General features: G+C 47.2%; 1 protein-coding gene, 3 long non-coding RNA genes and 1 pseudogene across 5 annotated transcripts; 4 read left to right on the top strand and 1 right to left on the bottom strand.

Annotated features, from left to right (window-relative positions):
* Positions 1–3,742: 3,742 nt before the first annotated feature.
* LOC100067182 (probable G-protein coupled receptor 160) lies at positions 3,743–4,749 on the bottom strand (annotated as a pseudogene).
* A 7,588-nt stretch (positions 4,750–12,337) lies between these two features.
* On the top strand, positions 12,338–16,663 carry GNLY (granulysin). The gene is given in 5 exon segments (NM_001081929.3): positions 12,338–12,428; positions 13,410–13,513; positions 13,988–14,089; positions 15,220–15,388; positions 16,493–16,663. Coding segments are annotated over 5 exon segments (438 nt in total). The 5' UTR covers positions 12,338–12,376; the 3' UTR covers positions 16,504–16,663.
* Positions 16,664–32,943: 16,280 nt separating this feature from the next.
* On the top strand, positions 32,944–39,309 carry LOC138917831 (uncharacterized). The gene is made up of 2 exons (XR_011426344.1): positions 32,944–33,077; positions 39,035–39,309. It is a non-coding gene; the product is annotated as an uncharacterized lncRNA (long non-coding RNA).
* Positions 39,310–49,506: 10,197 nt separating this feature from the next.
* On the top strand, positions 49,507–53,099 carry LOC138917830 (uncharacterized). Of its 2 annotated transcripts, none has more exons than XR_011426342.1 (4): positions 49,507–49,791; positions 50,396–50,472; positions 51,466–51,638; positions 52,813–53,099. It is a non-coding gene; the product is annotated as an uncharacterized lncRNA (long non-coding RNA). The 2 variants fall into 2 exon arrangements; XR_011426343.1 differs by having other exon boundaries at positions 49,522–49,632; positions 52,813–52,975.
* Positions 53,100–54,615: 1,516 nt separating this feature from the next.
* Positions 54,616–61,984, top strand: LOC102149650 (uncharacterized). The gene is made up of 5 exons (XR_002800037.2): positions 54,616–54,745; positions 59,180–59,281; positions 60,607–60,704; positions 60,890–60,996; positions 61,242–61,984. It is a non-coding gene; the product is annotated as an uncharacterized lncRNA (long non-coding RNA).
* The last annotated feature ends 8,924 nt before the right edge of the window (positions 61,985–70,908 follow it).

The following is a 70,908-nucleotide window of genomic DNA, read 5'->3' as shown; positions in this document are numbered from 1 at the left end:
CATCCATCCAACCATTCATCCATCCATCCATCCATCCATCCAACCATCCATCCATCCATCCATCCATCCATCCCTCCATCCAACCATCCATCCATCCATCCCTCCATCCATCCATCCATCCCTCCATCCATCCATCCATCCCTCCATCCAACCAAAAGAACGCAAGGAGGTGATGGACGTGTTCACTTTCATGCTGTGATAGTTTTGCCAGCTGTTAGTGTGTGTCAAAACTGACAAAGTTGGGCCAGCCCTGTGGCCGAGTGGTTCAGTTCGTGTGCTCCGCTTCTGCGGCCAGGGTTTTGCAGGTTCAGATCCTGGACACGGACCTAGCACCACTCATCAAGTCATGCTGAGGCGGCGTCCCACATAGTAGAACTAGAAGGATCTACAATTAGAATATAAAACTATGTACTGGGAGGCTTTGGGGCGAGGAAGAAAAAAAATTGACAAAGTCGTACAAGATGCAGGTGAGTGTACTTTAATTATGTCTCAATAAAGCTGGAAAAAAAGAATATAGTTAGTGTGCATCAGTAGGTCAAAACTGATATTCATCAACAAGAGAGCAGATAAATTACTGAATATTCACACAATGGGGTAGTACTCAGTAATAGAAAAGAACAAACTCATCATACACACAGCAATATGGATGAATCTCATTCATGTTAATGCTGATCAAAAGACATCAGACACAAGAGAGTCCATGCTATATGATTCTGTCTATATACATTTCAAAAGCAGAGAAAATGGAACTATAGTGCTTAAGAGTATGTGCTCAGATGGTAGAACTGGAGAGAAAAACAAGGACATGATTATCATTATGGTCAGGGTAGTATTACCTTAGGGGAGGAGAGTGGGGACATGGAGTGTGTGCTTCTGGAGTGCTGGCAGGGTTCTTAGCCTGGGTGGTGGTTATGTGGATGTTTGCTTCATAATAAACAATTGAGCTGTCCATTTCGTTTTGTGCACATATCTGAATATGTTTTGCATTTCGTAATTAAGAATGGAGCAATGTGTATATACAATGCTTGTATGGAAAGATAAAAAAGAAAGTTTTAACAGTAGTTTCCTCTAAGGAGAGAGACTATAGAATTGTGGGGAAGTGGGGGCTTATATTTGTTTTCCTTATGCTTTTCACAACTAAAAAACTTTTAAAGAATTTCCTCACGCTGCTCATAAATCAAATTCAAAAATTTAAATCATAAACTCATGGATGATAAATCAAAGAAAGGGCTCTCCAGCTGGAGGTGCTGAAGTGGGGGTCCAAGGAGAGAAGAAGAAAGAACAGGCAGGACGGCTTGTGGCCCTGTGTGAGTATATGTGTGTGGAGAGGGAGACGATAGGGAGACGAGGCAGAGGAGACTTTAGAGAGAGTCAAAGTGTGAGAAAGACTTGATCTGCTCTTGCTGGCTTTGAAGGTGGAGAAGGCCATGAGCCAGGGAGCGACAGCAGCCTCCAGAAGCTGAAAATGATCCTCAACTGACAGCCAACGAGGAAGAGGGAACTTCAGTCCTACAACCACATGGAACTGAGTTCTGCCAACATTCTGAATGAGCTTGGAAGCAGATTCCTCCCAGATAAGATCCTGACCGGCTGACACCTTGATTTTGGCCTTGTGAGACCCAGAGCAGAGGAATCAGTTGAGCCTACCCAGATTTCGGACGTGCAGAACTGTTGTTAGATAATAAATGGGCGTTGCTTTAAACCACTATGTGATCATTGTCAGGGCAGTAAGAGAAAATTAACATAGCCATGGGCTGACATGGGCAATAGAAGTGATTTCTCAACCTATTGCATAAGGGGGTCCCTTAAGACAGTGCTCTATGGGTCAGGGACCTCTGGGAGCAAAATGGAGAGAAATTTATAAGGGACACCGAGAGGCTACATTATTGCCCCAACTCCAGCTGGATATGGGGAGTGATGGGAAAGACTGGCATGTGGCTTCGTACGATAATTTGAGTCATCACTAACACTGATCTGGTCTTCAAAGGTACAGCCACCTCCTTGTTGACTACAGACCTGGCAGTTTAAACCCCTGGGTTAACAGAAAGAACTAAACGTGTGTGCCTGCCACACTCCCAGGGTCCCCTAAAGACATAGAGGACACAGTGCAGGGACAGACATGCCGTCTTTGGTAGAGTAAATTAGACCCCCACCCACTTCTTTCTTTTATGGAAGGACTACTGGGATGATGAAAGCTGTCTCAGTCAGAGCTGAGTGCAGGAAACAGGAAAACTCCAGATATTTCGAGAGGAAGGGACTTAAAACAGGGAATTAGGTCCTTAAAAATCATAAGTAGGACTGAAGGCGCTGGTTCTGGATTGTGCCTCCAGGAATGCTCCTAGAGCGATTACCAACTTGTTTACAATAGTTGTCTCGAGGCTGACCCTGAAGCTGAGAGTTCAAGAACACACACCTGAAGCTGCCATCCAGGGATTGGAAAGCCAAACTTCAGAAGCCTTTTTTTTAAATGGTTAATTGGATTCCTTTATTTTTCTTTTGGAAGGTTGGCCCTGAGCTAACATCTGTTGCCAATCTTCCTCTTTTTTTTTTCTCCCCAAAGCCCCAGTACATAGTTGTAGGTCATTCTAGTTCTTTTATGTGGGATGCTGCCACAGCATGGCTTGATGAGCTGGTGATAGGTCTGCACCCAGGATCCGAGCCCCAGGCTGCTGAAGTGGGGCATGCGAACTTAACCACTTGGCCACCTTGCCAGCCCCTGAAGAAGCCTTTTGATACAAGAAATGCTCTGCCCCCAAACCTTACGTTTTCATTACCTTGCTTGCTAGCAAAAACAGTGAGAAGAGGACAGAAAGATGGCTTCGGGGTCAGCCTCCCAAGTCCCACATGAGTGCATCTAATTGTAGAACCTGATTTCACATCCAGACCCAAGTTGCAATGAATTCTGGGAAGTGTGAGTAACTTTCCATCCTCTTCAGCTGGAAGGGAGGAAAAGTGGAGAGCGAGAGAGTCTAACAGGAGCAGCCACCCGGGGGGTTTTTCTTTCTCTTGCTGTCCTCTCCCACAGTTGTATCTTGGGTGGTAGGCTGCTGCTGAGAGTTTTTTTTTTAATTAGATAAAAATGTTTAAGTTCGTATCTTAAGTTGGCAATGAATCTCATGTTTACATAACAGTTTGCATCCAGTAGTATTTTGGGTGACACAAACATCCGTATGGCCAAATGTTAACTCATTTCACTTTTGTGTTAATAACAAATTAACATTTGTAATATGCAATGTTCCTGAACAGATATAAATGCTTTTCTTGGAATTATTTTGTTTTTAAAAGGAAATACTGTTTAATAAATAGCATAATAGCCCCAAAAGATACATTTTGAAAAGGTATGAAAATTAGGACAGGAAAAGTTTTAGTTCATTTTTATATGTCCTGAGTCATTATTCTTTCTCATTTTAAAAATTAGGATTCTTATTGTAGTTGTAAGGTTTTTTTTTTTTTTGGTGAGGAAGATTAGCCCTGAGCTAACATCTGCTGCCAATCCTCCTCTCTTTGCTGAGGAAGATTGGCCCTGAGCTAACATCTGTCCCATATTCCTCTATTTTATATGTGAGACACCTGCCACAACATGGCTTGACAAGCTGTGCTCGGGTCCGTGCCTGGGACCGGAACATGTGAACCCCGGGCCACGGAAGCAGAGTGCACAAACCCAAAGACCATGCTACCAGGTGGGCCCCCTGTAGTTGTAAGTTTTGATTAGTTGTAATGTTAGAGATAATTTGTTGAGACATTAACAAATTGTTATTGATGTAGGCTTTTCAATTTGCTCAAGATCATGAACCGTAAGTGGGATGAAGCAGCATTTCCAGTTGACAAATGGAACCATAAGTAATGCAATGTTTCTTAAATCAAGCTTGTGACAATTAAAGCAATCACTGTAGCAATGTGAAAACTATTGACAAAGTACAACCAGAGAATGTTCCTCTCAGAAAACGCTGGCATCTGTACTTTAAGAAAAGGGGGGATTACTTGAAGTGGCACAGATGGTAACCAGGTACCAAGAAAAGAGATAATGAGCTTGGGCAAGAGTATTTTTTAGAGCTCGCAGTATAATTGGAGTAGGATGAAAAGAGAAAATATTGGATAGTCTCATTCATACAGGAAGTTATCTCAGTGGCCTGTACCAAGGTCATAGCTTCTGGCCAGAGGTTGTAAAAGCCATAAATAAAATCACCATGGAAAATGACAGGCAGTAACTCTGAATGCCGATGCAAAAAGGACACTGATAAGAATAAATATTCTGTGCTTTCAGACTTCGGTAGACAGACAGATCTCCCAAAACATAAGGAAGAATGGAAATCCAAATTAAAATTACTGTAAAGAAATAAAAATAATTTTTGACATCTAAACGGAAACTTGGTGATTTTAGAGAAATTCAGGTAATAATCTATACAAGCTATCAGGAAAACTGGCTAATGCAAAAAGCCACAAGTAAAGAAAATAATTTGAGTAAAAAGGCAGATGTGGTATTTAGTAAACCTAATCCCTAAAAGTACAAAATCCCCGAAATAGAATACAACGGAAATGTTTACTAAAAGTGAAAGATTGATGAATGCTAGTGAAATGAAAAATATTCCATAAAATTTTATAGGTGTTTTTCCTTCTCATGCCAAGCATGAGAATATTTAATTATATTTTCCTAAGTATAAGCAAGAATAGCAGACAGTTCACATCGAGAGGCTGGTTTGTTTCATGTAACTGAAAAGAGCAGTTCTCTAAAGAAAAAGCGATGATTTTTCAGTTAAATTTCAGGCAGCCTGCTGAAATACATCATTATAAAACCCTGCTTCACTCTCTTTCCCATCCTCTGCTTTCTCCACTGGGTCTTTCTTGGCTGATGATCTTCCTATTTTATTTCAGTTTTACTGCCTTTAATTATCTTACTTTTGGTTCCCTGCATTTTATTTTGTTATACCAAAACGTCATATGAATAAGCTCCGAGTCATGTGTGCTAGTGTGGGACCGAGCGAGTTTCTCTGTGCCTGGTCCTTCTTCCGCAGGCGGGTCTGAATGGTCGCCTAGGGGATGCGGGGGGCGCCCCTGCCACCACCTCCCCAGGCCACCCGGCTCGAGCATGCTCGGCATCCCCACGCTGGAGAGTTCTTCCTAAAACTTCTTTGAGAGCTATAAAAGATGACTCGGAAAACCAGAAAGTCATACTATGCTCATGGTTGGAAAAGTGGCTATAAGGAGATCAATTTTTTCCATATTATTGTTGAGTTACAACAAAATTTTAAATGAGAATTACAGTGTGATATTTCATTTGTCAAAACAATTTCTAAAGCATTATCTTTAGTATTTAGTATATATTTAGTGGTTAGTATATATAGTATACTTTACATATATACTTTTGGTATATAAAGTGTTACAGTATATAAAATGTCTGGAGTATAATTTTAAAGTAATATAATAGATATTCAGGTCAATGAGACAGAATAGATAGCTCAAAATTTTATCTTATTGCATATAACTTAATATTTGATAACAGAGTCATTTCAAATCGTGGAGAGGAAGATATTATACAATCAATAGTTTTAGATTAACCCAATAGCATTTTGAAAAGAATAAATTTTGATCCTTCCCCCTACCTTACAAAAATAAATTCCAGAGAATTAAACTGTCATATTAAAAATATCTATTACTACAAAAATTAGAAAGCAAAGATTTTCTACAGAAAGGAGGTAATGACAACTTTACAAACTGAGAAAAGATGTCATAAAGAAAGAGACATATTGACTATAGAAAATGAAAAATTTCTGTACATAAGAAAAATCTTACCAAGTTTAAAGGTCAGTTAAGAAGTGACAGAATATTTGGAGTAAATATATCATACCATTAGTGTATTTATTACATGAAGAATTCTTACAAACTGAAAAAAATAGTAGAGTCTGATCGATAATGGGCCAGGGACACAAAAAGATGATTCCCCCCAAAGAAATGTAGCAGTAAACAAACATATGGGAAAATATTAAACTCAATTTGTAGTCATGAGTGGAAACGAAAAATAGTTGCTATTTTCACTTACATTTGCAAATTAAAGAATGTGATAGGGGGCCGGCCCCGTGGCCAAGTAGTTAAGTCCGTGTGCTCCGCTGCAGCTGCCCAGGGTTTCGCGGGTTCAGATCCTGGGCGCAGACATGGCACCGCTTGTCAGGCAACGTTGAGGTGGCGTCCCACATGCCACAACTAGAAGGACCTGCAACTAAGATATACAACTATGTATTGGGGGGATTTGGGGAGACAAAGCAGAAAAAAAAAAGTTTGGCCACAGTTGTTAGCTCAGGTGCCAATCTTTAAAAAGAAAAGAAAAGACTGTGATAGTATTTAATGCTGGTGAAAGCGCAGGGAACTGGTACAGGTGATGTAAATGGACACAATCCTTTTGGAAAGTATTTGATCACGTTCATTAGGAGTCATAAAATTGTAACTTCAGAATTTTTTAGAAAACCTTTTATTGAGATATGATTTACGTATAGTGAAATGCAAAAATCCTAAGTGTACAGTTGGGTTTTCTAAGTGTACAGTTGAGATTTGATAGTTGTCTATGCCCATGCAATTCACGCCCTGAGCAGGATATCGAGCATTTTCATCACCTCAGAAAGCCCCTTTGTGCAACTAGCCAATAATCCCCACATCTCCCTCCCACTTCCTAGCATTTCTCAGCTTTCTTTCACCATAGATGAATTTTGCCTCTTCTAGAACTTCATAGAAATGGAATCATACAGAATGTAGTCTTTTGCATCTTGCTTCTTTTTGCTCAGAGTTTGAGATTCATCTATTTCGTTGCATGTATTCTAAATTCCTTTCTTTTTATTAGAACAGTAGTGTTATATTGTATGGCTATACCTTAATTTGTTTATCCATTTAGCTGTTGATGGCTATTTTGGTTATTTCTAATTTTAGGCTCTTATGAAAAAGTTTCTGTGAACATTCTCTTTAAAAAAAAAATTTTTTTTTCTACTTTTTCTCCCCAAATCCCCCCAGTACATAGTTGTATATTCTAGTTGGGGGTCCTTCTAGTTGTGGCATGTGGGATGCCACCCCAGCACACAAACTTCACCACTTGGCCATGGGGCCGGCCCCCTAAGAAATTTTTTTATTGTGGTAAAATATATATAATATAAAATTTGCCATTTTAACCTTTTCTAAGTGTATGATTCAGTGGCATTAATTACATTCACAGTGTTGTGCAACCATAAGCACTATCTATGTCTAAAAGATTTTTCATCACCCCGAATAGAAACTCTATAACCATTAAGCACTAACTCCTTCCTCTCTCCTCCCCTCAGTCCTTGGGAACCTCTAATCTACTTTTTGTTCCTATGAATTTGCCTATTCTAGATATTTCATGTGAGTGATATCATACAATATTTATCCTTTTGTGTCTAGCTTCTTTCAGTTCGCATAATGCTTTCAAGGTTCATCCATGTTGTAGTGTGTGTCAGAACTTAATTCTTTTCTATGGTTGAATAATATTCCAGTGTATGTGTATACCACATTATGTTAATCCATTCATCTGTTGATGGACACTTAGATTGATTCCACTTTTGGGTATTGTGAATAATGCTGCTATGAACATTAACATACAAATATTTGTTTGAGTGCCTGTTTTTGATTCTTTTGGGTATGTATCTAGGAGTGTAATTACTGGGTCCAAAGTCTGAATATTCCTGTATAGTCTTTGTATGTGCACGTGCTTTCATTTAGTGTGGGGTGAAGCTGTAGGGGTGGAGCTGCTTGCTCATAGGGCAGGTGTATACTTAACGCCAGGCAAAGCTGTCCATCCAAGTTTCAAAGTGATTGTACCATTTATACTCCCACCAACAGTGTTTGAAGTACGGTTGCTCCACATCCTCATCAGTGTTTGGGATTGTCTTTTTTTCCCTCTAAGTGCCAACTCTTTAATATGATTTTTAACATCTCCCAACAACCTTGCACAATAAGCATTATTATTCACTTTTTAAAAATGGAGATATAAGTCACATATAACATTGTATTAGTTTCAGGTGCACAACACAATGATTTGATATATGTATATTTGTGAAATGATCACCACAATAAGTCTAGTTAACATCTATCACCACACATGGTTGCAATTTTTTTTCTAATGATGAGAACTTTTAAGATCTACTCTCTTAGCAACTTTCAAATATATAATACAGCATCATTAACTATAGTCACCATGCTGTACATTGCACTCCCATGATTTATTTATTTTCTAACTAGAAGTTTGTACCTTTTGACTACCTTCACCCATTTTGCCTGCCGCCATCTCTGGCACCCACCTATCTGTTCTCTGTATCTATGAGTTTGGTTTTTTTTTCTAGGTTCCACATATAAGTGAGATCTTGTCTTTTTAATTTTAGTCATTTTGACGCCATCATCTCATTGTAGTTTTAATATAGAATTCCCTCATAATTTATGATCTTGGGCACTTTTTAAAATATTTATAGGCTGTTCTTCCTTTGTGAATTAACTGTTTAAATATTGTGCTCATTTAAAAAAGCGAATTGCTTTCTTCTTATTATTATTGAAGTAGTAGTCGCTATGATTAAGGGTCCACAAGTAGACCCACATTCATACAGTCAGTTGATTTCTGACTAAGGTACCAAAGCAATTCGATGGGAAAAGGAAATTCTTTCCAAGAAGTTGATGTGAAACGACAGAATCTCAACCCAGCTCACTTGAGATGAATCATAAGCCTAAATGTAAAAGTTAAAGCTATAAAGCACCTAGAAGAAAATCAGAGGATATCACCATGACCTTGCAGAAAGTAAAGATTTCTTGAAGAAGATACAGAAAGCAATAGCCTTCACACAGAAACTCCCAGGGGGCCTGGGCTTGACTTGCAACGGGCTGGTCCCCCGGGACCCCACAAGTAGGACGAAGGTGGAACTTGCCCCAGTTTCTCTTCACAAGGGACCCCAGAGGCCTGGGTGGAGGTTTGTGGTGACCTGCATAAACTTCGTCTGGTACCCCTCAACCCCCAAGGTCTTACTGGAATATCTGGTCTTACCAAATACCCCACAACAAAGAAAGACGTGAGTCACCTTCTGGGGACTTTTCCCCTTAATTCATGTGGTCTTCACACATAAGCCTCTACAAGTGGTTAGAGCAGAGGTGGTGGGCAGAGTGGAGGGATCAGTGCTCGACCTGGCTGTGAGAGGGCAGCACCTATGCCCTGGAAGCCTAGGGACAGAGACGGACTGGAGTTGAGGAAAGGCTTGGGCTTTGGACTCAGACAGGCCCGGGTTCAAATCTCCAGATGCATCCTTTTCTAGCTGTGAGTCCTGGGGCAATTCCCTGGACCTCTCCGAGTCCTAGTTTCTTTATATGAGGTGAGTCGAGTTTGACATCACTGGACCATTTGGTCTGAGGGCTGTTCTAGTCGTGGTGGGGAGATCCTGACCCCGAGGTGCCTCTGCCCTCAAGTAGTCACCATATAGCTGGATAAAAATGCAACCCCTCAAACTCCATTTTCACAAACAAGCTCCTTTTCCTGACTTTTCTACTTTACAACCAGTCTCCTAGGCCCCAACTATTGGAAACTTTTGCCTCCTCTCTCCTCTATTTCCTATATCTAATTGGCTACAAAATTCTATCATCTTCCTTCAAAATGCCTCTTTTAGCAAGAAGTCCTCCTGTAGCCAATGCTGCTATTGCGTGCCCGATTCCCATTCCTTCTCATCTTCCTGCAAAATCTCAATTTTGTTCAAAGTGGCAACAGAAGCCCAGCAAAGGCTTCCTTCCCTATAGCCCTTTGCAGCCGGGGTAGCACCGAGAAGTACCAATGAATCGGAGATGGAGGTTTCTGGGAAAGATTTGCTTTTCTTGTATAGGTACCACCTCTTTCTGCTTCACTTTTTCTATTTTTCCACCTGGGATGAGGCCCTGAGGTCTGGAGGAGCTACAGCAGCCATCTTGAGATCATGAAGCACGCGGTCTGAAAAAGGTGTTGGTATCATTCACCTGGAGTACCGCACGAGCCATCAGAGGGATTTCTCAGCCTCTGCTCCGCAAGTGGAAGCACCACGGAGGACACGTGAGTCCCAGAACCAAAGGACTCAGTCATGGTTCATCCCTAATGTAGGATATTAGGCAACCAGTGGAACTGGTGAAGGAAATCTAAATTTATTGACATGAAAGATGTTCATGATATTTTGTTAAGTGAAAAGAGCTGTTTAAAAATTGTTCTTTTGGGGCCAACCCCATGGCTGAGTGGTTAAGTTTGTGTGCTCTGCTTCGGCATCCTGGGGTTCGCTGGTTCGGATCCTGGGTGTGGACCTACACATCGCTTGTCAAGCCATGCTGTGATGGCGTCCCACATGGGGGAACTAGAATGACTTGCAACGAGGATATGCAACTATGTACTGGGGCTTTGGGGAGAGAAAAAAAAAGAGGAAGATTGGCGACAGATGTTAGCTCAGGGCCAATCTTCCTCATCAAAAAAAATCTTAAAAATGGTTTTTATGATATATAATTATAATTATACCTAAACTACACTTATTTATAAATATATGTATTTAAAAGTATAAATGGATATCCTTGTAAATCTTTAACTGGCTTATATCTGTTCGGTGAATTATGAGTGGTTTCATTTGTTTTTTCTTACTTATCTGATTAACATTTTTTTCCATAAAAATAAGAGACAAAAAAGTGCCTAAATTAAATTCCACGCTCTTTAGTCTGGCATTCAGTGGCTTCCACAATGGGCAGGGATAAAGGTGGGGTGTGTGTGTGTGAGTGTCTGAGAGTGTGACTGTGAGTTGGTGTGTGATTGTATGTAGGTGTGTGAGTGTTTGGGAGTGTGTGTGTCTGAGTGTCTGTGAGTGTGTGTGAATGAGTGTGTGACTGTGAGTTGGTATGACTGTGTGTAGGTGTGTGATGTGAGTGAGTGTGTGTGGTGAGTGTGTAAATGCATCTGCCTCCCTGGGGTTGGGGTGAGCAGCCAGAAAGTCTTTGAGGGGCCCCCTGCCCGTCTCGGTTCAGTCTGATCCACCATGGGGTGTAGCAAACCTGCTTTCCCTATTCTCAACTCAGCCTCCATTTGAGAAAGGAAGTGAGAATGAGGAGGACCCCCAGTCGGACTGTCTGCGGAGGGGCCTGACTGTCTGTCTGTCTGTCTGTTTTTTGTCTCCAAGACGACTGCCGCTCAGGCTCCAGAGACTGCTAGGCCAGTAACCCTCCTGGTCCCACCAGCCTGAGAAGGTGACCAGATCAGTTACTGCCACTCAAACCCTCTAGTGGCTCCTCAACCAAAAGGTTTTGTGGCCAAAGACATTTGGGAAAGCCAGAGGGCTCTGCTTTGGGGTCCAGCACACACTCTGGCATGGTGAAGGTGTGAGGAGTCCGTGGGAAGCCAGCCTTGCTCGCCAGCCCGGCATTTCCGCGTGAGGACAGGAACCCTGCCTCCCCACTCGCCCCAATAGCACCTTTTAGCCCCCGCAGAACCAGCTTTCGCAGACTCACCGCAGGGAATTCTAGCCCATGATAACAGCCTACATTTGCCTAGCACATTGCAGGCTGCAAAGCTTCCTCCCACGTGCAAACGCGCCACCTTGGAGCCCTGTGAGCAGGCAACACCTCGCCCATTTTACAGAGAGGGGACTGTGGATCCAAGAGATGGAGAATCTTGCTTGTGATGCCCTGAGCATGCCTCAGCTTGTAAGAGGCCTGCCCGCCTTGGGACTCCATCCTCTTTCTTCTCAGCAGAAGCCGAGTGGAGAGCAGGGCCCCAATGGACTCAGGAAAGATAACAATGTTTTGGAGAAAGAGGCTGGGCTGAAGCTTGGGACTCAGCTGATGATGGGATTGCTGGGGAGGTGGAAGGGGGTGCAGTAATTAGAGAGAATGCTGAAGGAGGATGGAGAGTTGGGACTTTTTCTAAATCCGGCTAAATCTGTGCTACATTGGCTTAAGTGGCTGCGGCGGGAGCAGGGATACGAGGAGGCATGTGATGGAGGAACACCAGCTGAGACCCCAGGAGAGGAGGGAGAGAAGGGGCGGAGGGGTTGGATGCTCACGTAGCCAAGGGCCCTGCCTGACCCTCAGTTGCAGGGATTTCTCCTTCCATTACTGTATCCCGGGCAGAGTGGGCACCATGGCCTCTGATGCCCTCCAGCAAACCCCTCTCAGCTCAGAAAGTTCTAGTAGTGTGGGGGTGGGGGAAGGTGAGATGATGGGGGGCATGGAACTTCTGACGTGTTACTCCTCCCCCCTACTTCTCCACAGATTGGTTTTGGTGTTTGTGGTAAACCCAGTGACATGGGGAGGTGGCCGGGAGAAGGACCTGGCCAGGTCACCCAGCCGGGTTCCCAGCCTCCATAAAATGGGGTGTGGAGGGCGCCTCAGCAGCTGCCCCACCATGACCTCCCGGGCCCTCTTGCTCCTTGCCTCGGCGCTCCTGGGCACCCCAGGTAAGGACATCCCCCTTGGTGCAGATGCTGACAGCTCCTTCCGGCCCTGCCTGGTGAGCCCCGAGCAGGAGCACCACAGGCTCCCTGGGTCTCCAGGACCTCACCAGCCTTCTTGCCACCGTCGTGGAGGCTGGGCCTTTCTCTCAGAGCCAGGTTCAGCGCCAGCCTGTCAGTGACCTGGCCGACGGGGAGAGGCAGCTAGTAGGAAGGGAGTGAGCCCTGGCCGGGGCTCCAATCCTAGCTCTGCTGATCATGCTGTGTGGCCTGGGTCCCCCTTTCCCTCCTGGGCCTCTGCCTCTCCATCTGTGTCATGAAGGTCGTCGACCCTCATCAGTGGGTCTGATGTTTCTTCTGGCCCACAGGGGCTAGGATTATGACAGGGCTTGTGAGCGAGGGGGGACCTCTCACTGCTCAAGGCTCACCTCCTGCTCCTTGCACCCCTCCTCTCACCCAGTCCCTGGCATCACTGTGAGCTCCAGGGGCTTAGTGAGGGTAAAGACACTTCTGGAAGGGAGGGTGGATTGCATTGGGCCACCTGACATGAATTCTTTTTGGGAGGCAAGAGAAAAAGAAAGAATCAGAAAGAGAATATCTTGAAAGAAGAAGGAAGTTCCCTTTGAGACGAACCCCTAAAACTGTGTGTGTGTGTGTGTTTGTTTGTGTGTGTGTGTGTGTTTGTGTGTATGTGTGTGTGAGAAAGAGAGAGAGAGACAGAGAGATGGGAAGGGGGTGCATGGGTCGGGGAGAGGTGAGTCTCTTCCTCTTGGCTTTCCGGCAGGAACTTGAGAGCCTGTGTCTTTGGCTGAGGGTGGCTCAGAGCGGCCCCAGGGCAGAGTGGGAGGAGAGGCCTCCAGGACTCCTCACAAGGCCCCACTCCTGTCCTGGGCCCCAGTCACCTCCTGGGCTCCCCACCAGCCAGGAGAACTGACTTTTCCCTCTCCTTCCACCTGCGGGGGGATGCTGATGCTGTTTCTTCCCCAGGTCTGACCTTTTCTGGTTTGAACCCTGAGAGCTACGACCTGGCGACAGCCCACCTGTCTGATGGAGAGCAGTTCTGCCAGGGCCTGACTCAGGAGGACCTCCAGGTACACAGCTGGCTTCCTGCTCACCTCCCACAGTACCTCTCCTTTCTCTCCTCCCTGTATAGCGCCAGGGGCGAGGGCTGGGGATCTCCAGTGGATGGGGGAGGGGGAGGCAGGGCTGAGAGCTGAAGATGCTGGTTTTATTCACACTCATTCCTGACTGGAGGGGCTGCAAGAGTCTGGCTGGGCTCTCCCCAAAAGGGTCCTCTGGGGTCTGACCGGAGGACAGAAGAGGGGCAAGTGCTGGGCTGGGAAAGGTGTTGTGGGTGTGGGGACAGGTTCCGGGGTCTGTCAGCCCGTCTAAGACTAGCAAGAAGGTGGGCAGGGGCCAGCCAGTCTGGTTCAGGCCCTTAAGGGCGGAAAGATCGTAGATGATCTTGCCGGCCTCGGAAACACCCAAGGGCCCCTTTCTGGGGCCCTTCCAAGGGCTCTCGGGGTGTCTGAGAGACCACCTCGAGGGACTTCCTTTCCTGACAGGGTGACCTGCTGACGGAAAGAGAGCGGCAGGGCATCGCCTGTTGGTCTTGTCGGAAGATACTCCAGAAGCTGGAGGATTTGGTGGGAGAGCAGCCCAATGAGGTGAGGCCTGGACTGGTGGAGGCTTCTGCCCGCTGTTCAAGGGAATGGGCAGGGGCCCAGAGCACCCAGCACAGCTGGCCTGGAGCGGGGCGCTGGGGGAGGGTCTGACCTCCGGCTGCGCCAGAGCTTCCCAGCAGGGGCTCTGTGGGCCCCTCAGTGTCTGTGGATGGACTTCAGAGAATCCCGTGAAATTGGGACACTGTAGGAGAGGGAAAGTGGGAGGAAGAGTGTGCATGGTTCCCATCAAATTCTCAAAGGGAACTTGTCCCCAAAGAAGGTAGTCCAAGACAGAGCTTTGAGGGGCTGGTTCCAGTGGGGGCCTGGGTCAGGACTGATAAATCCCAGATCTGCCACTTCCTAACTGCACGGCTTGGGCAAATCGTTCACGCTTTCTGAGCCTCAGTTTTCTTATCTGCGGAATGGGACGGATGATGACCCCTACCTCCCAAGCTGCCTATGCCTTTTCAACAAGCCAGAGGGTAGGATGTGCTGAGCTCCACACCTGGCACTGAGTAGGTGCTTAATGAGTGGATGTGTCACTACCAAGAACCCTTGTTTCACTCTCTCTCCATCTCTCTCCTTTGCTCCCCCAACCTGCTCAGCATCTTGGCACTGTGGGGCCCACCCTCGGCCCTGGGTACTCAGATTTATCCTTCTCCACTGGGATGGCAGTAGAAGATATTCCAAAATGGAATGTGCCAAGGCTCCAAGCTCTGACCCCCTCCCGACCTTTCCACACACCCTCTGTAGGTGGAGCGCCCCAGCCAGGCCCTTGACCCAGGAAACTATGTAGGCAGAGCCTTGAATGTGGGTCTCGTAGCCGTGGGCTCCATTCTCCACACAGATAACAGGGCGCGTGTGTACAGGGGGCTGAGACTCTGGCAAGGCCAACTGTCTGTCTCTCAAAAGCCCCTACTGGCCAGGCTTGGGCCAGGGCTTTGGGGACTGGGAGTTGGGGCCGAGCCCTGTCTCTCCAGTCTCAGCTCCCACAGCTAGCTGGCACTGGCTTCTCTCAGCCAGCTCTCATCACCAGAGCTGCCCAGGGCCCAGAGCTGCTGAGTTCTATAGGGTGACAGAGCTGGGTAGGGCTCATCTGATTCTTTTGTCCCATCCTGGTGCCGCTGCTACAGGCCACCATCAACGAGGCTGCATCCCGGGTGTGCAGGAATTTGGGGCTCCTGAGAGGCGCCTGCAAGAAGATCATGAGGACGTGTCTTCGTCTCATCTCCAGGGACATCCTGGCTGGCAAAAAGCCCCAGGAAGTCTGCGTGGACATCAAGCTATGCAAACATAAAGCAGGTGAGTACAGAGGTGACAGCAAGGACTCATTCTGGAGGGCCTCAGACAGCCTCCCCAAGAATGTGCAACATGGTTTAAAAACACAGACATGTTTTTTTTTTGCTCCCCCAACCTGCTCAGCATCTTGGCACTGCAGGGCCCACCCTTGGCCCTGGGTTTATCAGATTTATCCTTCTCCACTGGGATGGCAGTGGAAGATATTCCAAAATGGAATGTTCAAAGACTCCAAGCTCCGATCCCCTCCTGATCTGTCATGGAGAACTTCATAGGCAGCTCACGTGTGTGCCTAGAAGCTTCCTTGTTATGACACATTACTCCCCCTACTCCCAACCCTGTGGAGAAGTTGGGTAGGTGGGCTTTAGCTAGAAATGTTTGAGACATAATCATGAAGAGCTTTGAGAAATACTCTTAAGAGCTTGGGGCCTGATGATTGTCTGGGGTAAAATCAGGTAAAATCCTTCTCTCCTCAGCTGTGTGACCTTGGGCAGGTAACTTGCCTTCTCTGAGCTTCAGTTTCCTCATCTGTGGAGGAGGGATAATAATCTGTATTTCTGAGGGTGGAATGAGGATTGACGGAGATCATTATGTAAAGAGCTTGACGGCAAGGAAATGCCTCCTGACTGGGATATTCAAGAGGCGGCAGAGCCCTGAGCAGGCTCCAACACCCCAGCTCAGCATAGGTCCCTGGGGATGGGAGCAGAGGCCACAACCTTCTCCATGATACTAGGGGCCTGAGAGCTCGGTGTGAGAATCCTGCCGGGCGGGGATGGCTCTCCTCGCCTCTTCCTCCAGCGCTGCCCAGGCTGTGCCCAGAGAGAACAGGCCATGGCTGCAGGAGATGGAGCTGTGAACGACTGTGGTAGCTCGCCTAGCCCTCACTGATGCTTCAGGACCTGATGCTGACAGATGTGGGTCAGCCCGTGTGAGGTCCCCATCATTTCCTGCCATTGGAGCCTGTGGCTTTTATCTTCAAAGCCCCACAACCCACACAGGTTTCCAGGATGTGACTCTGGGTGTGTTCAGCAGGGACAGGTGGCTCTGAGTCCCCGTTTCCCCCGGAGACCTCACACACTTGCCCACAGCTGGCTCTTCTCTCCACTCCAGGTCTCATCTGAGCCTCTGGGAACTCTGGTCCCGCCTTGGGGAAGATGCATGGAAACTCCAGCAACCTCCCCAGCTCCTCCCTCCCTGAGTCCGGAGTCTACCCTCCCGTCCCTCTCATCTAACCCCTTCCAGTGCCTTCCCGTCTCAGGAGAATAAATTGTCATGCAAGGTCTTAGCTGCAGTTTCTTTTCCATGGGTGGATTTGAGGGGAGGGGCTCCGGGGCATGCTCGGGTGACTCATGCATTCATTCAATAAACATTTGCTGTATGTCCCATACACTGTTCTAGATGCTGGGGATTTAGTGGTGAACAGACCACCTTTGCAGCTCTCACACTTATAGTCGTGAAGTACTTACACTAGAAGTCACTAGAGCCACGTGATGCTCCAGGAGGCTGGAGTCCATGGTGCATACACCCCACGACCCTCTTAGACCCGTTCAGGAGACCCGCAGGGTTAGAGTTCGAGTTCTTTTGGTCATAAGGAACAGACACTCATCGTTTTGCTTCTCTTGGCAGGCAGCCTCTTTTGCTGTTTTGGCAGAGTGTATTCTTTAGGATCCTTTGGTTGCAAGCAACACAAGTCTTAGCCCATGCTGGCTTGAATAAAAAAGGTAACTTATTGGCTCAAATAATGGACCAGTCCACAGATAGCCTCAGGCACAGAATGATCCAGAAATTTGTGGTGTCACCAGAGCTCCAGTCTGCTTTCTCTGATATTCTCTCAGTTCTTCCCGCCTCAGTAGACTGAAATGGACCTCAGGCTAGCTTCCTTCTTGGCCGCAGAAATGGCTGCATCAGGTTAAAACGTTCCATCTTTGCAGTCTGTCATCAGGAGGGAGAGAGAGTTGTTTGGTAGCCTCTCTTCCAGGAGCTCTCTTGGAAGAGAAAGGGAGCTTCTTTCCCAGGAGCTCCATCAGACATGCCTCAGTTCTCATGGGCCTGAATGGGTCAGGTGTCCATCTTGAACCAGTCACTATGTCCAGGGGCCTGGGATACACGGATTAGCATAAGCCAAGTCAGGGCATACCCCTGGGGCTGGGGCAGGTCCATCTGGTCCTCATCACTTGGTTGAGAATGAACAGGAAAATCTTGGAAGATATTGTTGCTGGAAGAGCGTCTGGGGGAACACCACCTCATCGGAGCAGGAGGTGGGGATGTGACGTCAGCAGATATGGACAGCTTTATTAAGGGTTTGCTGTAAAGGGTTGGAGAGGAATGGGGTAGAGCTGGAGGCCATGTGGAATTAGAGGTGGGGTCTGTGCTTAAGGGTTCCCATACTGATGGGAATGGCCCAGGGGGAAGGGAGAGAACAGAGCCGGGAGAACGGCAGCAAGGAAGGCCTTGAGAAGGAAGAGGATGGGACCAGGGCACAATGGGGGTCAGCACGGACATCTAAAGATGGCACTATAGGGAGGTGGCCTCACTCTTAGGAATAAAAGCAAGAAAGGGCAGAGGACCAAGCCAGCTTCTGGTAACCTCTCAGAAGGGAGCAGGAGTGCACTGGCTTCAAACACAGACTCCTTTTGCGGTACCTGCTCAACCAGAGTCCCTTCTTAGTTTAACATTTCCTCTCTCATCCATGGGGGCAGCCCTCGGATGCCGAGCTTGTGTCATGTGACCTCCCTCCCTCCTGGCCACTTTCTAGACCCCTGACCCAATCTGGAGCAAACGACTCTGTCTCCCGGGAATTTGGGATTACCCCCATCTTAGTCCAAGCCCCCTCAGTCAGCCTGGCCAGGTCCCCACAACTGATCCCCAGTGGCCTCCAGACGCCTCCCCCCCCCACCACCACTCGCTCCTCCAAATCCCTTCTCTACACAGCAGCCAGAGGGCCTTTAAAAACGCAAACCCCCTCTCCTCACTCTGCTGGGAGAACCCTCCAGTGCTTCTCCCAGAACCCTGGACGAAGTCCCGACTCTGTGTTAGATCCTGGCGTCAGAATGGTAGGCAAATGAAATAAGACACCTGCCTCAAGCAACTCAAATCTCAAAAATGCTCATAACATTATCTTAAATTTACCCGGCACACTAAATCGCCTCTGTTCTGAAAAGAAGTGAAAATTACTAATTTTATTAAATTGTATCCCCCGTGTACGCGTCTTTTTAGCATGCTGGGTGATGAATTAGGAAGTCGACATGAAATACTTCTGCTGCATCTGGAGGTTTGACGGTTCTCTCGAGGAGAAGTGCTCGTGCCATAGAGTTGCGAGCTGAACTGTCTCCTATCATCAGGGGACACTGTTTTTTAAATTGTGGTAAAAAAAAATACATAACATAAAATTTGCTGTCTTAACCATTTTTACATGTACTGTTCAGCAGTGTTAAGTATATTCACATTGTTGTGAAACAGATACACAGAACTTTTTTATCTTGCAAAACTGAAACCACATACTCATTAAACAACAATTCTCCTTTTTCCCCTCCCCCTAGGCCCTGGTAACCATCATTCTACTTTCTGTTTCTATAAATTTGACTACTTTACATACCTCATATAAGTGGAATCATACAGCATTTGTCTTTTTGTGAATGGCTTGTTTCACTTAGCACAATGTCTTGGAAGTTCATCCACGTTATAACATGAGATAAGATTTCTTTCCTTTTTAAGGCTGAATAATATTCCATTTTATATATATATTATATATATATATCACATTTTATTTATCCATTCATCTGTCCATGGACACTTGGGTTCCTTCTACCTCTTGGCTATTGTGAATAGTGCTACCATGAACTTGAATGTGCAAATCTCTCTCTTTCTTTTTTTTTTTTGAGGAAGATTAGCTAACTACTGCCAGTCCTCCTCTTTTTGCTGAGGAAGGCTGGCCCTGAGCTAACATCCATGCCCATCTTCCTCTACTTTATATGTGGGATGCCTACCACAGCATGGCTTGCCAAGCAGTGCCATGTCTGCACCCGGGATTCGAACTGGCGAACTCTGGGCCGCCGAGAAGTGGAACGTGCGAATTTAACCGCTGAGCCACCGGGCCGGCCCCATACAAATATCTCTTTGAGATCCTGCTTTCAATTCTTTTGGATGTATACCCAGAAGCGGGATAGCTGGATCATATAGTAATTCTATTTTTAATTTTTTTCAGGAATCACCATAATGCTTTTCATAGTGGTTGCACCGTTTTACAACAGTGCATACTTTCTCCACACTTGTCATTTTCTGTTTTTTTATAACACCCGTCATAATGGGTGTGGGGTGATATCTCATGGTTTTGACTTGCATTTCCCTAAATGATTAGTGATGCTGAGCATCTTTTCATATGCTCGTTAGCCATTTGTATATCTTCTTTGGGGAAATGTCTATGCAAGTCCTTTGTCCATTTTTTAATTATTTGACTTTTTTTTGTTGAGTTGTAGCAGTTCTTTCATATTCTGGATATTAACCCATTATCAGACACATCATTTGCAAATATTTTCTTCCATTCCATAGACGGCCTTTTCACTTTGTTGGTTGTGTCATTTGATGCATAAAGTTTTTAAGTTTGATGAAATCCTACTTGTCTATTTTGCTTTTGTTGCATGTACATTTGGTGTCATATTCAAGAAATCATGTCAAATCCAATATCATGAAGATTTCCTCTGTTTTCTTTTAGAAGTTTTATAGGTTCGAGTCTTACACTTAGGTCTTTGATCCATTTTGAGTTAATTTTTGTATATGGTGTAAGCTGAGGGTATACCTTCATTGTTTTCCACGTGGCTATCCAGTTTTCCCAGCACCGTTTGTTGAAGAGATTTTAATTCCCTTTTACGAGCACTTTCTTACATATGGTCTTGCAGAAGATGATTAGCAGGAAGGCAAAATTTCTCAAAAGTGGTCCACATGTTTAGATATCCATGTGAGTGGAAGGGGTAAGATAATTTTTAAGTGCAGCCTGTTAGCATGCTTTTTATATAGATTTTAAAGTAGTTACACAAAAATAACCTCCAAGTCAGTTTAATCAGCTTTACTCACCTAAAAATACGGTTATAAGCCTAGTTCCAGCCACTGATTAATTTTGATCCAGTGAACTCTGGTGTTGGACAGTCTGAGTCATTTTCAAAACGGGGGTCTATCGTATTGAGACATACCTCAGTTTTGCTCCCTTTTTTGGTGAATTCCTTAGGATTTTCTATGTAAAGAATGATGTTATCTGCAAATAGAGAGAGTTGTGTATCTTCCTTTCTAACCTTGCTAGCTTTTATTTCGTTTTCTCACTTAATTTTCCTGGCTAGAATCATCAGTACAATATTGAATAGAAGTCATGAGAGCAGACGTTCTTGTCTTGTGTCCTGACCTTCGGGGAAAGCATCTAGTCTTTCATCTTTATGTGTGACGTCAGCTCTGAGCTTTTCAATCCTTTATCAGGTCGAAGAATTTCCCTTCTGCTCCTAGTTTGTTGAGTGTTTTAACATGAAGAGATGTTGAATTTTGTCAATGTTGATTTTGAATGTTTCTGTGTCTATTGAAAGGATCGTGTGGCTTTTATTGTTTGTTCTAAACATGCGGTGAATTACATTCATTGATTTTTAGGTGTTAAGTCACCTTGCATTTCTGGATAAATGCTAATTGGTCGTGGTATGTAATTCTTTTTCTATGTGACTGGATTCAGTTTGCTAGGATTTTGTCAAGGATTATTGCATCCATACTCTTAAGAGATACTGGTCTGTAGTTTTCTTTTCTTGTGATATCTTTTTCTGGTTCTGGCTTCAGGGCATCCTTTTCTATTTTTGGGGGGAGTTTGTGAAAAATTGGTATTAATTTTTCCTTTAATGTTTGGTAGAATTCATTAGTGAAGACATCTGGCCTGGGTTTTCTTTGTGGGTAGTTTTTTGCATTACTAATTCAATCTCTTCACTTGTTATAGGTCTATTCAGATTTTCTACTCTTCTTGAATCTGTTTCAGCAGTTTGTATCTTTCTAGGAATGTGCCCATTTCATTCTAAGTTGTCTAATTTATTGGCATACAATTGTTCATAGTATAACTCTTTCTTTCTGAGGTCAGTCATAATGCCCCTTCTTTTATCTCTGATTCTAGTAATTTGAGTCTTCTCTCTTTTTTTCTTGGTCAGTCCAGCTAAAATTGTCGCTTTTGTTGATCTGTTCAAAGAATTAGTTTTTGGTTCTGTTGGATTTCTCTAATGTTTCTCTATTCTTGCTTTAATTAATTTCTGCTCCAATCTTTATTCTTTCCTTCCTTCTGCTTGCTTCAGGTTCAGTTTGCTCTTCTTTTTCCAGAGCCCTAAGGTGAAAATTATACTATAGTTTTGAGATCTTTTTCTTTTTCAGTATAGACATTTACAGCTAGAAATTTTCCTCTAAGCCCTGCTTTCGCAGCGTCCCAGAAGTGTTCATATGTCTTTATTTTTATTCATCTCAAATTATTTTCTAATTTATTTTTTATTTTCTTTTTTACCATTGGTTGCTTAGGAGTTTGTTGTTTAATGGCTTACATATTTATGAGTTTCCCAAATTTCTTTCTGCTATTGATTTCGTTTTCTTATTTTATTCAGGTCACATTGGTTTATAACATTATATAAATTTTAGGTATACTTCATTATATTTCGATTTTTGGCTAGACTGCATTGTGTTCACCACCAAAAGTCTAGTTTCTATCCGACACAGTACACATGTGCCCCTTTATCCCTTTCACCCTCCCTCAACCCCGTTTCCCTCTGGTAGCCACCAATCTGTTCTCTGTATTTATGCGTTTTTTTTGTTTGTTTACCTTCCACATATGAGTGAAGTCATAGGTAATTGTCTTTCTCCGTGTGACTTATTTCTCTTTTTGCTACTGATTTCTAATTTCATTCCATTGTAGTTGGAGAACATACTTCGTATTACTTCTATCCTCTTAAATTTATTGAGGTTTTTTAATGGGCTGGCTTATAGTCTGTTCTGGAGAGTGTTCCACGTGCACTTGAGAAGAATGTGTATTTTGCTGTTGGTGGTGGAGCGTTCTATGCATGTCTGTCAGGCCTAGTTGGTTTGTAACGTTGGTCAAGTCTTCTGTTACCTTGTTGATTTCTTGCCTGATTATTCTATCCGTTATTGAAGTCTCTGACTATTAATGTTGAATTAACTATTTCTTCCTTCTTTTTTGGCACTTTTTATTCATGTATTTTGGTGCTCTGTTGTTGAGTGCATCTATATTTATAATTGTTATATCTTCCTGATGGATTGACCCTTTAATCATTATAAGATGCCTTTTTTAAAATCTTTAGTAAAATTTTTGTCTTAAATTCTGTTTTGTCTGATATTAGTATAGTCACTCTAGCTTTCATGATATAGATTTATCCATCCTTTCACTTTCAGTCTATTTGTATCTTTGAATCTAAAGCATATCTCCCATAGAAAGCATATAGTTGGATCTTATTTTATCTTTCTTTAATCCAGGCTGACTGGCTTTACCTTTAATTGGATCATTTAACATATTTGTATTTAATGTTGTTATTGATATACTTCGATTTACATCTAACATTTTATTTTTTGTTTTCTATATGTCTCGTGTCTTCACCCCCTCCTTTATTGCCTTCTTTTTGCATTAAATAAATATTTTCTAATGTAATTTTTTAATTTCTTTAATGATTTTTTCACTATTTATTTGTTTTTTTAACTTATTTCCTTCATGGTTACTCTAGGGTTTACCCTATATATCTTAGCTTATCCAGTGAGATTTAAAAATGTTACTCTTATATAGCTTTATTCTATTCTTATCATTTTTGTGGTATTATTGTTAAACATATTACACTTATAAGTGTCACAAATCTAAAACTGTTATAATTATTACTTTAGATAATTTATGTCTTTCAAAGAAGCTGAGAAAAGAAAGGGGAGCACGTATATGTATTTGTAGCTTTTGTTATATTAACCTTCTCACTAATCATTTTTGGAGCTCTTCATTTGTTACTGTGGATTCAAGTTACTGTCCAGCGTCACTTCCTCAGCCCAGTACCTCTTTGTTCCCATCTACCTCCTTTGTGATATCGTCAAATACGTTACATTTCTATATATTATTAGCCCCAAAATACATTATATACATGCTGTTTTATACAATTGCTTTTAAATCAGTTAAGAGAAGAAAGGAGAAGAAATGCACATTTATGTTGTCTTTTATAATCATATAATTATCTTGCCTCATTGTTTTGCCATGTCAATGGTCACTTGCTTTCAGCCTAAAGAATGTCCTTTAGCGTTTCTTGTAAGGTGGGTGGCTAGCAACAAATTCTCTCAGTTTTTGTTTATTTGGGAATGTCTTTATTTTGCCAGCATTTTTGAAAGATAGCTTTACTGGATATAGGATTTTAGGTTGATGATTGCTTTCTTTGAGCACTTTGAATACGTTACTCCACTGCCATCTAGCCTCCACTGTTTCTGATAAGTCAGATGTTAAGATTATCGAGGTTCCTTTGTAAGTAATGAGTTGTTTTACTCTTGCTGCTTCCAAGATTTTCTCCTTGTCTTTGGCTTTCAGCACTTTCACTATGATATGTCTATTTGTGTATCTCTCTGTGTTTATCCTATTTTGAATTTGTTGAGCTTCTTGGATGTGTGGATTGTTTTTCAATATATTTTGGGAAGTTTCAGACATTTTTCTTCAAATTTTTCCTGCTACATTCTCTCTCTTCTCCTTCTAGTGCTTGTATTATGCATATGTTGGTGCACTTATGGTGTCCTACCATTCCCTGAGGCTCTGTTCATTTTTCTTCATTCTATTTTCTCTCTGTTCTTGGGATTGCATAATCTATATTGATCTATCTTCAAGTTTGCTAATTCTTTCTTCTGCTAATTCAAAGTTACTATTGAACTCTTCTGGTGAATTTTTCATTTTAATTACTGTCCTTTTTAACTACAGAATTTCCATTTGATTTTTTAAATATTTCTTTTTATTAACATTTCTATTTTATGAGACATTGTCATCAAACCTTCCTTTGTTTCTTCAACCATGGTTTTCTCTAGTTTTTTTAACATATTTAGAACGGCTACTTTGAAATCTTTGTTAAATCTGATATCTGGTTGCTTTCACAGCTAGTTTCTGTTTTCTGTTTTTTCCCCCATGTTGGTCATTCTTTTCTATTTCTTTATGTTTGTAGTTTTTTTGTTGGAAACTCACTGTTTTAGATGATGTATTGTAGCAAATCTGGAAACTGGTCCCCCCCTCCCCAGGCACATTATTGTTTGCTTGTTTGGTGACTGGCTGGGTTATTTTAGTGAAGTCCTTCCACCCCCTACAGTGTGAAGCCTCTAATGTTGCACCTCAAGGGGTGCAGCCTTGAGTACACCCACAATTACCCTGTGATGACAGTGGTTTTGGCAGGGATGTCTTTGTCTCTTTCTCTAACAACATCCAGCTGTGACGCGCCACAAATTCCTGGCTGGTTGCTCTATTGTTCTCAACAATGCCCCAGGGCATAAATTTCTTTACAGTGGAATCCAATTAAATCTGAGCTCCTTTGTAGGGGTAGTACCTGAGGTCAGTGTTCGAGATTTGTTCTCATCCAAGGTGGACTCTTCACAGCTGTCTCTTTCCCCATTTCTCTCCAGCAAATTAACCAGCCAACAGTTTAGCCTATATCTCCAATGAATCTATCAGTCTCCTTCCGAATGTCTTTGGCCACAACTTCCACTGTTTGTGAGAGCACCCTGAAGCTTGAATCTTTCCATTCCCTGTTGCAAATGAAGTCAGTTTTTTTAGGGAGGGATTTGGAGCTCTCTGTTTGTAGCCTGCTTTTCCCTCCTGGAGGAAATCTCTGAGGCAAGGCTCTGGTGCTGGGGGTGGGGACAATGATGTGCTTCTCTCTGAGTGACACCCCCATTCACGGAGTTGAGTGCTCAGAGATGGGGAGGCAGCAGACTCAGGTCTCCTTGGCTGACATCCCCTGGTGGAAGTTCCCTGCCCATGAACTGGAACAAGAGGAAACTGTGGCCCCAGTTTCCTCAGCCGTGCCACAATCAATGCATAACTTCAGTCGTGCCAGTGGAGGCTGAGCGGAAGACAGCCCCCACCTCTTAGCTGCCCTCACCTGGTACTTAGTCTCCACAACAAGTAGCTGCAGGCAGGATGAAAAATGCTTATGTCTTGTACCTCCCAGGAAGATAGCCTTCTGCCCTGTGTTCTTGTCTATACCAGCCTGGAGTGAATTTTCCGTCTTGTCGATGGGTGGGTCTTGGGTCATGTACCACAGACTCTTGTCTTACTCAGTTCTACTCTCAGTTCTTACTAAAACTCACTAAGTTTTAGTAGATTTTCTTGAATAAATATTTCTATGCACTTAGGTCAATTTCTAGAGAGTTTAAATGATTGTTTAAAAATAATTTTCTCCAATTTCTCTGTGGAGTGGGCCCATGGAGCACCTCACGCTGTTATGCTGGGAGTGGAACTCCGTTTCTTTTGACGAGTGTAGCTGCAGATAAACAAGAGAAGGCAGGTCACATGGCTTCTGTCAGCTGTTTAGTCGCTTGTTCAGTGACCTGATGCCATGGCAAGGTTGAGAAGACAGTGATGTAGGGTAACTGTGTTTCCAATTCTAAATGCTTCCCATATATTGACAAGATCGAGTTACCTTGAGAGACTCCATGTCTAACCACCGCCCCCCACCCCACACACACTCTTATTCTCACAGTGTGCTTTGGAGAAATGCTTGAAACAGCACGTAGGCAAGCTAAGCAGTAACCAGTCAGAGACCAGTAGAGAGAGTGATTTGTTAGCAGGAGATTTAAGCCAAAACTGTTCGTTCTCTCCCTGATAAGAAAATTACTAATATTTTTTTAGACTCCTCAGGAATGTCACATTCAGCAGATCCAATACTTTTGTCTACAGAGAGGCGCCCAGTGGTCGGTGGTCATCCAATGCCTGACACTCCTGAGCCTCGGGTGTCATTTGCCTTATATGAGTCATTTCCAAATCAGTTCCCCTTTAAGATGGTTTTTTTAGGATGATAGTCCATCATCTTCTGATTATCTAGCTCATCACTTAAATAAAGTTTTCTCTCTCCACTGCCTTGCCTCTTGAAGGATTGGCTTTTGTCTCTCAGCAAGTAGATTGAGTCCTTGCTCAGCATTATCGACTCTAAAGCCAGTCTTACAAACATGGTGGCTGAGGCATAGAGAGATTAAACGACGTGTCCAAGGTCCTACAGCCTTGGCAGATTTGCGGTTCGAACCCAGGCAGTCTGGGCTCTACCTCCACACAACGCAGCCTTTCTCCAAGGGATGGAGGTTTGGGTTCTCTTGTCACTTGGGGTAAATGCCCATCATAGTAAGTAAACTGAGCACGTGTCCTTGAGGAGCAGTGGGACCAGAATTCTCTGCACACAACTGGAAATTGTTAGGGACAAGAAAACAAAGAAATTGACCATGTTGACCATTTTCTCCATTCTATGATGCAGCGAGCTTGACCCTGCAATGTCCCCAGCACGAATCCGAGGACTGATGCAATAGAGAGTAGGTAATCACTAGGCTTTTCTTGTGAGGTGAACAAACACTTGAAATTCCTCCTTCCCCGCCCTGCCCTTTTCATAACAGAGAGCCTAACTTTGTCAAGAGAACTCAGGTTTTCCATGTTCTGATCAGAAGTTGCCAGCTGGCAATGGTTAGGGCTAATAAATTATATAAACTTCTTTTCTTATTGGTTAAGAGTCTTGGGACGTTCATTTCCCGGGGGTAGGAGGATCACATTTGACCTTTGGCCCCATATTGGCCTTCCCTAGGGGAGGGAAATGAGGAATTTTTCCTCAAGATGAGCTGCTGTATCGGTCAGGTTCATTGACGGCTAGCAATGGAAACTGACTTGGGCTAAAATTAAGAAAAAGGAAGTGATTGGGTGGCCATGGATGCCAGCGGGTGGAAGGGAAGGCCTAGAACTGAGCTTGAACAGACAGGAGCTGGGCAGTTCAGAAGGTCTTAGAAGCAGGGACAGCTTCATGATCTGGCCCAGTTGTGGTCACTGGGACGAATGAACTTCCACCATTCCTCTGTCCTTGTGTTTTTTGTTCCAAAGGCAAATTCCTAGGAAAGCAAACCCAACTGGCCAAGCCTAGACCAGATGCCTGCCTTTGGTTGTTTTAAGGTAATGAGAGGGAAGTCAGGGAGCAGGACACTTGGGTGACCCCTTGGTTTTTGAAGTGAGAAGATGGGTCCCGGGATGGATTACTGTCCTCCAAGACTGCACACAGTAGCTGTCAGATAATTCCCCAAGGGACATTAGAGTGAAATTAGGAAGCAGGAATAGATGCTGTGTGGCCAAACAGTGTCAAATATCTTGCCCAGTTTGTAATGACAGGTGGGTGCTGTCTCTGCCGTACTTCTGAATAGGAAGACATTTCTCTGACAGGAATCAGGAAATGTGGATTCCTGGTTCTAGGGGCTTGCCTACCCCTAAGTAAGATGGGCTTTCGTATACACTCAGGTGAGAACCTTGGAGTTTACTCAACAGACTTCTAGAGAACTGCCTGTGGGTCAGCAGGAGATGGTCCCTGTCCTGGGGCAATGCTCTCAACTCTGGTGCTCTAGAGCACAATGTGAGCAATGGTCAGAGTCCAGGGGCTGCACAGGTGTGTTGCTACTCAGAGCTAAAGTCTCAGAATTTGTGGATGATTTATTAAACAAAAAAAGAGCTCCAGGGGCCAGCCCCATGGCCGAGTGGTTAAGTTCGCGACCTCCGCTTCAGTGGCCCAGGGTTTTGCCGGTTCGGATCCTGGGCGCAGACATGGCACCACTCATCAGGCCACGTTGAGACGGAATCCCACATGCCATAACTAGAAGGACCCACAACTAAAAATATACAACCATGTACCGGGGGGCTTTGGGGAGAAAAAGGAATAAATAAAATCTTTAAAAAAAAAAGAGCTCCAAGGTTAATTCTAAAATAATGTCACTCTATGATATGATGTATTGAGTGGAAAAGAAGGGTGAAGTGTGCCACCAAGACTGCTGGGGACATCCTCAGAAACGTATGGGGCTTGTGATGTCACAGTCGTGTGGCTTAGTGAGATGAATACTGCTTCCATTTTCCAGGCTTTTGAGCCCTGGACCCGGCTGCCTGTTTGGGAGCCCTCTTCCACTGTATGTATCAGCTTCGTTTGATGAATGCAAACGTTTTTTAGGGACTAAAATTGTACCACTCCAGGATTGATCAGTCACCCTGAAAGACTCTCAGGATGAAGGCTGCTCTGCTCACTTGTCTAGAACTACCAGCTGGGAAGAGAAAGGCTCAGGGATGCCAGCCAACTAATCCCTGGGTTGTGGAAGCCCTCGTGCTCGGGGGCCTGGCCCAGCCTCCAGTCAATCAAGTTTTCCCTCTACTATTCTTTTCCTTCTGATTGAATATAATTTACATACAATGAAATGCACAGATCTTCAGTGCTCCATTGGATGAGTTTTGACAATGTCTGTACCAAGTAACCACCATCCCTATCAAGATACAGAAGAATTCTATCATGCCAGAGTGTTCACTCATGCCCCTTTGTAGTCAGTAACCAAGCTTGTGAGAAACTTCTCCCAGAAGTGAAACCACCACCTGTGGGACTCACCTTCCTCCCCAGCAACACCCCTCAGGGGACACAGCCCGGATGGAGTCCTCAGGCTTCCTCAGAGTCCAGCCTTGGACCAGAAAGAGGTTCACTCACATGAGTTGAGTCCCAGCCTATGGCCTGGTGTATAGTCCAGGGCCCCAGACAGGCGTGGGTTTCATTCTGATGTTGCTGCTTCATAGACATTGCTCTTGGCCAGTGCTCTGCCTCTCTGCCTTCCTTATCCGACACACGGGACCAACAATACTTTCCCTGCAAAACTCCTGCAATGCTCTGTAGACATAACTAGCATACGTGCCAAGCACGGTGTAAGCTGTGCTGAGAGCTTGGGCTGTTACCCGGAAGGTGCTGGGAGTCAGGGAAGAATTTTAAGCAGAGGATCAGGTGATAGGATTGCAGCTGTCCACAGTTAATAAGACAATTCTCTGCGGGCTGCACTCCAGGGAGAAGTTGGAGCCATCAACTTGCCTTGCTACAGACTCGGCCCCTGTTCCAACAGTCAGGCAACTACCCTGTTCCCTTGTCCCTGGATCCCTGAGCCCAGAAGTGGGCTCCTATCCTGAGGTCAAGACTCGCTCCTGCCTTAGATTTCTTCCTTAGACGCCGCAACGCCTCTTAGTGTTCTCCTGAGGCCCAGAGTCCTTACTCTATCCTCAGAATCCTTGTTGGATGCCCTTCCCCCACTTGCAGGTCATTCCCACCGGAGAAGGTGCATTTGTTGGGAGCGATGCTGATGCTCAAGCAGAGCACCCACAGGCACCCCTAAAAATCAGAGCACCCAGGCGGTGGCTCCCCTAGCTCAACCCAGGCACTGCAGGCTGGGTGCTCATGGGCAGAGGCCAAGGGTGGGGAGAGGAGTGATAAGAATGGGGGCTGATCCGGGGATTTAAGGCTCAGTCGGCTGCCTCGAAGGCAGACGTGAGGTAGTCTAATGTAGTATTAAAGTGGGGTCGTATCCCAAATTTTTGAGAATGAAGACACTTTTTATAATTAAAACATTCTGTGGAGACCCACATGGAAAATTTTGCACTGTTGGTTATATTAATTGAGAAAAGTAATTATGATAATAAATATTTATTATTATAATAAATATATAAAATAATATGATAAATAATATTAACAATCAGGTTACTATGTTCAATAGCATCTTTACGTAAATTTCTGTTTTTTTCAAAACAGCACGTACAGATCTTTGAAAAATGTTTTACATGTGAGTTAAGACTTTACTGGTCTATTTCTGGCTGTCTACCCTTTGGAAAGGACCCCCGTGCCACAGCGCTGGCTGCCCTCAATGGCCTTCTGACTTCCATCCCCACCAGCCAAATCCGATCAATCGATGGATTGGATCAAGGAGAGGTCCATTCACATGGACAGAAGCCCAGCTGTGGCCTGGGGCACAGAGATGTGCTGGGCGAATTCAAGGTCTCTGCTTACCAGTGAGCAAGCAGGAGTTGTGGGGGACCAGAAGCCATAATGAAGCAGTTAATTAGAATGAAAATAGTAATAGTAGTGGTAATAAAAATAAAAGCTAACTTTTCTTGAGGATTCTCTAAATGCCAGGCTCAGTTTTAAGTACTTGATGATATTCTCTCATGTAGTCCTCACGAAAACCCGAAAGCCCTATGAGGTTTCCAGATGAGGAAATTGAAGCACAGAGACGGTAAATAACTTGTCAAGGCCCACACTTGGGAAGTGGCCAGCCTGGGATTAGAGCCCAGGCCCTCTCTTATCCTCTTCTGCCCCTTAAGGGAGCAGGACCAGAAGCACTAGGACGGTGAAAGGAGACGATGACTTTGTGTAGCCCTCTTGATTTCCTGAGTCTTGTTCTGTGTCTGGATTGCCACACAATTCCACCCTGAAGCCCCATCGTCCTCCTCCAGCTCTTTGTTAGCCGTGTCCAGTAGACGTGTTTCTTGCCTGAGGCTGAGACTCTTGTTTCTCTAGCCCGAGGCGGTGAGGGCGTGCACATGGGTTCATGTCCCTTTATAAGTCCCTGCGGACCCCAGAGTACGAAGAAGGGTCAGGGCTCTGAGAACCTGCTCCAGCTCCTTGCCTGACGGTGGGACCTTCAATAAGTCCTGTCTAGGCTGCCTCCCCATCCCCCACCCCCACCCCCACCCCAAGGATGACCTTCTGAGGTCTGGGGGACCTGAGCAGCGCCCACCTCGGGGAGCAGGTGCCCTGTGGCCTGGGCTGGTCCTTCACAAATGTGCTTAGATGTGGGCATATTTTCTTTTCTTTTTTTAAAGTTGTGGGTAATTTTTCACATTTTGTACCAGGCTATCAATTCAGAAGTTGCTTCCTGTCTCTCGCAGGCTTGGGTGATCGCTGTGACGGTATTACCAGGACTCTACTCAAAGTGGATAGTGCACGTGCTGCCACCTACTGGAGGGAGATTAGCCGTTTCATCACAACCGAAAAGAGAAATTTTATGACAAACCTCAAACCTTCCAACCTCTTTCTTATTTCTCTCATATCAATTGGTATTGTTACGGGTCAACTTTTCGTAAAAACAATAAGACACCAACAGAAGATTTTTCTTTATTTACCAATAAATAACTAATAAAAATATGTACTATTTATCCAGGGTTCCCAATGTGTTAAGCACTCTACGTACATTCTCTCTTTTGTTTTCACCACAATCCTCTGAGCCAGATATGGTTATTTCCATATTTTATATATAAGGAAGGTGAGATCAGAAAGACTGTTAATCGTGTACTTCCTGAGTTCACCCAATTTAAACGTTAGGCTGTCTTGCTTCACCTTTAACCTTAAAACACATCATTAGTATGTCATTATTTGACTAAAATCTCATCAACTTAAAAAAAAAGGCATGGCAAATCCTGAAAATATTTCAGGTATGTTTCACAATTAAGCAAATAAGTAAATACACTATGGATAGTAAGAACAAGGTTTTTCCCTGTTGAAAAAGGAGCAACAAATAAGGAAAGGGGGAAGGCAGGAATACACCCTGTGGTGCTGGATTGGAATCAAGGAACTGGTGTGAACTCATGGCTCTATATACATAGATGGTTAGATACAGAAATAGAAATGGGTATGGGTGTATATATGTGTGTGTGTGCATATGGACGTATATCCTATCTTTGCCCTCTGAGAGAGGACTAGAAATAACAACACTCCAGTAGTTACATGCACACTAGCCCCTGGATCTTGGTTTCTAAGTACCATTCTCTAATAAAAAGAATTATGACTTCTTGGAGAAAAGGCTGATTCTAGAGGTGGGGCAGAGAAACTATAAATGAGCTTGGAAGATTTTGCAGTGTAAGAGAAAGTGCTCAAAAATGATGACATGACAAAAAGACATAGGAGTCACATTAAAGGGGCTCCCAATGGCCAAATCTGAGACAATTTGAATAACAAAATATTTAATGATAGTAATAGATTACCACTCATAGAATAAAGCAAATATCCATGACCCCATATTGATATAAATTAATAATTCCTTACAGTAGAATTGCAATTAATAGACACAGAAGGAATGATGCAAATAGGAAATCACCACTTGGCCAACATCACAGTAATAATTGCTGAGGGCAAGAACCATCGATGAATGCTAAAATTGGTGAGTAGAAGTGTGATGAGAAACAAGGCCTGCTCATAGTCTCAAGCTGTCTTCCTGAAAGACACTTATTAGTTACAAAGGGAACAGTAGTAACTTGGCCGTGGATAAATCTGGTAGGCACCATGGTATCCAGGTGGTCAGAGTTCTTCTCACGAGGAACGAGATGTACCCGCTTCACGAGCCTCCTGGGGTGAAGTACTGAAGTACTGAGAAGGACGCAGCTTCCTTTCTGTGATGTTCATGCCAAAATGCATGACCTCAATCTAATCATGGAAAAACACCAGGCACACCCAAAGTGAGGAACCTTCTACGAAATAATTGGCCACTGTTCTTTAAAAGTGTTATAATCCTGAAAGACAGAGACTGAGGGAAGTGTCCCAGATAGGAGGAGACAAAGCAGACGTGAGAACTCAGTGCAGTGTGTGAGCCTGGGTTGGAGCCTGGAACAGAAGAAGATCAGTGGGACAACTGACAAAGATGGAATAAGGTCTGGAGATAAGTTAATAGTGTCGTCTTAGTGCTCATACCCTGGTTTTGATGATTACACGTGGTTGTCTAAGATGTTAATATTTGGGGATTCTGGGTGATGGTAAAATTAGTGAGTAAAATCGTGGTGAGTAATAAGGCCTGTTCATAGTCTCAAGCTGTCTTCCTTCAAGATACTTATTAGTTACAAAGGGAAAAATGGCAACTTGGCTGTTATAAAAGACATAGGATTTTTTGGTACTATTTTTGCAATTTTTTTAAGTCTAAAATAATTCCAAAATTAAAAATTAAAAAATTAAAAGCAAGTTTGCAATAAAATACACGTAGCTGAAAAATGCTTTTAAAAAGGCCTTACGAAGTACACAGGTTCTTGATTACCCAAAGTTTGAAGCCCCCAGGCCAGAGCTCAAACCCTCTGGTCTTCGGTCTCTTTATCTGTCAGGTGAAAACCCCCGTCTGACTTCCATGTTATCACAACACCGAAGTAGAAAGAAGGGAAGGATTTGGGCAAATATTGAGCAATACACATGCAAATGTTCGTTAGATGTTTTTACTGAAAGGTAGAGCACACATCAGACTGGCCAAACCCCCCGTTTTCAGTTCTGGAACGTTCTGACCACGGCTTCTGACTTATGTTCCTACATTTCACAGACAGCCCAAAGCTGCACCCCGCGGGATACCGAGCATCACAGGACTTCCACTTCCTGCTTTCACAATGCTGGCCCTTGGGTGATACACTTAAGGGGCTAAAGGAAACAGACAGTATCTGCTGAGCGCTTGAAATAATAACATTGATGATAATGATGGCTAAGCGATCATACGCCAGGCAGCGCTCCAAACGCTTAAACCAACCCTGAGAGGAAGGGCTATTGCTGTGCACCCCTCATGGAGAGTGTGGGCGACTTGACCAGGGTCTTTCTCTCTTGCAGGCACAGCTAGTAACTGGTGCAGTCGGGATCTGACTCCAGGCAGACAGGCTGCCTGCTGATGGATGAGAACGTGTGTGTGTTTGGGGGGGCGGGGGGGGGGTGCTGAGTTGTGGGGCGCTGAGTGCAAGGTTAACTGGGAGTTAGCCCCAAACCCTTTGGGTTTATTATAGAGCCTTCTCGCTGAGTCTCAGAGCAGAACAGGGTCAGTCATGGGAAAGCACTGGCTGGGCCTCTGGGAGGTTATTCTGGGCCCAGCTTTCATCTCCCAGGGCTGTAGATGTATCTGGAAGGGGCTGGTGTGTGGACTTCCCCAGGACACCAACTCTTTCATTATTAGCCATTTATCCAGCCATTTCACACTTTCTCCTGTTCGGCGCCATAATTGGGACACGTGGAGGTTCTGATTATTTGGAGTTCTTCATATTCCCCCTTCTGGGCAAAGTCACCCGTGATAGATGGGATGCCTGAGACCCTTCCTGCTGCTGAGTGGGGCCCCAGTGCTGATCCCTGAGGTGGGACAAACGCCCCTTCTGGGCAAGAACATAATCGAAACCTAAATAGGAGCAAACCCCCAACAGCTACAAACTCCCTCAGTTTTCCTTGCACTTTCTCATGTCTTCTGGGAAGTATATATTACAGAAGCAAGGGACTGGACCAGAAGCCCTGGTCCTGCTGTGTGACTTTGAGCAGGGCCTTGCCCTCTCTGGGCTTTGGTGAACTCAGCTGTGAACAAGGAGCTGGGATCTGGTGATCTCAAGGGTCTCTTCCGGCTCCCGTATTTTGTGGCGCCAGGAGCTCGTGACAGGGCAGAAGGAAGCCAGCCCCATTCCGGATGGACTTGAAGGTGTTTTTGCTCTTTACTCCCGCGGAAGAGCTTGGCCAAGGTGTTAGGGAGGGATTGTCGCTGCTCTGGCTGTACACAATTAGGGCCGAGGTGACTCAGAAGTGAGCACGCCATGTGTTAAAATAAGTGGGCATTTCTGAGAAGGGAAGTCCAGGGGCTGGCCAGGATGGGATTAGCTGTTGATAAGGGGACGGGCATTGTTCTAGCTCTCCCCTGAGGCCCACACCACATCCTAGAAGAGGAGAGGACAGGTCCCTGGGCCCTAACAGGGCTGGGACAAAGTCAAGGTGGAGCTGAGGATGCGGCCCTGGAAGACTCTCTGGGGCTGCGGCCAGGAGGAGGCAGGGCGGTGCAGTGGTTAGGAACGAGGCTCGGAGTCAAGGCCACTCTGCTCTGGGTAGCTGAGTGCCCTGGCCAGTCACTTCACTCTATTCTCATGCCAGCGCCAGAGCAAGGTTGAGTGGAGACAATGGAAGTAGACACTGAAAGCCTGCCTAACAGGCGGTCTGAAGCTGCTATACCTACAAGCCCCCCAGCAATCCTGAACAGCTACCATCCCCACCCCCACCCCCGAAGGTCCAGGCTAGAGAATGCAGTGACGGGGGTGGAGGAACTCTCCAGTTTAAGACTCTTCAGTCCCGAAAGACAAAGGCAACAGGAATGTGAGGAAACCACTGTTTACTCTCTTTTCAAAAGTGTTCCACCAAAATGTGTCCTAAGCTGTTTCTAGGTGGAGGACGATGAGGGGGGCGAGGATAGAGCAACGGAAACTAGAGATGTGGGCGAGGCCCCTGGGCTCTGCAGAAACCAGCGAGGAAGCCTGGATTAGTGAGAGGCCATCTCTCCTCTAACTCCCAGGGGGAACAGCCCCCAGGGGAGGTGGGTGTCTGCTCTCTTTGGAGTTGAAAGGGAACCAGAAAAGAAGGGGTTCAGGGGATCTTGTTGGAGCAGGAAAGGCTAGATTTAGGTTCCAAGAAGGTGCCTATGGGGGGCAGTGGACATTTGTAGCTCTCCCAGGGGCTGGTTGGTGGCAGAAATCTGTTAATGATGATCTAGCAAAAGAGGAAATTAGGTCAAGGGTCTCACAGAACCTGAGGGTGCCAGGAGGATGAGAACGGGCACCAGGAACCTTGTGGGAACAAAGTTGGGCTGGGTCACTGCCTCAGTCCTCCTCACCCGGGCTCTCTGGCCCCCTGTCTTTGCTTTACGTCTGCAGGCCTGGCCTCCCAGTTTGCTCTTGGCCTCAAATGATCTTTCCCCACGTGGAAACCACAGACCCCAAGACTTGTGACCTTCCAGATATAACACACAAAGCCGGCTCACCAGGGACCCTGTGACTGAGCTCCATATTCTAGGGAGAGAGAGTGAGCAGCCCAGCCTGGCCAGGGATTCGTCCCCTGTCCAGTGGGCAGTTCCACAAGAGCAATGTGGGGGCCCTCCATTTCTGCAGAGTTGGGGTGAGAGGCAATTCTTGCATTCCAGAGAGGTAAACTACAGAAACAAGGGAGCTACGCGGCCAGGAGGTTGGGCAGAACCAGGAGTGGAGGATGGGGGCTGCAGAAACCTCCTGAAGCTGGGCTCCAGGTGAGGAGAAGCCCTGCTGGGAGGGCAGGGGAATCCAGAATAGACATCCACACCCATGAGACAGACAATTTACTCACAGGTAATGAAGAGTGGTTTGAACTTTTATGTTAGACTTTCCCATGAAGAAAATCTATAATCTGATAGACAGTGATAGAGCAAAAATGTCTGATTTCTCTAGGAGGTCATTTTGCTCATGATAACCTTAGAGAGAGAATTAGAGAAGTTTAGGAGTGACAAATTTTTCACAGCCAGGAGAGAAATCTCCTGCCTAAAAAGAAATCATAGAGGAAAGGTCAAGAAATACATATATGTGTCCAAACATGGACTCCACCCCAGACCAATGAAATCAGAATCTCTGGGGGTAGGACAAAGCCCCCCATGTCATTCCCATGTGCATTCAGGACTATGAATCACTGGTCTCCAGAAAGACAACAGGTCAATGTCCCTCTTCTTCACAACAGGCACCCAGATATTGGCATATTGCTGATGGGAGTCAACATGGCGGAGCTTGCTCCGTTTCCTGGGCCTTGGGCTATGCCAACTGCCATCTAAGAGCCTCACAGTGCAGAGGGGTGCTTCTGCTACCCCTGTTTCTGTTGGTGAAGCCACCTGCCTCTTAGCAGGGCAGCTCTGACTCCGTCTCCACTAGGTATTCAGGCGGTCAGCAGGCATTCACCAAGTTGGGAGGCTGTTGGAGCATCTTGCCCATCAGAAGCTTCTGGCAGTATTAAAAGATAGAGGCACTACTCACAGACCCACAACACTTGGAGGGTGACTGACTGTCCTGGTTTTTTGGAGCTTTCCTGGCTTTAGTGCTGTCAGGGATCAAAATTGGCCACCCCAAAATGTATCTCTTTGGCTTGATTAATTTGTAGGACAAAAGACTCTGAAAGAAACTTTGACCTCCTCCCCAACTGCCTAAAAGAATTTAAAACAGAAGGGCCTCTTCCAGGAAGGAGCTAACACCATAAGATGACTGTAACGTGATGTAAAACATGTCTCTCAGGTTACCTTGTCTGTAGTTGGCCCATTTACATTTCCGTCTCCATGTAAATTGCCTTCCAACCCATTGAAGTCCCAAACCAGCCCCCTCCAACATCCTCCTTTGTCTTTATCTGAAGATGGTATTTAAGATGAGATCCTCCGCCATTTTGGCGAGTTGCTCAGTTTTCCTGAGTGTCTCCCATGTACTAACATTATAAAGCTTTGTTTGATCTTCTCCTGTTATTCTGTCTCTTGTGAATTTAATTCATAGCCCAGTCAGAAGGACCTAGAGGGTGGAGGATATGTCTTCCTCCCCTACAGCACTGAAAGTCCTGCATCCCAGGAAACCCCTCAGTCCTGGGCAAATGGGGGCAGTTGGTCACATTGCACAGTGGCTTATTGAGGTGGAGCACGTGAGGGAAAAGATGCTAAGTCGAGGGTCAGAAGAGCCCAGCTGACTGCTTCCAGCACCCACCCAAGCCCCACACTCATGGCCTTCCAGAGGCGTCTCTTAGCAGGGTGTTCCAAGTCCTGCCTCATTCTCAGTGCTGGGTTCTGCCCTGTCTTGGAGAATGTTGACTTTTCTCACACCCACACATGCACATACACAAGCAAAAAAAAAAAGGCAGGCATTGTTTAAACTTATAGCAGGTTATATTCTAGGAAAAGGTGGTGTAAGTAAAAAAGATAAAAATTGGATCAATTTTCCCACAGAAACAATATCATCATGAAAAACCCTGAACAAGGGAAACAGTTGTATAAAAAGTTCCTATCCTGGCCATGAAAAATTTCCCTACCTTTCTAAACTTCTCTAATGATTTCTCTGAGGTAGCAGGGAGCAAAATGGTCTCTTAGAGAAATCAGACCCCAAATGTAATTAACTGAACACTGAATGTACCCTAAGAGGTGTAGGATCTCAAAGTACATATATATCAAAGGAAAAGACAAATCAGTAATTAGTCAAATACGATGTCGTTTTATTTGGTGAAAGATTCTCCATGTGAGGGTTCACGTGGAGCAGTTGGAGCAGTGGTCCTCAACCATGGCTGCATGTTGGAATCACTTGGGAGATGTAAAACCTACTGATGTTTGGGTCCCACCCTAGAGATGCTGATAAACCCAGGTATGGCTTAGGCACTGATGGGAGGTAGTTGCATTTGGGGCCAAGAGCCAGCGAGTCTTGCAGGGAGGGAGGGGGAGCGGGAGGAGGCTGCCTGAGGTCTGCGGTCAAGGCCTAGGGTCTCAGCGCTGGAACGCTGGGACACAACTGACTGAAAATGAAACCTTAGTGGTCATTGAAGTCGGTCTTCTTATTTTGCAGATGGGGAAATAGGTCTAGAAAGATGAAGAGATGTGTCCTCAACATTTAGAAGTAAAATTAGAACATAGGTATTTTGATTCCTCATCCTGTACTCATTTCACATTTTGGCGGTTTTAAAATAAGCCCACAAATTCCTTGATACTCTTTTCTTTAAAAAGTAAGGCTTAATTCCCTTCCCCTTGAGCATGGGCTGACTTAGTGACTTTTTTCTAATGAATAGAATATGGAGGAACTGGTGATTTGTGACTTGTGAAGTTAGATCATAAACGTTCTCTCTCTTGGATCACTCACTCCAGGGGAAGTTACCTGACATGTCTGCGAGGACACTCAAGCAGCCTTATGGAGAGGCCATGTGGCGAAGGTCTGAGGCCTCCTGTCAACAGCTTGGTGAGGGCGCCATCTTGGAAACAGATCCTCCAGCTCCAGGCAAGCCCTCAGATGACTGTAGTCCTGATTGACATCTTGATTTCAACCTCATGGGAATCCCTGAGCCAGAGCCATCCAGCTCAGTCACGCCTTAACTCCTGATCCACAGAACTGGCGAGATAATAAAAGTTTATTGTTTTCAGCAGCTAAGTCTTGGGGTAATTTGTTACACAGCAGTTGATAACAAATATACACACTACTCTAAAATATAATCTTTCAGAGTCAATAATATCCAATTTGAGGACAAACTCTAGTACAGTGGGAGGAAATGAACTGAAGGAATAGAAAGTATAGCAGCGTTTTCCTTCTCAGGGAGGATGAAGTTGGGGTGGTGGGAAAAATCTCTCTCCATACTAATCCTTTCTACTTATGGAGGCTGGTGGGGGTGGAGAAAGGAAAGGTGGAATCTTTAAGGTGTCTGTCAGTTCTTCATTCTGTTGATGCTCATAACCCAGCGTAGATGACTTTTGTTTTAGCAGAGCTCACAAAGCAGGCCTGAAACTGAATAGGAGTGGAAAAAAGGGATGGAACAGCTTTTAAGAATCGCTGTGTCTGACATTTCGTCATCTCATTTGTGTTGGTGTGAGGCAGAACTCCCTTGGTAACCTCTAAGTGTCCTATGAGGTCTGCTGCACACCCAAAGGCCCTGGGGAGCTCTAGGAAGGGGGCTGAGCTCTCTGTTTGGGTCAGTGCTGAGCAGGGGATGGGAATGGAGTCCGGAGAGGACCTGCACAAAGCTAAGGGTTGAGTGGAAGCTGGAGCTCAGAGCCAAAGAGCAGAGAGATCCTGAGGGCGGTGGCGTTGGTCAGGAGAGGTCAGGAAACAGAAGCATTCTGAGTCTTGAAGACCTCAGCCTGAAGCCCTGGAGTGTGAGGGGGAGAAAGTGGCACAAAGTGGGGGTTCTTGGAGGTCCGTGATGCCTCTGCATCTGATGAAGCCACCACGTCTGTTCTGACAAGCTCCAGAGAAAAAATGCTTCTGCTTCCCTTCTGCCTTCCAAATCCTTTGCAAGATCCTCTCACTGGCAAAGTCTAACCTGGGAGCAAATGAGGAAGGGGATTGTGGGAAGCAGTCTCCAGCCCTACACAGGAGCGGTGGGGGTGGTAGGCAGATGACACACTGGGGTTCAGCATTGGACTTCCCAATGAACAAGGCTGGGGAACTGCAGCTGATAGCTGGGTCGCCTGAGAGAGTTCCCTCTTACATAAAGACAGAAAACAATCCTATTTGCTACTTATTTTCCAAATGTTATCTTCAAAAAACTTCTGGAGAAAGGTCTTCATGTCAACTAGAAACTTCTGGTAAGAAAGAAGATGGGAGGCCAGCCCCGTGGCAAGTGGTTAAGTTCACACACTCCACTTTGGTGGCCCAGGGTTTGTCCTATTCGGATTCTGCGTGTGAACATGGCACTGCTCATCAGACCATGCTGAGGGGGCGTCCCACATAGCACAGCCGGAAGCACTCACAACTGGAATATACAACTATGTACTGGGGGGCTTTGGGGAGAAGAGGAAAAAAAAAAAGAAGATTGGCAACAAACGTTAGCTCAGGTGTCAATCTTAAAAAAAAAAAACGAAAGCAAAATGGCACTTTTCACAGCAATAGAACAAATAATCCTAAAATTTGTATAGAACCACTAAAGACCCCAAATAGCCAAAGCAATCTTAAGAAAGAAGAAAAAGCTGGAGTTATCATGCTCCCTGATATCGAACTATATTAAAAAGCTATAATGGTCAAAATAGCCTCGTTTTGGTTTAAAAACAGACACAAAGATCAACGAAACAGAATAGAGAGGCCATGCACATATGGTCAATTAATTTACGACAAGGGAGCCAAGAATAAATGATATCGGGAAAACTGAACGGTCACATGCAAAAGAATGAAACAGGAGTACTATCTTACACCATATCCAAAAATTACTTAAAAATGGATTAAAGACTTGAGCATAAGACCTGAAACCATAAAACTCCTAGAGGAAAACATAGATGGTAAGTCCCTTGACATAAGTCTTGGGGATGATTTTTTGGATTTGATACCAAAAGCAAAGGCAACAAAAGCTAAAATAAATAAGTGGGACTACATCAAACTAGAAGCCTTTTGCACAGCAAAGGAAACCATCAACAAAAGGAAAAGGCAACCTACTGAATGGGAGAAAATACTTGCAAATCATATATCTGTAGGGGTTAATATCTAAAATATATAAAGAACTCATACAACTCAATAGGAAGAAAACAAACAATCTGACTAAAAAATGGGCAGAGGCTCTGAATAGACATTTTTCCAAAGAAGACATACAGATGGCCAACAGGCACATGACAAGGTGCTGAACATCACTAACCATCAGGGAAATGTAATTCAAAACCACAATGAGATACCCCCTCACACCTGTTAGAATGGCTATTATCAAAAAGACAAGAAATAACAAATGTTGTAGAGGATGTGCACAAAAGGGGACCCTGTGCACTGTTGGTGGGAATGTAAACTGGTGCCGCCACTGTGGAAAACATTGTGGAGGTTTCTCAAAGAACTAAAAATAGAATTATCATATGATCCAGCAATTCCACTTCTGGGTAGTTATCTGAAGAAAGTGAAGACAGTAATTTGAAAAGGTATGTGCATTCCCATGTTCAGTGCAGCATTATTTACAGTAACCAAGACATGAGGACAACCTAAATGTCCACGACAGATGAATGGATGAAGAAAATGTGGTGTTAGTATACACAATAGAATGTTATTCGGCCATGAAAAAGAATGAATCTTGCCATTTGCAACACCATGGATGGACCTTGAGGGGATTATGTTAAGTGAAATGAATCAGACAGAGAAAGACAAATATCAGAAGATCTCACTTATATGTGGAATCTAAAAAACAAACCAAAACTCCCCAAGTTCATAGATACAGAGAACAGATTGGTGGTTGCCAGAGGTAGCGGGTGGGGAGTGGGTGAAATAGACGAAGGGAGTCAAAATGTACAAACTTGCAATTATTAAAAAAATAAGTCATGGAGATGTACTGATGACTATAAATAATACTATATCGCATATGTGAGAGTTGTTAAGAGAACAGATCTTAAAAATTCTCATCACAAGAAAAAAAAATTCTGGTAACTATGTATGGTGATGAATGTTAACCAGACTTATTGTGGTGATCATTTTGCAATAGACACAAACATCAAAACATTATGTTGTACACCTAAAACTAAGGTAATGTATGCCAATTATACCTCAATTAAAAAAAAAGATTTCTGAACACTTTCCATGTTAAGGTATGCAAAATAGAAATTGTCATATTTCTGAACACTTTCCATGTTAAGGTATGCAAAATAGAAATTGTCATATAATTTCCAAATTCATACACTGCTTAAAATAAGGCCTAAGAATTATGAGTGTTGTTGACAGCACAGTGTTGTTGAACACATACCCCTCAACCCCCACAGCATGTAAAATATAATCTGTCTTCCTTAATTTGGACCTCTGTAATTAAGAATGGATGTTAATTCATTTCAACCTTTGCATACTCTAGGAAGAAAGGGCTGTCGCGCAAATGAGTAGAGTAGACATGTTTACACTAGAAATATTCTAACATCTGCAGAGAAAAAGTCGATTTCAACCTTCCTAGAAGTACCTATTTGAAGCCCCACCAGTAGCCCAGCAGAATCAGAAAAGATGCTGTTTCTTCCTGAAGACATTTGACCACCACTTGCCGGAGAACTATAATAAATATTAAGTTCACAACCATTGCAACGTGACGGATGCCCCGGAGGTGTGCTGTGTGTGTGCAGCGCCCATCCGCATAGAACCTGGCTGTGCTCACGAAGAACCGGTCGTTTAGGTTCCGAAGGTGGTCTGCTCCGGGACACTCTACCAGATTTACTTGGACCTATTGAAGGTCCTTCCATGACAAACGTTGTAATTTTTTTTTTTAAAAAAGGAAAAATCCACCTTTCAGTCTCTACTGATCCCTATGTCTCCTCTGCTTGCTGTAATGCGATTAGTGGAAACCTACTAGGTGCCCGCCGTGTCTGGTCCTATTCAAACGTACAGCCAACCATCTCTGTGGCCTCTTCACACCCTCCCCCAGCCGCCTGACTTACATCCCTGCTCCTTCCTCCCAGGCCTGTAGGAACCTCCAAGAGAAGGTAGTCTGGGAGCCCCTCTTGGAACCAGGGACCAAGGAAGCTTGTGGCTGGATCCAGAGAGTCCTCAGCCTTCATTGTTAGAGGAAAAAGCGTGTTGTGGGTGTGAGGGCAGTGGTCTGGGTAGTTGGGCCAGCTGTGAGGTCCAGTGAGTGAGCTGGACAGGCAGACGGAGCATCTAGGGCCAGAGGTGAAAATGGAGGGCAAGGGATCAGGCAGAAAAGAGCTGGGTCCTGGAGAGATCAGCGGAGGCAGGCAGCTGAAGAGGCTGAACTGCTCTCCCCAGTCCAGGGAATAAGGTCAGAGTCCACAGGCAAAGAGCCCCCAAGAGCAAGTGTCATGTAGAAGAGGTCGGTCCCAGGGCAGAGGCTGTGGGACTCTAAAGCACATCCCTCATGTGGAATGTTCTGCTGGGATAAAAGGCATTGCATCTGGGTTGGGGTTCTATATTTGAATTCCGATTTGCCTGTCAACTTACTTTGTGATCTTGGTCGAGACCTTTGACATCCCTGAGCCACAGTGTCCTTCTCTGTGAGACAGGATAAGGCCTGCCCTCTCCACCTCAGAAGTATTTTGGGAGGAGGGGGTTGGAGGTCTGGGGATCCTTTGACAGCAGTGATGAACTCAGGGGTCTGTGGAGGGGTGGGTGGAAGTCAGGGCGCTCCAGACCAGAGTCAGGGATCCGAGTAGTGAGGTGGAGGGAAATCCGGACTGGAGTCTCCCCAGATTTCTCCATCTGTAGGAGACGGAAACACCCCACCTTGACCTTGGGCTATTTCTAGGGAGCTGGCAGGCCACTCTCTCCATGACGGCAGTAGCTGGCTACCTCCCTAGTGGGGCTGGCTGCCCGTTCCTCCGCCCTGGCTGGACCCGCTCCAGGCTGGGCTGTCACAGGGTGAGCTGTCAGAGCCAAGAGGGAGGACAGAGCCCAAGCGGGCCCTCTGGAAGAGCCCCAGGATCTCAGAGACACGTTAGCTGCTGAGGGGAATAAAAGACCTTGACAGGAGTTCAGCCTCCTGTCACCTGAAAGGACCCATCCTGTAGGGCGAGTCTGGATGGTCCTGATATTAGCAGCCCCATCACCACCACCACTTTACATCTGCTTAGTGCCTTACCCTTCACAATGGCCTTCTCCTTCAGTCCTTCCTCCCTTCAACAAACGTTTATTGAGGGCTGACAGGGCCCCCATACAGCTTACAACTCAGTGAATACACAAGGAAATAAATGAGAAAAACAAATGCAATTCCAACTTGTGGTAAGAGCTAATGAGGAAATGAACAGGGTGTCGTGGCAGGGCCTGCCTGAGGAGGTGTCATTTAAGCTGAAGCTGGAAGAATGAGAAGGAGCCGCTATGTGTATAGTGTGGGGAAAGCGTTCCAGGCAGAGGGAATAGCATTTGTGAAAACTCTGAGACAGGAAAGGGCTTGGTGCCTTAGAGATAGCAAGGAGTTGAGGGGGAACTGGACTATAACGAATGAGGAAGACAGGGTGGGAGACCAGATCAGAGAGACAGGCAGGCGGCAGCTCCTACGGCTATAGGGAAGGAGTTTGGATTTTCTTCCAGGTGCAATGGGAAGTTGCTGAAAGGTTTTAAGGAGGGAGTGAGGGGATCCAAATTATACTGTAAAAAGGCTGCTCTGACCGCTGTGTGGAAGGAGAGAAGAGGAGAAGTAGGAGGTTATTTCAGTAGTTTGGATGACTTGGACTTGGTTAGTGTATCAGACAGGATGGGCTAGGTTGTGCTGCAGTAACAAACATCCCCTAACCACATTGGCTTAACATAATGAACGTTTATTTCTCCTTCATGCTCAGTTTTTTGTGGATCAGCAGAGAGGTTCCGCTCATCTTAATCATTCAGGGATTCAGGCTGACAGGGTCCCCGTCTCAACACAATTTCCATAATCCTCACGGCAGGAGGAAGGGAAGTGTATCGGCTCTTAAAATTCCCCATCAGAAGTGGCAGCTGTCTCTTCCACTCACACGTTATTGGCTGTCAGTCACACAGGCATGCCTCACTACAGATGGGGTGGGAAGGTGCCATCCTACCATGTACCCAAGAGGAGAAAAACTGGATCACGCTAATGACCATCACAGGCCATGAGAGAGAAGATGGAGAAAAGCGAAAGAATTCAAAGTATGTTTTGTAAGTAAAAGTGACAGGTCTTACTGATGAGTTATGTGTAGAGACCAGGGGAGGAGAGGGAAGAGTCTAAATGATTCCCAGGTTTTTGGTTGAAGAATCAGGGTGGTTGGTGGTCCCGTTTGCAAAGGTGGTACACTGGATGTGAAACAAGTTTTGAGTGGGCCTGCAATGAGAGATTTGGAGTTAAACGTGCTCAAGTATGGCAAGTGAATTACGCAAATTTTCTGGAGCTCGGAAAGGAGGTTTGAGATGGATACAAATTTGAGTGTCATCAAATACAGGTAGTGATTAACACCTTGGGAATGGAAGAAGAGGGGGCAGGAATGAGCCCTGGGAGCCCCATCACCAAGAGGTTGGGGAGAGGGTGAGCAGCCAGCCCAGCAGAAGAGGAGAAGCCAGAGAGACTGAGGGAAACCAAGGAGGCACATCACAGACACCAAGAGGGCGAGGTTTTCTAAAGGGAGGGAGAGGCTGCTAAGAGGTGCATTCTGAGGATGTAGAAAGAGACCTCAGATTTGATGAGCAGTCTTTGCTGGAGTAGTGGAAGGAAAAACCCCTTTAGTGCGGGTTGAGATGAATGGGAGGCCTAGAAGTAGATACAGCTTGTGTAGACAATCCAGTGGAAAGGTGCAGCCTGATCTAGGCTTGAAAATTGTCCCAGGAACTAATTTTCTTCCTGGATTCCTCGTTTCTCATCAGACAGGCCTTGCCCCAGGAGGCAGGACGGCGCCCTCAGCTTCAGCCCCATCTCCCTTGCGCGAACTGGTGAGGGTGTGCATTTCTTTCCTAGGAATCTCAGCAGAATTATCATTGCTTGCGCTGGGACATGTTTCTTTCCTTGCCTGAACTAATCCCAGAGCCAAGGAATTCGGGCTTTAATTGTGCCAGCCTGGATTATGCTGCTCATGTCCCCTAGAGCTAAGGGTGGGGTCAATGACCTCAGAAATTCCATGGGAGAGGTTGATCCCAGAGGGAAATTAAGGCACAAATTCTAGAAGAGTGAGTTGATACAGGGTGGCAAAAATAATAGGTGCTCCCTAAATCAAGTAATATCTGAATTTTCCGTGTCTAAGTTGGTATTTGCTGTATCATTTACATAGTCACATATACTTTTTATTTTACATACATTTACATACATTACATACATAGTCACATATTTTCATTTACATATTTCCCTGGAGCCCCCAGGGGAAAGAATTGCCAAAAGCATTTTGTTTCAGGCTATCACAGGACAAAGGGCACGAGCTGCTTGCCAAGAGTCAAAAGCCAGTCGTCAAGAGGCGAGATGGTGGCAGAGAAAGGGCATTTTATTACAGCATGCTAGCAAGAGGAAAGATGGCCCACTCATGTCCATAAGAACGATCTTAAGGGGACACAGAATCTTGAAGCAGTTATATAGGTCAGTGGATTATAGGGGAGGAGGTTAGGAATGTTGACCCACCAGATCTTTCACTTTTCATTGATGATGGCTATCAGCATAGACTCTCTGTTCACGGGGGTCATCTCATTCCTAAGGAACTCAAAAGAACGAAGTTATCGTCATCACAGCTGGGAGGTACATGCACAAGCAGAGGTCATAAAATCCACAGAGCAGGTGGCTCTCCTGGAGGGTGCAAATCTAGCTGGGTTAGTTAGTCAGAGATCATTAAAAGTTACAATATGGTTGCTTTTCTACAATGTGGCTTCCCTTATGTCAACCTGGTGCTGAGCGGTATCAAGGCCACTCTGCTTTCCTGTGCAGAATCTATGCATGTCCAAAGGGTCTGTTAAGGTGTCGGAGCCCTGGGTATCTGAGGAGGCATGCCCCAGGGAGCAGGCACCCTGACCTGCAGTGTGAACTGACCCCGGAAGGTGCCAACACAGTGGGGGGTGAAGTACTTCCTGGCAACTGCTCCCAGAGGCAGGAACCCCTGGAACAGGCCCACTGTCTAAGTCACAGAGCAAAAAGCTCATAGAATTTAGCTTAAAAAAAAAAAATCCAAAAGGTACAGGGGATACATGGGGAAATGCAAATCTCAGTCCCACCGGAATTCTCAGTTTAACTAGTTCCCTGATAAGTTGGTTGTCTCCAATCTTGCACTAGTAAAACAATGCTGAAATGATTATTCTGGAACATATGCCTTTGCACACATGTGCAAGTAAGTCTGTAGGATAAATTCCTAAAAAATATCAGAGTATGCGGATTTAAAATTTTCATAGCTGTTGTCAATTATTTCCTCGCAAAGCTTTTTTTTTCTTTTTACCAGTTCACATTTTCACCAATGATAATCAGGACTCCTGCTTCCCCACCCCTCACCAATACTGAAAATTCTGAGTCCTTGTGGAGGTTTTTAAGTTTCCGTGCAGCAGTGGAAAGGCAGAGACGTGGGAGCAGGCTGACTTTGGTTCGAAGCCTGGATCCGTTGGTTACTAGTTTTGGGGCTGCAGGCAAGCTAGTTAACATCTCTGAGCCTTGTGTTTCATATCTGTAGATTGGAACAGCACTTGTAAAAATTAAAGCCCTTTCTGTGGCAAATATCAGAGCTGCCTCTGGTTAGCTTAAGTTGACAGGAAATTTCTTGATAGGACCCAGGGCTGGCCCATGGCTTCTGAGGCACAGCTGGATCACCTAACCTCAGGCAGCCCCGGGAAGGCCGTCCAGGGTGGCCAGCAGTGGCTCACGGACTTCCCTCGTAGAACGGGACTGCTCAGACTCTCTGTGGTTGAAGAATCAGGTTTTAAAAAATTCCAAAATCTATATCCCGATGTTTTTGAAAATGCAATAAAAGCAAATTACTAGAAAAATAAAATTAAAAAAGACATACCTAGTACAAACCCTATTTTTAATGATTGGGTTTAACAGACACAACTTTGTTAAATTGCCATAAATTTCTAAATGATCACTCAATTTCTGTGCTTACCTTGTTGAAGATAGAGAACCAACAATTTACCAACCTTCTCTGGCCTGAGACAGTATTTCCAGTATCACTGCTTGTTCTAGAATGTTGCTAAAAGCATGCTCACTTCCAAGGAGCCCTAGTCTTTGCCTCTCAGGTCAATAGTCCAAATTCTTGGAGGGAGAAACTGACTGACTCAGCCTGTGTCCAATGTGAATGGAGACATTAACAGCTTGGGAATGGCTGGGCTCACCTCGGGAAAAGGTGTAGACAAACAAGACGGTGCACGGATGTGCTCTGAGAACCCCAGCCCCATGAGGTTGGGGAGTGGATGAGCAGTCAGCAGAAGACAAGCCAGGCAAAGACAATCCAGGTGAGAGATGTCAGCAAATTCAGAAGATGGGACCTTGACGGATGAAACAAAAACTCAGCGATGGGGGAGTGCAAAACCCAACTGCCTACAGAGGAAGAAACAATTAAAGCATTAGCTTTTTTTCTTTTTTTTTTTTTGCACAGCATAGTGATTACAGCCAACAATACTGTATTATAAACTTTAAAGTTGCTAAGTCACTAGATCTTAATTGTTCCCACCATAAAAAAGAAGTGATTATTATGTAACCTGATGACGCGTTCGCTAACACTACAGGAGGTAATCATATGGCCATCTATAAATGTATCACATCAACATTTGTACATCTTAACCTTACACAATGTTATACGTCAAAAAAAAGCAAGCCGTTCCTGTACAGAACCTCTGACTGGTTTAGGGATCAGAGGCCTGAGGTCTTCTAAACGTGGAGAGAGCGGTAGGGGCGTGGGTAGGGCTGAACACACAAGGATTGGCTAAAAGTCTGTATTCGACCTGCAGACTGCCCCGACCCCAGCAGAAAGGCATTTCTCCTCTGGAGAAATTGAACCAGAAGGATGCTGGACTTGGGGACGTCAGGCACGGCAGAGGCGGGGCAAGGCAAGAACGTGAAAATGGGATGATTAAATTAATGAAGGAAATGGCTGAGTCCCCACTCAACAACCCTAGAGGTTACCCTGTGTGAGGAAGGGGCAGTTTGCACTATTGGATGAAAGCCCCTAGGACTGGATAAGCTGAACAAGGTCTGCCGACAGCATCCCTGAGCGTTTCCTAGAGACCCTTTGGAGAAGGCAGTGGGTGAGGTCACAATTGAACCTTGAAAACTCAGTGCCACCACAGAGGAAGGATTTGGCTGGGCCATTGTTTGGACCAGGGTGGATTTCCAGCAGAGACGTGGTCAGAGGACAGCTGCTCCCTGTGGCCCACCCCCGGCTCCCAGGAGCAGGTCAGAGCAGAACACTTGTGAGGTGCAATGAGGGTCCTCAGTTGAACCTCTTTCCTGGAGGGGAGAGCAGGAGCTTCGTCAGCACATGGTCATGACCAGCCAAGTCCAGACAAGCAGCTGAGCCTAGGCCAGAAGCCCCAGGTGCCATTCTGTCCTCAGGTGAAACAGACAGTGTGAGGCAGTGGGCATCTTTCATCACAGTGTTACTTAGAGTTGCAAAAAAAATTGGAAACGAGCTAATAACTGACAGTCTGAGACTCGTGAGACTATATTACACTTACATGTTGGAATACTCAGCTGTTAAAATAATTCATGTGAGAATTTTTTTGATCACATGTATAGATATAGACAGTATGATTTCAGTGTTGTTTAAAGTAACTAGATATAGATTTAGATATGTTTAGGAAAAAGATGATGGAACCACATTGAACTATTCTAAGTGGTTGTCCCGGGAGTGATGGGATTCCCAGAACGTGATTTTGGGGAGGGGCTAGATGGTGTCTCTGCTTTACCATGCTGTTCCCAGGATCTGGGGGCTGCTCAGAAACATCTGCTTGAATGGGTGAATGTATTGTAGGTGGTTTTGATGGTCTTTTTTAATACCTTGTATATTCCAAGATTTCCACAATAAACATGTTTACTTGTATCATCCCAATAAGTGAAACATTCTTAATGAGGAAAAGTATAAAGAAAAGGGAGAACAGTAGGAGAGGCGGTGCAGAAAAATTTGCCATTTCCTGAATGATTCCATTCTCCTTCTCAGGGTGGTGGTGGCAATGAGTGACAAGAGCTGACTGCTTCCTCTGAGCACCTCACCTCCACTTCCCCAGATCAGCTAAGGTTTGGGCTTCCAGACCACCCAGGGCACAAAACCCTGGCTCCTGGCCCCATTTCCCGGAGTGAGCGGATCTGGGTTGACAGGGCAGTGCCGCCGTCCTGTTGAGCTTCTCCAGCTGAGCCAGGAGTCCTTGGGCCAGGCCTGGTGCATTTCATTTGTCATCATAATTTGGTCTTGCAGTTGTCTAGGCCATCACGGGCGTCATAATTATTTCCTTGGGTGCAGATTCTTTGCCAGCACTGGGAGGTGGTAGCAGGTGGCGGGTGGGGGTGGGGGAAATGGATTAGTGGAGAAAGTGTCTCATGGAGAAAGGGGATGGCAGAGAGAGGAGGAGGAGAGAGACAGAGGGTCACCAAGATTCTCTTTGTTAGAATGACAACAATAGCTCCTACTTTAGGTCTTTACTATAGGCCAGGCACCATGCTAAGCGATTTTCATGCATTATCTCCTTTAATCCGTATAAAACCCATACAAGATAGAATGCATATTATCATCCCCATTTTACAGATGAGAAAACTGAGGCTTGGATAGGTGAAGGAGGATGCTGAAGATGACACCGCGAGTTAAACTGCAAAGCTTCAAGTTGAAAAACACCTAAGCCCCTGGTCTTAGCTGCTCCTGGTACCATGTCACAAAGAGGCATTCGCTGGGCAGCTGTGCAGTGGGGTCCCCAGTGAAAAATCTGTCTTCAGGCTTGCAGTTGAGGAGTTTCCCAGAGAGCAAAAGCTGGGGGCCCTTGGAGACGCAGCTCGGTTGATGCCCCAGGGTCCACCAGGGGGCAGCAGAGGCCTGCGCTGCCTGGGCTGCTCTGTCCCCGGCTGACTGCAGGCTCCTGGCTGCTGTCCTGAGTCAAAACCTGAACCGCTGGTAGCCGAGAATAGCAAGGGGCTGTAATTCACATGGGTACTCCTTCCCAGGGTTTCGAAAGCCCCTCACGTCATCCCTGTCATTTCACAACCCTGTTCACAGAGTACTTTTTCCGTCTTCCTCAACAGGTCCTCTCTTGGCAGGTGAGAAGAAGGACTTCAGGGACATTTCCTGCAGACGGCATGCTAGATGCTGGGCTCGGCGCCGGTTTTAAAAACATGCAAACAAACAAAAAGCCCCCAAGGGAGACTGTCCTGTAAATAAATAACCAAGGCTCACCGTATAGAGTGCAGTAATAGAGGTACCTGTGAGATTTGGTGGCAGCACAATGCGGGAGAAAGAGGGACGGAATTATAATTTAGGGAGGTAGCTCAGATTTGGCCCACGGGAGCGTGTCTGCTCATAGGAGTCATCTTTCCCGGGAGCCGAAGCAGAGAAAGAGGCTGAGAATTCTGATCTAGAAGGACGTCGGGGAAAGGGTTCCAGGCTGAAAAATATTGGATGCTAAGAGAATGTCAAATGTTCTAGAAATCATAAAGTTGGCATCTCTAAGTCTCGCACAGGGTGGGTGGGACAGTTGAGGCAGGGTGGGACCTCCTACCCTGGGCTCAGGAGGATGGCGGAGAGGGTGGAGGAGGGTAGTCAGGAGGATGCTATGGGTCTGTTGTCAAGGTCAGCGGGCTCCAGGAATCAGCCAAGTCTGTGGGGAAGAGACCCAGCCTGGCCTACCATCTCTTGCCTACCACCGCAGCCATGGCCCTTTGTCCCCAAGGATGACAGGAGACCTTGGACCAGCCCAAATGCTCCCTTCCCTAAGCCAAGGACTCAGGGTTTTCATTTACTCCAGTTGGGATTAAACCAGCAGGATTCTAGTTCTCCACCCAGCCCACACCCTTCTCCACCAAAAGTTTGGAGTGGGCCTGGCTGGGTGAGCAACTCTTTGACAACCTGGACTCATTCTTGGTTGATAACCTGTGTGGTCCCTGAAGCTCTGTCCTCCCCCAAGATTGGTCCAGAAGGGATTGGGGTTAGAAGGGGGCATGGAGGCACAGAGACCCTGCCACAGCACTATTTTCCCCCTGCAGCCCAGGAACTTTCAGCTGTGCCCACCCCATGGCACCGTGGACACAGGTGTGCTGCCCCACGGCCATGTGGCTGCTTGTGTCTCGTGGGACATCCCTGCTTTGCCAATCTTTAATTTGATTCCCAGGCAACCTCCCTCTGGGCAGGCTGATCCCAGATGGTGGTTTTAGACGGCCGTCCTCAGCGCAGCCAAGGGCAAGGGACGGGGGAGGGCAGCAGGGCCTGGCGCTCGGCGAGCAGTGGCCCCGCCACAAGCAAAACATTTTGTTGACCTCTCATCCTTTTTCTTAAAAGTTCACATGCATTTTACTTTCTCCTTTTTAGTGTGTTCTGGCAAGTTTTAGCAGCAAAACAATGTTTTAAATGACTAACAGTTCCATTTCTGGTTCTAGGATGCTGTCAATTGCAAGAAGCCCCATGGATTTAAGGACATTCAAAAAAAGGGTTTTTTTTGAGGAGGAAGAAACATGGCCACATTAAACAAATCCATCAACGCATTCACTTTTTTAGAAATATTAATATATGAAAAAAATGCACATCTTAGAATTAGGAAAATTCTTCTTGGTTCTTGTCAGCCTCCAGAAAAACTTGGCTGTCCCGGAAGATGTGCGATGTTTGCCCCTGGCTCCGTGTCCCCATCATACAGAAGTGGGGAGCACAGGATGAGGTCACGCTTTTTGTGAGTTGGACCCCCGGTTTTCCCAGGGAGAATTTTTTCTGTTCACGCAGAATGCTCAGGGGCTGGAGTTCCAGGTAGTCAAGTCATTCTGGTTAAATAAGGGTCACTCTCAATACATTTAAAATTTTAGAGTTTTGAGGTTAGAAATTGTCTAAAAGATAATCTCATCCATAAGCATCTAATGAATACCTAATATGGACCTGTCTCTCTACATTTATATTGTCGTCTCCAGAACATTCTCACGCTAACAGTTGATGATTTCACAGAGTTCCTCGGGGGCTTTGTCACTGACACCAGTTTTCTAGAACTAGAAGTTGAAGTGGCAGATGGGGCTGAATGAGAATCGATACCATTGGTGTGTTATCTCATTTGTTTCTTACAACACTGAGGATATTCTTTCCATAGATATTCTCATTAGACCAAGGAAGAAATTGAGGCTCTGACTGGTTAAGCTCCTTGCCTGGCACCACCATGTGCCTAGCGAGTGGCAGAGCAGGCCCTCCACCAGGCTCCCCTGCGCTCGGTCCCCAGGCTGCCCTCTTCTTTGTGTGGCTTCTGTGGTGTGGGAAACACCTGAGCAGCTTTGGTTTTGTTTGTTTGTTCCAACAAAACCAGATTCCTTTTTTTTTTTTTGCATCTTTTCCCTACACTGAAGGCCAACCCCCAAATAACTCCAAGACGTTGAGGAGAGAGAGCCCTCTGGGCTGTGTGTGGCTCTATGACAAGGGCCTGTTTAAGTGCATTCGGTAAGTAGCTATTTGTTTCAGCCCCATCTGTGTGCTCGGCATGGGGCAAACAAGTCACAAAAGTGGGCTCCATGTTGCCCTCCACAGTGTCCTCTTGCCTGTCTGTAAACTCCTCAAGGGCAGGCCCTGGTAACCACACATCTACACAGGACCAAGTCACACCTGAACTCTGCCAGGCTGCCTCAGCCTGCCCCCGAGGCGCCCCCTGTCGGTGGGAAGATGGGCAGGTGGGCTGTGAACCCATCTGCTAACACAGCAGTGTGAGCTCAGTGTGGCTGAAGAGCTGCCAGAGCTCAGAGGAGGGCTCCATGAATCTAGCGGACCAGAGGCGGAGGGTGGGGTCAGTGTGGGGGGATAGATTGCTGAGGAGGTGACATCTGAAGGATGAAAGAAATTCCCCAGAGGGATGGAGGGCATTCCTAGCAGGGGAACAGCATGAGCAAAGCTCAAGTCTTGGGAGTACACAGCACATAGAGGATGGTATGGGTATGAAAGTGTATGTGTGTGTGTGTGTGAGAGAGAGAGGCTCCTATTTGTGTTCATCTATCTTTCCTTGGTCTCTGGCTTCCCCCGTGAGACCCTTCCCCAGGGCTCTTGGTCTAGCCCTGAACTCTATGGGCCACTCGTGCTCCCCTCTGGGCTCAGAGCTTCTGCACTTCAGCCCCACAGTGCTTCCCTGTTCCCTCAGCAGCTCCCCGCCTTGACTTTGTTCTTCCTAGGCCTGCCCTCAGCTTGGCCTCCAGAAGGACACTTGATCCCATCCCATGACTGGCGGTGGGGTGCGGCCCTCAGAGCAGCTGCAAGGATGTTGACTCCAGATGGAAAGTGTTTCGAGAATTCTGACGTGACATCACACCATCACGACATTGCGCTGACAGTAACTGATCTGGGAGTGGCCAGGTGAGGTCATTCCCAACCTTGCCTCTTGTCAAGGGCTGGCTCAGATTAAGGAGCTCGGCTTGGTGGGAGGGAATCTAGAATGGAAGGGTGGCACAGAGAGAGGTCTTCTGGGTGTCCAGACCATCACTGAGAGCAGCTTGGAGTCAGACAGATGCCTTTCATCGATTCTCTGTGACTTGAGCCCAGCGGAGGCCCCCCACTTACATCACTGACTGTGGGCGAGGCCCAGTTCGGCTGCTCTGGGCCCTCTTTCCCCACCCTGGGGCATAGGCCATCTCTCCTCTCACAGGCCAGGCCCCACTCCCAAGGGACATCTAAAGCTCTGAATGTGGCCTATCGCAGCTCAGCCCTCCTAGCCCCGCTAAGTCCTACTTAGCCAGGTGAAGAGCTGGGGCTGCCCCAGCCACATGCCAGAGGATGAAAGGGGAGCGCCCTGGCACAGCTGACACCGCACCCTGGGCCCAGACCCAGGACTTCTCTTCAAGGCACCATCTGTCGCCTGCGAGGGCTGAGTAGGGACAGAAGTCTGGCACTGAGGCTCAGAGGGCAGGGCTGGGAGGGGGATGTCACAGGGGCCTTACACGGTGGCTTTGAGGTCCCCCTGGTGAGAGAGCACCCTTATTGCCCCTTGTTCTTCTGCCACCGTCACCCACCTGTGCAAAGTTTGGACCTGGGCCTGATGAATAAAAGAGTTAGAAGTGGTCGCCCCCAGCTCAGGCTGGCTTCAGCCTCCCTGACATCTAAGAGCATTCCCTTCTAGGGAAGCCAGAGGGCACAGCCAGATGGTCTCCAGCCCAGGCAAGTGTCCAGTTCCAGGCGTCACAGCAGCCACCGTGCAATCATGAGACAGGAGTTGGGCACTGGGCGTCAGGCCACAGGATGGGCTGCCTGGGGTTGGCGCCCTGGCTGGCTCTCTGCCCCTCCCTGGGAGCTGACCAGTCTCAGAGCACAGAGCTGCACACGGCCGGAGACTCCCCTGGGTGGGAACAAACCCCTGGCTGGTCAGGGCCCTCGAGACAGGAACACGGTCACAGGGACCGGGGACAAAGAGGGCCATCTGGGCCCTTGGCTGCCTGCTCCTGCCACCTGCCACTTTGGAAGGGACTGGATTCGATAGAAGAAAGAAGGGAAAGGTGAGGGGATTTGAGGATCAGAAGGGAGAGGAAGAAGGAAGAGAAAAACATGAGAAGCGAAAGTAGAAAGAAAGGGAAGAGAGGTGAGAGGAAGGACTGGGGTACAGGAAACAGAAACCAGGACATAACAGTGCCCTAAGCAAGATGGAAGTTTCTCTTACATAATACAGGCAAAGGTAGGGGGTCCAGGGCTGGTGTGGGAGCACAGGCTCCTTCTCTTTCCACCATTCCTAACAACAGCAAGCGTCGGAGTGGAGGAAGGGGTTGGGGGAGGGCTTTAGGGACCCCCTCACTTTAGGGACCTGAGTTAGAGTTGCACACATCACTTGCCTGGCCAGCTCACTGGCCACAATGTAGTCACTGGAGCTACATCTTGCTGCAAGAGAAGCTGGACATGTAGTCTTTGTTCTGAGCATCTGTGTGTCCAGAGTAAAAAGCGCAGTGAGAAAGAAGACAGTGGATATTGGAGCAGAGGAAAATAAGAGGAAAGGAAGCTCTTGAAAGGAGAAGGGGAGGGGAGAGGAAGGGAAGAAGGAAAGGACTCTTTGGAGCAGCTTGCACACACAGCCAGACCTGACCTCCTAGCACGCCTGGCTCACCCTAGGGTGACCAGGTCTAGGGATCTATCATAGTCAGGTTTCTTGGGGGCTGGGAGCCCTTCTCCTTCCCCAGAGATCAAATTAACCTGCTCCTGGGGCCCAGCCCAAAGTGAGCAGTGGATATCTTAGAGAGGGTCTCTGGAGAAAGGTCTGTAGCTAACAAAAGGAAAGAAGACAAGTGCAGGGTGTTACTTTTCTACTTACCCAAGAAGAGGCTCCTGAGAGCACCTGGTGGTCATGAAGAAGGATGCAATAAGTCATACTGAGTCATACTCTTACAGGATGTCAGGAAGGAGCTGGTCCAATTTTCTTCAAGGTATGTGAAGGAAACGTTTGGGACCATCTCACATACCATTTGGGTCTCTTTGGGCCACAAGGTCGGAAAACCCAACCAAAATGTTCAATAAGAGCATTTACTATCTCTTAAAACAGGAAGTCTAGAGGAGGGCATTTCCAGGAACAATTAATTCAACAGCTCCGTGATGGCTGGGCTCTGGTTCCCTTTCCTGGAAATTCTCATAGCTTTTCCTTTCGATTGTAAGATGGCAACTGGACCTCCAAGCATCAAGTCCTTCTAAATTGCTTTCAAAGGAAGGATGTATTCTCCTCACCAGTGTCACTTTTTTTTTTTTGAGGAAGATTAGCCCTGAGCTAACTGCTGCCAATCCTCCTCTTTTTGCTGAGGAAGACTGGCCCTGAGCTAACATCTGTGCCATCTTCCTCTACTTTATATGTGGGACGCCTACCACAGCATGGCTTTTGCCAAGTGGTGCCATGTCCACACCCGGGATCCGAACCGGCAAACCCCGGGCCGCCGAGAAGCAGAACGTACACACTTAACCGCTGCGCCACCGGGCCGGCCCCACCACTATCATTTTATCTGGGAGGAAAACCTTTCCCAGACCCTCTCCATCAGAATTCCCCTTCTTTTGGCTAGACTGGCTTACATGTCTATCTCTCAACCAACCACTGGCAAGGCGGAGTGGGGTCACCCCTCCCTATGGGATGGTTGGCTTAGGCCAATCATGCTTCATCATCTGGGGCCCTCCTTCTCTAAGCACACTGCAGCTGGATCCTGAACAAAGACAAATTCAGTTACCAGAGAAATAGGGAGCCATGGCTGTCGGTTAGGCCTTGGGCAGACATTAATAGTCAGTTATAGCTGTCTTTCTCAGACAGACATTACTAATTAAACGAATTTGGTACAGGAGGGAAAGCATCTTGTCATCTTGGCCTGAGATAACGGGAAGTTAGGAAGCCATAATTCAGGGCACCTTTAGTGACCCAGTCATCTTGTTGTCACCTTGCATGGTGCCCTTGAATATGTCTACAAATTCTTCGGCAGTTCTTCCCTCAAAAGGTGGTAGCTACTTCCCCCCTCCCTGAGTGTGGCCTGGGCTTAGTGATTCATTTCTAATGAATAGAAAATTGCAGGGCTGGCCCCGTGGCCGAGTGGTTAAGTTTGCATACTCCACTGCGGTGGCCCAGGGTTTCACTGGTTCGGATCCTGGGTGTGGACATGGCACTGCTCGTCAGGCCACATTGAGGCAGCGTCCCACATGCCACAACTAGAAGGACCTGCAACTAAGATATGCAACTATGTACCAGGGGGCTTTGGGGAGATAAAGCAGGAAAAAAAAAAAAAAAGATTGGCAACAGTTGTTGGCTCAGGTGCCAATCTTTAAAAAGAAAAAAAAGATAGAAAGAAAATGGCAGAAGTGATGGTGTGTGAATTTTGAGACTGGTCATAAAAGACTGTGTAGCTTCGCCTTGGTCTCTCTTGGATCGCCTGCTCTGGGGGAGGCCAGACAACCTGGCACACACAAGGATGCTCCAGCAGCCCCAGAAAGAGGTCCACGTGAGGAGCAACTGAGCGCTGCTAATAGCCACATGAGGAAACCATTCTGCAAGTGGATCTTCCAGCTCCAGTCAAGTCTTCAGATGACTGCGGTCCTGGTTAACATCTTGACAGCATCTTCATGAGAGACCCCAAGCTGGAACTCCCAGCCAAGCCACTTTCAAATTCCTGACTCACAGAAACCCTGAGATAATAAATGTTTATTGTTTGGCGTCACTGAAGTTTTGGGGTAATTTTTTACGCAGCCAGGGCTGGGACTAGGGTGGAGCAAGTGAGGAACCTGGGAAACAAAGTTTGAGGAGGCCCAACTCTGAGAGTGAGTGCCTCTCACTTGCCTCACCCTAGTCCCGACCCTGTGTCTAGCGGTACATAAAACTCCATGCCCCTTTCCTCTTCCCAACATTCTCCATTTTGCACTTGGGGATCCTTGCGGTTCTGAAGAAGCTTGTTCCATCCCTGGTTCCAAGGGTGGAGCATGTGACTAAGCCCATCAGCACATTCCAGCACCCTTAGGTCACAGTAATGGGGTCGGTGGTAGCATATGACGCCGTCCTGTCCAATCAGAGTAGATGTCAAACTTTTTGCTAGGGATGTTGGCACAGATTTGATTCTACTCTTGTGATCGAACAAGGTAGGTCTTCTGGCAGCTTTTGGGACCTCCAAAGGAAGCCAGTTTGGGGATAAAGCTATAAGCAGGATACAAAGAAACTGGGTTCTTCATGATTTTGTTCAGCAGCTAGACTAACGCCCATGTGAAGCCAGACTCATCTGTGGTTCAGCCCCATGAGCTTAGAGTTCCCCTGTTAAAAATTTAAACCAGTTTGAGTCTGGTTTTCTGTTACAGGCAAAGGAAAGCACAAATGTGACGTTAAACACACAGAGGAGACCCCACATCAGTGACTCACACAGATGCTGCCAAGGATCCAGCTGCTTCACACTGTGCAGAGTGAGTAGCCAGATGTTCTGTTAAAGTGTTCCTATTTCAGCCAGATGTTGAGTATCTTGTAGATGGAAGGTTAACATGGCTTAATGCTTAAAAACAAACATCCTTCCTTACCCTTCCCTCCCCTGCCCGCCACCTGGTGCCTGCCCACTTGTAGTCCCTTCTAGGTGGCCATGTCCCACCTGAATCCTCAGGCAGGTGCCATGTTTTGCATCACGTGATATACTCCCCAACTTGTTCCCTTCCTCCACAGCTATTTGGGTCAGGGCTTGGTGTCTACCCCAGAGAGCCAGTCTAGGGGTTGGCCCACAAACCCTGTGTGGCCTGGCCTGAAGGCATGAGCTGGGGCGGTCAGAGTCTTTCTTTGTCTCTCTGAACTAAGCCATTCTCAAGAAGGAAGCAGTTACAGACAGAGCCAAGAAGCAGAGACAGGGCCATGGGAGAATGTCAGACAAGCAAAAATTATGTGGGAGCAGAAATGAGGAGAAGTGTGGCTACAAAGAAAGAACTCTCCTAGAGTCTAGGGAAAGAATAAGCTCGGTGGTGGTGAGAAGAAGATGGAGTCAATTTACAGAGAGTGGTAGACTCTCTGAGAGAGGGAGCGAACCTTTGGGAAGGACATAGAGAGCAATTAGTCAGGATGGGCTGGATTCTGCTGTGGAAACAAACAGCCCCCAAATCTCAGTGGCTTCACCCAACAAGAGTTTATTCTTGACCACACACAACCTACCTGTCACAGGTCAACAAGGAAGGCTCTACGCACTACGGTTGTGTGAAAACTCAGGCTGACAGAGGGTCCATCTTGACAGATGCCTCCATGATTGCAGACACGGGGGAAGGAAATTCAGCCAATTGCACATCAGCTATTAAGGCTTCTGTCCAGAAGTGACACATGTCCCTTCTGCTTATAATTCATTGGTTAAAGCAAGTCTCATGGCCGTGCCTAATTTTAAAGGTGGTAGAGTTGTGCCATGCTACCGTACGCGTGGAAAGAGGAGAAACAGGAATATTTGTGACCAGACGTTGATGTCCGCAGAGAGGGGAGCTGGTCCTTAGAGGTGCCTCAGATCCTGCAAGTCCAGATTTCACGAGGCCCTGCCATACTGTGGTCCTGATTTGTCCTCACACAAGACCCTGTCACCCTTATTGCCCCACGCGTGCCTTACGATGCCCTCTACCCTCCACACACACATTCACTTATTCCTTGCAACTTAAGACATCCCTCTAGGGACTTCTTACCTCCTCTGAACGCTCCTTTGCCAGCTGGGGACTCCCTCCTTTGAAAGGTTAAAGCCAGGACAAATCACCTTTGTGTCTCTGTTTTACAGCAAGATGGGGGTCTGCAAGCCCGCGTGCGCCGGCAGGGCCCGAGAAGACTGCTGGAGATTCTGTTTGCGCGTGAAGACACTGTAGGCTCCTCTGGCAGGTAATAATACAAATCTATGACGTGTTCTAGTGCTTACTGTGAGCCAAGCACTGCGCTAAGAACTTTGCTTGAATGACCTCATTTAAGAGATTTTTGACTTCACTTTGCAGATGCAGAAACTGTGGCTTAGAGAGGTAAGCAACTCCCTCGGTCTGATTTTTGTGTCTGTACTCCTCACATTATAGTCTACACCCAAGAGAGATGGTGGGGAGGGCTTTGGGGCTGATGGACCAGCTGTGAGGGACCAAGGACAATCTTCGGGAAGGGGAGAAGAAGAGCAGGCCTGCCCCAGGTGAGTAGAGCTTACCTCCAAGGAGGAGCCTGCCTGGGATCTGGGAGAAACGCACTTAATGGGGCAGGGGCTGGTCTCCTTCAGATGTCCTTGGGCCCAGACTCAGGTCCTTCATGGAAAAGATTGAGAAACGGAAAGAAAATAAGCTGTTTCTTACTGAGCACATATCGTGACCAAATTGTGATCTTTAAGCATCTTTTCTTACTGCAAGGAACCAAGGCTTCTCAGAGAATTGCTATTTCCAGGTCTGGAGCACCAGATATATAAGGTGAGTCCAGAACAGCTTGTACCAGAAGACAAGAAAGTTATCGAACACCACTGGGGTCATGTCAAAAGGACTCAGGTGCCGACCTGAAGGAGCTCCCACTGGACAAAATGGCATCGTTTGTGCTTCAAAAACAAAACTAAACAAACAAACAAAGACCCTGCAATGAATTGAAATACATCAAATATTTTAAAACTCCATGAGTTCAAGATGATAATTAAAAAAAGACACTTGGAGGATGCTTAGAAAAAACCAACTCACTCTTCCAAAAATTGATAAAGGGAAAGCGAACTCTGGGGCTTCCCAATGATATCGTGAAGTTGCACATTCGTTGGAAGGCCTCCCATGTACTCCCAAGACTCTCCCTCTGGCTTTCTCCAGGCCTAAATTTCCACCATTAGAGACTCCTTTCTTTGGGTTAAGAAATGTCCTGAGTCAAAGCCAAAGTACGCTTGGGAAAAGTTTGTTAACTACTTTGCTCACAGATTGGGATGGAGAAAAAGTGGAAAATCCTATGGTCCCTGGAGTCCGACAGATAGGGATCCAGCCAGAGAGAAGGAGCTGAGGGTCAAAGAACTTGGCAGCATCATCCAGGGCAGGAGGACCACCTGGGCTGCCTATCCAGAGTTCAGCTCCTCATAGACACCTCAGGTGGTGTCTGATCCAGCAGGTGGAAAGAATGGCAGAAATATACATTTTATTACACATCTCAGGTGACTCGGACACAGGTGGTGCTGCCACTGTTTTCCAGGGGACGCTGGACCAGAGCTCCTGGATCTTTCCTGTTGGCCTGTGTGACTTTCTGCTCCAGCGGCACTGGGCTGTCACAGCTGAGCAATTCCAGCCTCTGCAAACTTCACCAGGCCCCTCAGCCCGGGACCTCTTTACTATTGCCAGGTCCCTTTAAGATTCCAGGCCCTTCCCTGTGTGGGGAAGCCGGCACCGTGTAGAAGGGACCCAGCCACGTGAGTCCCAGTGTAGGCTCTGAGCTACCTGCCCTCACCCTCTCCCACAGCTTCCTGAGCTGTCCTGACACGCCCAGATTCTCACGTGACAGTCCGCTCACTCCTGGCCCCTGACGCTTGACAATATTTCTTGGGCTTTGCTGGGCCTGGGACCCTGCGTCTCAGCCCAGGCCCCAAGATGCCCTTGGTCCTGGGGTCCCTCTCTCCTCTCTGATGCCCTCATGGGACCCTCATGGGCAGAAGGCTTTTTGCAGCCCTGCTCACCAGCTCTGTGCCTCAGCCAGATTTGTGGCTGGGATACCCTCACTCTGGAGTCGGCCAACCACCCTCACCATCCTCCTTCCCACCCTACCACCTCCTCCAGCCCCCTCCTATCCCTTGGGCTCTTCCAGTCCCTCCCTCCCCTGCTGAGATGAGCACCCGTATTTCAGGCCTGAGTCCATCCTGCCCTTGTAACACTCCTCAGCCCACCTCTTTCCCAGGGACCGAGCGCCCAGTTTGGGGCTGACCTTCTGAATCCCACCCCCATACGCCCAGCCCTTGACTGACGGGCCCAGGCCAAGCTTCCCTGTTCTGACCCCTGGCCTTTGCCTGACCCCATGGGCAGGCCTGGGTGCCAGCCTCTGCCCTCCCTGGCTGGCCTGTCCCCCTGCCGCCTGAGCCTGGGTCGTGACATCTTTCCACCTAGCGGCTCTTATTTTGAGAAGGCAAACACAGCGGCACCCACAGGCATGTGCACACACACACATGCACCCCCTCCATGCCCCGACACCTCACGCACTGGCATGAAAATCAGGCTGGCCATGTTTATTTTTCTTCCGTTAATTTCCCCTGTAGAACGAACACCCGTCCTGTAACACCCCCCACCCCCTTCTTGCAGATCCGAGGCTCCCCCCGCCCTCTTCTGTGTCCTCCCCTCGCAGCTGTGAATGAGAACAGAGTGAGTCTTTTAGCAGGAGGCAGCGGCCTGAATGAACCGATCGTGGCCTCAAAGCCAGCGGGGAAGGAGGGGTTGTGAGCATGTGTGTTTGCGTCTCAGAAACTCTTTGCACACCCCCAAGCTCAGATTTTTCCATGTGCCTTGGAGCGAATGCCTCCCCATCTCACCCCCTCCTTTTCAATTTTATTTTATTTCATTTTTGGTCCCATGCATTTTGTTTTCTGTTTTCTACAAGGGAGCCTGAATCGGGGCCTCAGAAAAACAAGGCTGAGCTGCCAACTGGAAATGTTTGCTCTGGGGGCGAGTTCGGAGGCTGGCGTCAGGCGGGGCCAGATCCGTGCCAGCGGAATGTGATTTGGGGGGGAAGCTGCAGGTCACTCAATCACTGGCAGCCTGCCCGGGAGCAACTGGATGCTTTCTGGGCTGTGTGTGTATGTGTAGACTTTTTTCCCTCATGCAAATAGAGCCCTGGAGACGTGGAGACAGAAGCATTAGGAAGAAACTAGACAGGGGCTGGAAAATCAGGGGAACCAGGGAGATTAGGTGGGTGGGGGTGAGGGGAGGGTGCCAGGGTCTGCACAGCCACTTTATCTGGCACCCATTGTGTTGTCAGCCCAGAGCTGGGGGCTCTCGAGAGTGAGGGGAGATGCAAACCACCCCAGCCCCCAGTGACTCATGGGCTCTTTGGAGAAACGAGTCTCCTGGTACAGAGCACAGGCAGGCCAGCCTGGAGGTCCCCCAGAGGTGGCTGAGGGTGTTCAGGGAAGGCTTCCCGGAGGAGGTGTGGTAGAGTCCCAGCCAAGAAGCATGAAGTATTGCACTGAACGGAAAGGAGAGGTGTTCAGGACACTGTTGGTAGCCACCATGTGTCACACCCTGTGCTAAGCCCTTTACACTGACATCAGTTTAATCCTCCCAACAACCCTGCAAGGGGCAGTAATCTTTCCATCCGACTTTGCAAATGAGGAAACTGAGGCCCAGAGAGATTAGGGAACTTGACCAAGCTCCCAGTGGTAAGCCGGGATTCAACTCAGGGCTGTCCCACTCCAAAGGCTGACCTCTCCCCCCTCCACCGAGGGTCTTTTTCCACCTTAGCCAAGTTCCTCGGGCAAGGGCTGGTTTCTGTTTTTTTGGGTTTTTTTGACCCTGGAACAAGAACTGTTAAATTCAAGGTGGGGATCTAAGATGCCCAGGTAGATTTCCCAGAGGACAGTGGGTCAAGGACATGAAGATCAGAGAGGAACGTGCCTTGTTTTACTTTTCCCAGGAGGCAGTGGCTGGGCCCCTTGGCGGTGCTGCCAGGTTTCACCGAGTCAGGCCTCCCCTACCGCCTGGCCTGCCTTACCAAGGACCCACATGCCCTCCCGCACTCCCCAGCCTGCCCTTTCACATACCAAGTTTTTTCCCACCCCGGATGTTCACTCTGGGACTGCCTCCTTTGGGGTTCCTCAGAAGTTATCTATGCCACTCTGAGGAGCGCATGAAACTGAGGTGAACCAGACAGAACAGATTTATCTGGGGCAACTAGCATGACCCTAGAGATGGAGTCAGGAGACCCAGAGCCACCACTACCTCCCAGTGACGTCACGCGAGTCCGTTGCCTGCTCAGGTCTCAGTTTCCTCAGTTCTAAAATGAGGAGCGGCCTGGATGGTCTTTGAGCTGTCACAGATGGAAGGAAAGAAGGTAAGATGGTGGAACTGATATGTAGGGGTTGTGTGGGGGGTGAGAGGAGCTCATCTAAGGTGTCCAGCCCACTGCAGAACGATTCTCTGCCAGAGGCAGCAGGGGCTGTCACAGGCTCGGGAGAGAAGGAAACAAGCCAGGCTTGGTGGGGCAGGAGAAGATGGCGAGGGTGGCAGAGTCATGGTCAGGATGGTCAGACCCAAGCTTGTCCTGTGGAGATCAGAGGGGCAGTAATCTATCTGATTAGAATGGCTCTATTGGCCACTTGGGGATTGTATTATCCTGAGGCCAAATAGCTGATTAGTCTCACCCATTGATTCTTTTTGACCTGACTACTAGTGTTAGGTAAACACTGGCTTGGGGGTCACCTGGGCCTGCCAGATCATCTACATTGGTTGAACTGACTCATCGATTCCACAAGACAACTGATTTTACCAATTATTTCCAGGAAACAGGCAATTGACTGAATTAACCAAACCCAGTAATTGTTTTGGCTTTTCAGAGACAGTCTTTGGATCAGTCATCTTTGGTCCTCAGAGACACTGAAGCCACCTGCCACAGCAGCCAGGCCCCTGAGAAGGCTGGGAAAAACCCTACAAACAATGGGCTTTGGGACTCGGTCTCCCCCATCAACAAAATTGGAAGGTTGGACTAGACCAGCAGTGGCAAATACATGACAGGAATACTGTTACTCTTCCTCTTTCATCCATGGCAGACATTGCTAATCAATTACAGCCCTCATTCCCAGGGGACCCAGATGCAGCCTCAGAATCCTTTTCAACACAGGGCTTCAGGCAGCCCCTACCAATCAACCAGATTTGCCATGCATGATAAAAAGCATTTGTCCTCCAGTGGCCCTAGATGATCTCCAAGCCGCCCTCCAGCTGTGCTGATCTAGAATTGCAACCCATTAGGCGTCTGCGGACTCAGCCTGGAGACCACCAGATCGACAGCCGTCCCTGGGGCTTCCCAGGTCTTTGGAGCTGCCCTTGAGCTGGGCCACGGCTGAGCTGGTGCCTTATTAATTTTCCTCACTGCTAATAAATGTGCATTGCGTCAGCTCCATTCTGCCCCCTCATGTTCTCCGGCTGCCGCCATCGCGGGGACTTTTTCAGAGAGCTGTAAAAATAGTTTTTTGAGGAGCCTACACAGAAGAAGCAGCCGGCCTTTTTTTGTTTCCTTTCTCTTCTGAGGGAGATGGGTAGGGAATACTTCACAGTGATGGAATGTGCTCCTCGGGGAATTTAAAGTTGTTTTCCCTTAAAAAAAGAAAAAGGAGCTATCGCCCTCTGGTTTCCCTAGCCACAGAGCATGTCTGTGAGGACTGGTAACAGCTCCCGGGAGATCACCGGCTTAAGCCAGGTCTCGTTAGGCTGTTGACAACTAGGTCCTCATGAGCAAAACCGTAGCGAGCCTCTCTCACCACCCAACCCCCTGGCTGCTCTGGCTTCTATGTTCCAGCGAGCTGGATGGCTCCACGAGAGAGCCCTTGCCTGCGATGCAGGAGGGCTTTCTTTCTAAGCAGTGAATGCTTCACTTTCTCCGCTGGTGCTCTGGGTCTTGAAGAGGCTTAAGACAAATGCTAAGATGCTAGGGGTGGAAGGATCTTGGGGTATGTAGGCTCCACCTCCTCCTCACTCTTCCCATTTCACAGATGAAGAAACTGAGGCTTGCAGAGGGTGGGGGACAGGGCGGGTAGGTTCCAAAGGGAAGGGCACATAGCTGGTCCTGGGACGAGAACGCATCTCTTGACTCCCAGCCCAGCTTGTCAAAGGTGCAGGACAACTCCGACAGCCTCTAGCCCAGAGCTTCTCGAACCTGAGTAAAGGATGCCCCTGTCTCGAAAGGCAGCACATTGTCACAGAGCCCTAGGACACAATTATACTTTTATGCTTTTAATTCTTATATGACTATGAACCAAAATATTAATAAATTAATAAACAAAACTACAAAGATGATAAAGTTCACATTAACAACATAAAGTTATATGATGATGTCAGAGGGAGGGAAGGGGACCAGGAGAGGGCAGGGCCAAGTCAAATGCTGTCAGAGGAAGCCAACAGCCTGGAAACTAAGCTGCTTTGGGGCATGGTTCATGTCCTCTTGGGGGTGTATTTGTCCAGCACAGCCCGGCTGGTAGTGTTTCTTCCTTGGGTAGGTCTCCTTGAGGCTCAGATTGCCACCTCACTTCTTAGCAAATCCTCAACAGTCAGCGGAGTGTCACGTGAGCTTCCCCTCTCTCCTCTGCCATCTTACCCGCCAATGGGAAGAACCCTCGCTGGGCTTTGCCAGGGTGCAGGCGCTGCTCCTCCCTGCCACTCCCTCTGTCCTCCGGGTGAGAACACAACCATAAACATGGTGCATAAGTAGATCATATCGTGTGTTATACAGAGAAAAGGGTTGTTCCAGTTGTAAATGGGTGGTGAGGGGACGCCTGAGGGAGGAAGCGACACACCAGCGAAGGCTTGGAGAAGGCGAGGGAACAAGCCGTGGGCATTTCTCAGGGAGGTGGCCTGCCTGGCCAAATCCCACTGTCCTTCCAGCCTGGTTCAAACGCCCCTTCTTCCAGGAAGACTCCCAGAGCAGTTCCGCCACCCTTGGGGCTCCCATAGCTTTTCCTGTAGCATGTGTCACTTTGTACCATGTCTTAAGATCTTATCAGGCTTGTATTATCTTTCTTCTGGACCCGGACCTCCTTGGGGTGGACACTATGTCTCCTTCCACCAGAAGGTCAGCTTGCTTAGGGCAGAGGTTTTTGCTCTGTTCACGGCTGTATCTCCAGCCTCCGTAAGCACTCTACAAACGCATATCGAATTGTCACAGGGGACAAAGGAAGTCCTCTGCATCTGAGCTCCTGCCGGTGGACACCTCATCTTTCTGCCCAAGGCCTGGCTCGCCCAAGATTTATCAAATGAGTGAATGAGTGTTGATTTGTATCCATTGTCCCCGAGGCAACTGATCAGGCTAGGAGACCCAAAGTCAGAGAAAAGAGTAAATTCGACATGACCGCCACTTCTCGGCGGTCAGAGCAGCTATTCCTGTGATGTGACTAGCTCTGTCTCTGGATCCGCTGGTTTCTGCCATCAAAGCAGCTGATTGAAGAGCGGAGCAAGCCCTGGTCCAAACTGAGCACTGGGCCTTCGCTCATTCAGGAAGTACTTATGGAGTACCTACTATGTACCAGGAATTGTTCTAGGGGCTGGGATACAGCAGCGAACAAGTCAGGCAAAGATCCCCGCCCTCATGGAGCTGACATTCTGGTGGGAGGAGACAGAAATAAGCAATCAAACCAATAATATATATATTGTGTCAGGTGATGCTAAGTGCTATTGACAAAATAAAGCAGCGAAGAGGCAGAAAGTTCTGAAGGGGAGGGGTGCAAACTTTAGATAGGGTGCTCAGGGACAGCCTCACTGAGGCGACATAGAAACACCAGAAGGAGGTGAGAGAGTGAGCCACAAGGCTACCTGAGGGAGAGCATTCCAGGCAAAGGGAATAGCCAGTGCAAAGGCCCCGAGGCAGGAGGGAACTGACTGGGTATATTCGAGGGGTAGCAAGGAGCCCAGGGTGGTGGGAGCAGAGTGATGAAGTTGGGGAGAGAAGAGGGGATGAGGTCAGAGAGGAAATGGGGACCAGATGTCAACCTGGCTCTTACTGGAATGTTCTAGTTTGCCACTGGTGTTTGACAAACCACCCCAAAATGTACTGGCTTAAACCAGCAATTTCATATTTGTTCTTGTGGTTTGACGGGTTGACTGGGCTCAGCTGGGTGGTTCTTGCTCAGGCTCCTCCACGTGGTTGCAGCCAGAGAGAGGCTGGGGCTGGAGGCACATGAAGGTTCCACTTGACCTCGTGCCTTCTTCACTCCCAGGTCTGGCACCATGGTGCTCTCCACATGGTCTCGCTCTCTGGCAGAATAACCTGGACTTCTCGCACAGTGACTAAGGGTTCCACCTGGCAGGAAGCTGAAACAGCCAGTCCCCTTAAAGCACAGCATCACTTCCACATCTGCAGGGCTCCAGTAGCCCAAGCAGTTGCAGGTTAGCCCAGGTTCATGGGGTGGAGGAACAGATGCCGCCTCTGCAGGCATGCAGGGAGAGAAGGAACTGATGGCAGCCCCTAACACATCTGAGAGAAGCAGGAAGTCACTGGGAGGTTCTGAGCAGAGAAATGACACGATATGTCCTATGTTTTAACAGGGCACCTGGCCAGCTGCGTGGAAACCTGGCACCTGCCTGCCCATCATGCCCATCACGCCCCATGGGCCTTGCCCGCTGCAGGGGAATCTGCTACGTTAACAGCAGAGCGTGTTCTCATGGCCGAGAATGTCGCAGAGAGGGAGTGCTAAAGGCCTCCTCCCTCCCTCCTGCCGTGCCCTTATTGGTGCCCTGTCCCAATTTTCCATAATTGGGATGGTCACGGGGATAGAGGAAGGTAGAAGGAAGACTGGAGAGTAAGTTGGGAGAGCTTCCTACCTGGATGTCTCATTGCTGTCCTCTGGATCCAGTGTCCTGCCAGTTAACAGTGGCAGTGTGAGCACTGTGACTGGGAGGGAGGGAGCGGCTTTGGGGACCACCAGGCTGACCGTATTCCAGTTTCTGCTCACTCCCGTGGGTGGTCCGATCCAGGGCTGCGGTGAGGACAACTCCAGGGTGCACCAATCACATGCCTTGCGTTTCCTCCTGGCGGTCTATTTCCACTCTTCCTCCCTTTCTCTAATGGGCGACACACCCACTTTGGAACAATCTGAACAGCCAGAAATAGGGACTCCAGATTCAGGCATGTAGAGCTTCATGTAGCAAGTGTCCAAGCTTCCATCCCATCCGGCCAAGAAGACGGCAGTCACTGGATGCCACCCTGCAGAGCTGTCCTGTCCTCACCCGCGGGGGATGCCCTCGCACCCAGGAACTGCTGGGCAGCTTCTGCCCAGCAGTGCCGGGATGGCACCAGTGCCTGGACACCAAGATCCAGGGTCTTTATGCTGGGACAGTGCCCATCTGACCCCGACCTGGAAGGAGCTGAAGGGGCACTGGGCTGGTCCACGGGAGGCCAGTGGCTTCAGCTGAGAGGTGGACAGCAAGAAGCCCATCCAGGCTGGCAGCACATGCAGGGACAGCCAGGCAGCCAAAGAGGCCAGCCCTATACGTGGCCCAGCTACTCACTCCCCACACGTAGTCACTGAGCTCTAGGAGGCAGCGAAGCACGGTGGTTTAAAGCTTGGGTTTGGGGGTCAGTTGGTCTGGGTTCCAACCCCACTTCCATTATTTCCTTTCTGTTGGCCAGTTTTTCCCTCTAGGGGCCTCCAATTCCTTATCTGTAGAATGAGTTTACCCTCTGGGGCCCTTATAAGGATTTATGAAATAGAGCCTGTAACCGCGCCCCACGTGGTAGTCATGAGCACTGTCTGGCTGGGTTGCATTTGCTCCCGTGGCCTATGCACTGAGCTCTTGCCTTCCTTTCCCTTTCTACCTTCATTCCTGTTCCCTGGACCAGCCGTCCAGCGCATGTGGAAGCTCTCAGTGCACGTGATGCTAGCCCTCAAACAGGTAGTCCAGGGGGGATGTTTCTAATGTAGGGCCTAGGTTTTCTTGAAGTGTCTGCATTGTCCCATCTCAAGCAGAGGGGGAGACCACCTGGAGCCTTGAGAGTCTTTTCATCCCGGCAACTCTATGAATTCACGAAATCCATGTTACTGTCATTGCAGGGCCACCACTCCTGGCTCCAAAATGAGCAAGAAGTTCCTTGTGGGGAGACGCTATGTCGTGTGTAGGCCAGGCAGTGTCACACCACCAGGGGGCGCCGCCCAGCTGGTCTCTCTCCCCACTTCTCAAGGAGGCTGAGGGAAGGCAGAATCGCTAGCCCTGGGAGGCAGGTTTGTCCTTAGTATAGGGGGGCCGGGGCAGCTGGCCTGGGCTTTGAAGGTCTGCCACCTGTTGGGCTGGGGATGGCAATAACAGGGACCTTAAACACCACTTGGGCTCTTTACAGCTTGCCTGATGTTCCTGTGCGTGCCAAGTCTATCTTATAATTAAGGAGATAATGCCCAGATAACAAACCA

Source organism: Equus caballus, chromosome 15 (genome assembly GCF_041296265.1).
Source record: "Equus caballus isolate H_3958 breed thoroughbred chromosome 15, TB-T2T, whole genome shotgun sequence".
In the NCBI taxonomy this organism is placed as follows: domain Eukaryota; kingdom Metazoa; phylum Chordata; class Mammalia; order Perissodactyla; family Equidae; genus Equus; species Equus caballus.
The sequence above is the reverse complement of the archived record's forward strand: the minus strand, read 5'-3'. Positions and strand labels throughout refer to the sequence as shown.